At 27.9% G+C, this 51,459-nt stretch overlaps 1 protein-coding gene across 2 annotated transcripts; it reads left to right on the top strand.

Moving 5' to 3' along the window:
• Positions 1-18,907: 18,907 nt before the first annotated feature.
• LOC111614432 (T-box transcription factor TBX20-like) lies at positions 18,908-46,412 on the top strand. Of its 2 annotated transcripts, XM_023355811.1 has the most exons (7): positions 18,910-19,107; positions 19,649-19,739; positions 25,293-25,599; positions 38,451-38,724; positions 39,388-39,543; positions 39,874-39,950; positions 45,831-46,412. In XM_023355811.1, exons 1-7 carry the CDS (start codon positions 19,081-19,083, stop codon positions 46,237-46,239), a joined length of 1,341 nt encoding a protein of 446 aa, XP_023211579.1. In that variant the 5' UTR covers positions 18,910-19,080; the 3' UTR covers positions 46,240-46,412. The 2 variants fall into 2 exon arrangements, with proteins under 2 accessions (XP_023211586.1, XP_023211579.1); XM_023355818.1 differs by lacking the exon at positions 19,649-19,739 and having other exon boundaries at positions 18,908-19,198.
• Positions 46,413-51,459: the final 5,047 nt, after the last annotated feature.

Below are 51,459 nucleotides of genomic sequence, written 5' to 3'. Positions count from 1 at the left end.
TAAATGAAACAAGTAGGCCCATTGGCTCATTTATTTTATGTTATACACATTATTTAATAATAATTATTTTAATTTTGATTTAAAATTGCCTCTCCTTTATCTTGCAATCTTATGCATCACGCTCGTCCTCTGTCGAAAGAGAAGATAAGTTGACTCACGGGGGGGCAAGATGACGAATCCAAATTATGCTATTTTCAACTAAGAATAGAATATTAATCTTAATATCAATTAGACAGATTAAGATAATATTTTACAAATTTATATTTAAAATTTAAAACACGAATATTTGTATATAATTAATATAATTTTAGCACTTTACAAAAATAAGTTTTTAAGCTTTAAATTGATTGAAGAAAGATGGATGATATTTTATAATCTTCTCTTTATTTAAAAACCGTATTAATGTATACAAGATTTATATTATTTTCTTGAAAACAATTAATAATATATAAACCATTATTACATAGAATATTAAAAAGAAAATAGGAGTGATTTTCCAAAATATTAAAATAAATAAATACAGAAAAATTAACTTATAGGCCTATATTTCTATATTGAACTTTAATTCTAGAATTGTTTTACTTATAATTTACTAAATATTTTAATAAATAACGATAGATTCATTCATGAATTTATAATGATTACTGATTTTATGTTTTAACCTGAAAACTCTTATAAATTATAAATAGAAAGATGTAAATTTTTCTGTATAAATATCATGTAAAGAACATTTTATATTCTTTTTAAATACCTGAACTACGTTTATTTACTGTTAAAATAACAATTAAATTCATCATTGTGTATTTTATTTGAGATACTTTACAATAAAATGAAAAAATATTTATGAAAATATAAATTTATTACAATAAGAATATTTAGAAAGTTATGAGGCTATTTAATAGTAAAAATAACAATAAAATTAAACGTTTATTATATAGCCTAATTGTATGGTTTATTTACGTTCCTCCCATTCAAAATGAATTATACGTAGCTTTATAATTTCTTAGATAAGACTATTTTACGGTAGACTCTCGCTAATCCGGGCCGAACAATCTTGCTTCCCGATTATCCGGTATCCTCTCCAATGTAATCGCCTATGAAAATACTACTCATGTCACAATATTGTTTTTCTGGTTACTCGGTTTTATTTCTTTACAACAGTCTTGTATTATTTGCCCGCCTTCACAAAAAAAAAATCAATACCGAAAACGACGAATCACGTCATTAATTGCTTTTAGGCCTCTACACTCAGTAATCCGGCATTCTCGTTTATCTGCAAATAACGGCCGAATTAGAGAGAGTCTATTGTATATAATTGCAATTAATTAACTAGTAACACCGAATTCTGAAGTATCGTATGATTGTGTTGGATAAATAGAAACATTTAGATCTATCGAGAGAATGTTGAATCCATGCCAGATTTGAGAATGGTGATGCTTGGCAAAACTTCCAATCGAAAATATTTTCACAATTAATCTGTGTTAAATCTCAAGAAAAATATTTTATTTCAATAGAACAAAGTCGTATATACAGTAAAACCTGTGTAAACCGGACTCGCATGGTACCGAATATTTCTTCCGGTTCGGCAGGTTTTCGTTTTATTAACGTTCCGTTTTGAACAGGTTTTTACTATGTCAAAGTTTCTACATGTAGAAATGGTAATTCCTCGCGAATGGTTCAAACTTGAATTACTTGAAATTACTATAAGTTACTTATTTTTTACTAAAAATTCTTTTAATATTGGCCACTCGAACAACATATTATAGAGAAATTAAACTAATAATAATCATATCCCTGTCTTCTTTGATATGACTATAATATTTTGCATCATACTTGACAATATTTATATTTATTCAAATAAATATTGAATCAATTCTGACTTAAATTTAAAATAAAATATTTTACAGAAATCGGTTTTACAATAAAATCTTATTGAAAACTTTGCTAATGATTATATTTTTAGTTTGTAATTTCGAGTCAAGCCAAAGAACTTTTTTCTCGTTACAAGGGAAATCCAAGAAACACAATTATTTTACAATATTTTACAATAATTTTATGTTTTCATGGACTATATATTAAGTTTCTAATGTAAATATGTCTGTCCTTTAATTGTTTTTAATAAGTTTAATAATTGGCATTAAATAGGACCAATTAGGATTAATAATGTAACTGGATTTCAAAAATTTATCAGATATTTTAATTAAAAATTACTGGATTAAGAATTAAGCATTTATATTTTCGGCATTACTTTCTCTTTCAGACTAAGTTTCTCGTCTATATATATATATTTTCTTAAATTATATGAATATCAAATTATAGAATCAACATTCTCATCAGATCATCAGACAAGATTTTTGCTTTTTACTAAAGATTTTTGTAATACAATATTCTCCTGTAAACAGATAACTTAGCTGATAAACTCGCGTGTAATTTAAAAAATAACAAAAAATAAAGAGAATATTCAAAATTTAAACGAATTTAATCAAAAAGTAAACTTAGTTTTTGCTTAAAATAAATGGTCATTGCTAGTCCTACAAATTACCATTGATTCTCTTATAATAAAATGAAAAATTTATTAAATATTTAATCCTAATTAAAGATTGATTTGGAAAGAAATATTTAATCAATCAAAAGATAAAATTAAATTTAAATATTACGTAGATTATGGAGACGAATAGATCTTATAATTGTTTTTTAGAAACAGATCTTAATCGAGGAATTGCAAGATTGGAGGAAAAAAAACGAACTTTGCTCTAGCTTAAAATGGATTTTATGATTTTTTTTGACATGAACAGAACTTAAACTGCGGCTTGCAAGCGAAGTGACAGCCTCGGTCCTTTCAAGTGACCCACATTTAACAACACCAATCTATTGACAGTCGGCTTGCATAAGTCTTAATGGAAGCGGTGCAACATCTGGCAGACTATGTCACTCACTTTGCCATCAGATAAACAGACTCTTTTTTTACTTTTACAATGTCTCGCGAGCTTAGAAGTCATCCAGAGATCATATCTGAAAGAGACCAGAAGAACAACTTTTTGTTCGCCCACCTCCTTAAAATACTTGGTGTTTTATCAGATGTTGCATATCTACAGGATCGTTGGATGGACTTGTAACTTCGTCCTATGTTCACTCAGGCATTAACAATTGATTCTTTTTACCAGCCGACTTTTGTGCATCTCCTGCATCTTGTGCTTTTGAACGACATCAAAGATTATCGTTTCTTCACCGATGGAATCTTGCCTTTGTGACAAGTGTCGACGAATGTTCAGGATCGATAGGTAGGCTTTAGCTGTAGGCTTAAGCATAGATTTTTTTGCTTCAAGGTTGAAGACCAAATTATCATTGGCAAAATTAAAAATCCAATATATTTATTAACTTCAATCAGTGAAAACGAATCAAAAATCTTCTATGATTCTGTCGAAACATTAAATATTATATTCAGTAATTTAAGCTCGAGTCTTGAATTAAAGTAAATCTGACAAGCCATATCTGGTAATAAATTTAAAAAGAAAATAAATGTAAAAAGTACGAAATTACTGTAAATAATAAAGTAAATAATATTTTAATCGTGTAAAGTATGAAATGTGTTATTTATTTATTTTTATTAATAAAATTTTGGCAAATATTTAAATTTACTTTTATCAAAAATGATTTTGCTTCAATTAAATCTTTCAACTTTTCAAAGAAATTCCACTTATTTTAATAATCCAATTTATTAAACTAGAAAGTAAGACAACCTTGCACGAAACCACGAACATAGTAAATATAAAGTTAAAGTTACTATAAACAGCTATTTGTTTGTATCGTAGTTCTTGTTTAGACAATATCATTCTATTGTGTAACGAGACCTCGTAACCCCTGAACTCGACCCGCGCGTGCCTAGATGTCACCCTTGATATTTATCTGGGTCACGCCTCATTCGATTCAGGGCATTTAGAAGTCAATAAGATATGATATCACTATTAAGGCCTCTTAAATATCTCGTTAGTAACTTATTGTAAATGAAACTTTCCGTGAAAGTATGATGATAGTAACATATCTTTACAATGGCCTCTTGATAAAATTCAAATTATATATTATTATTTCTTTACAAAACAATGACGAAATCTTATTTCTGAATTAAACCGTGTTAATAAAATGATCATTTACGCGTAAACAACCTTTCCACATTGAACGTATTAATAATTTCCGAACGTAAACTGTAATAGAGTTAAGGAACTTCTTAGCATAAATCTCATAATCTTCTCCAGATAAATATTTGAAACCTTAGTCGAAACGGGCATAAAATTTATAGATTTTTACAAAATTTGATAATTTATCTGTTTAATTTTTGCCGGAGTATAAGTGTGGAACTAAGATTCGAACGTTAAATTTAAGGATGTCTGTTTAAGCTTCTAAAAGCATTTAAGCCCCTCTTTAAAGATGACGTGGATCATAAAAGCTACTGATATTTCACAGTAAGGTACACCTAGACTTGTCCGACATGGGAGGGTATCTCCACCCTTGGTGACGTAGCAGACACCCTCTGGCAGTGTGTAAATAAAGATTAATGAGCTGGAGTCTTCCGTCAGCCGGAGGGGTAGCCGAGCGGTTAGTTTTCGGGACAAACGTAAGATGTCTCTGATCCAGGCGGTCTCTTAATTAAAGACGAGCCAAAGAAAATTAATGAAGGTAAATTATAGGTTTCCTACCTAAAATTTTGCCACCTTTCAATACCCATCCGTGTTGGTCTTTTGTTATATGACTTTACTGCTTTGGAATCTTTATCCTCGGAGGGAGAATCTGAATTGATGCCTAACTCCGGCTTTGAAACAATTATGATTGGTATGGCAGTAAATTCTGATAGATGTGCATGATTTAATCACTTACTGAATAAATTACATCTATTGTGATACACCAATAAGAAGAAACGTCTTAATATCTTCTAAAGTGAACCTATCTTTAATTAAACGTGACTTAAACAGACATTCAATGAAAAGATAAATCTTGTATATTAACGGATTATTAAAGTTTACAATCAAAATTTTTACTTATAAAAACAACTGATTTAAGTGTTTTAAATATTATACTTCGAAAACCAAATGGATTATTTATTTAATAATTTAAAAGTTCCTTTTTAGATTAATTTTTTTATTTTGTTAAATAGTTTACGAATATAAATTCTAAATTTGTATTTTTATAGATAGTTTCAGAAGCGTAACCAGGGGAATGGGCTCCGAACCCCTTGCCTTCGTAAATAAATACAGAAAAAAAGAAAAATTGAATTTGACAAACGCACTTATAGATTACACGTGTACCAGTGGATGTAGACACTAGTACTGTTATCCTCGGTGCAAGTGGATACATCCACAGTGGTATAGGGGTGAATGTAGATTTGCACATTCTAATTCAGTCCCTCCCAATAACGGAGCAAGTTATGCTACTATAATACATAGTTTATACACAGTATGTATTATTTACTATAAGTAATTTACCAAATTATTTTAATATCTTTATTATATATCTAAGTTATTTTAAAAATAATTTTTACAAAATTTTGCGTATTTCTTATCGATCATTTTCTATTAAAGAGTATTACTTTTTAAGATCTTGTTAAATTCCAGTATACATCTACATTAGCAAAGTATTTAATTATTAATTAATTAAATGAGTTTTGGCAAAAATATTTCTCATTTTAAAGTGTAAAAATGAAACTATTTTATTTATATTTTTCTAATAATCTTGTAAATAATTTAAAATTTACGTTACATTTAAATTATTGAAAGAAAATTGCCGTATTAGCTGTTTAAATTTATATAGGTAAAGGATAATTTACTCTTTAATTGCCAGATTGTTTCCATTATAAACTTGTAATTGAGTTTAATGTTATTTTGGAATATTTTAAACGAAATTTCACATCTTGGCTAAAGGTATAAGCTGATATAACCTATATTCTGTATAATCCAACCTCTTAAATACAAGCTCAGGTTCTCCCTATGTAATTTTGATCCTTCTATGATATAGGAGTGTGTAATGTGGTCGTGTCTAAATTTATCTATAGGCTTAAATGCAAGGACTAAGTTATAATTATTGAAACGTAATCTTTTTAAAACTGTTTATAATCTCCAAGGAAAAGCGTTTACGTAGCTAAGAGCAGTACAGCATGATTTATGACTTGTTTTGGAGCATTTAATTCAATTTACGGCACGTACATGATAGGCTATTATTCTAGTACACAGAGGCCACTAATGGCGGTGCTGGGAATTAAAGAGGGAGAGATTTGTAATGGAGAAGATCGCTGGCTTTTAACCCTTCGGGGTTTGGTCTAGATGGTAATATATGGTCAATAATAAGAGGTATTTCTTGCTTAAAAAAACTCCGAGCTTCGAAGTTTAATTACGACTCGTTACATTTAATTTTACAACAGATATCCCATATAACTTGTAATTGCTCTTTGTCTACTAATACTATCTTTCCCAGTCGATATTTGTGTCTTTTATCTTCTAAACAAAGAAACAAGTCTATAAAATTCGAGTTTTGGCAACGTTCTGGGTTATATCGAAGCAGTTTACTTGCATAAAATTAAAGATGAAACAATCAATATTAATTAGATCCATTTAAAGATATGATTCTTATAAATATTTCAAGTTGTAGAAAAAAATAACGTATTTATTAACATGGAATAATTAATTAATTAATGAAGATTGATTGTCTATATTCTACAGTAATGTTTCTGAATCAGTAGGTCGCGGTCCCCTCAAGGTCATGAACTCTGTTTCTGGATGATGTCACGTTCTGGACGATCCCTCTTTCACTTTAGCTAAGAGGGATAACTAACAAAGTTTTTCAGTAAACTGCCGACTTTAGACCGTTGTTTTCTGCACTTATTTTATAAATTATAGTTATTTATTAACGAATTTTTACTTATTTATACTTAGACAATGATTATATTAAGTGCTTATATGTTTTTGATTTTACACGAATAAAATACGATTTAAAAGCGCAAAAGTTTAAAATTAAAATTTAATTTAATCTTGAAAAATTGCTAAATTTCGTTTAATATTAAAATGAGAATTAAAAATGATCGGACATTCGTAAAAGATCAGGAGAAGCAGATGGTTGCGGCTTTTGATAAAAACTTCGATGTAGGCCTATGACTTAAAAGGCCCCATTCATTGTATAACAGGCCTACTTAGTTACTTAAACAGACTAGACTCGATCGTAGCTGAAGGCAAGAAAGTAATAAAAGCGAGAAGCCAGTTTCCTTCATCACATATTCAATAGCCGATCGGAATGTTCGCTCGTGATAAATCCGAGCCTATAGGCATAAATTAAAGAAGTTTCGGAATTTCTATCACCAAATAGAACAAAGTAGCCTATATTTTGTTTAATCAAGTCCATAGAAAAGTAATGTAGCATCTGTATTTTCCCCTTTTGAGGCTATTGTTTTCTTGGAGACGGAGCGGTGGAAATTGTCACGAGGACTCCTATTAACATGACCTAGGCCTCATATATCTTCATCGAGGTGTTAGTGCTGTCTTCAAACCTCTAATTTTGTCCTCTTTTTCTAACACGGGCCGCCGATATTTGGGCGTGGAAAATCTGCGGACCACCGCGTTGCTTCCTGCGGGAATATCGACAATTACTCTCTGCAGTTGCTCTGCCTGCCTAACAGCCTAATGCCTACCTAGGTAATTGGTTATTCGGCATTGTTGATCAGTCGAATGTACTTTTTTATTCGACCAATCCAAATATGGAAATACGAGAGTGTATTAACCGAATAATAACTTATACAAACAACACTGTTGAAGCTATTCACAGACTACAATAGGCTATCGTCTACTAAAAACTATTCGACGATGTAAAATTCCATTAATTATTCGTGAAAGATTAAAAATTCTATAAGAACAATTAAATTTTTTTAATGTAGTTTCGTTAGTGAATAATATAACTAGTGAGAATAGCCTATATTAAAGCAAAGTTCATTAATGTTTAATGATTTTTTTTTAATTGAGAAAAACATATCCTTTTATTTTCTTAACAGAACTCAAATTAATTGAACAAAAAACACATTTAAAATTCTTCAGAATCTCCATTGTTTATGGTAAAACTAATTTATCAACAAGAAACTTGACTCTCTCTTGAATGCAAATTATTTCCCCTGTACAAACCGGATTAGAAACTTACTTGTATCCTTTAAACGACATTTATACAATTTAACAAGTTATATTAATAACGAATTTGCTTAAACAATTCTAGCAAAGAGTTTCTAAGGAACGTAAATGATCAACATCCGATGCTAATTCAGAATCCCTGATGATATATAAATTTAGAAATTAAATTTTGAATACAGTATTTATAATCTAAAAATTGCATTATTAATCGAAATTACACGTATTTAAAGAGAACATTTCTTTTATTTATTATTATTTAGAATAATAATAAATTATTTATCAGTTTTTATCTCATTACAATTCTCACGAATATCAGATTTATGATATATTTAATATTTGGCAAGTGTCCCAATAAATTTAATTGGAATTCTTTCCTATTTCTGAAAATTCTAAATAAATTATGTAGAATCTTCAGAATTAACACCTCATTTTTTTCCTTAAAAAATCTTAATCGAGAAAATATTTATAATTCATTAATTTCATCAAAATAAACCCAAAATTTTATAAATTAAAACACTTGTAATAATTGATTTCCATAGAATAAATTATAGAGAATTATTTTAAACCAATTTACTTACATTTTTATACAGTCAAACCTCTAATAAAGACCACCTCCATTTTTTCAGAACGTTTCTTTTCCAAATGCATACAAAATAACCTTCAAACAACGGCCATTTTCTATGTTTTCTCATCGATGTCCGTTGTTTGAAGGTTATTTTTAATTGTATTTAACTTTTAGGTTTAATTACATTATAACGATTGATAATTATCACATATTATAATTCATTTTTTTAAAATTTTTACCATAGAATATTATTATTTTTCAGTTAAATCATTCGCTTATACGATAAACTGAAATGTTAATTTAAACGTAATATATTATAGTTTATAATGATTCTAGCTTCGTTTATTGAATTAAATTTATTAAAGTTAGTTTTAAATAAAATTCTATTTATTCTATTAATCGATTTATATGAAACAAAGTAAAAATATAAGAGCTGTAAAGATAGGAGCTAGTAACAAATGGAGAAGATACACGAAAAAGGATCGTAAGTTAGGAAGGTAGACATTTGAGTGATTTAAAAGCCTTTAAAAATCTTCTCAATTTTACACCTGCAAAACGGACACAAAGATTCATCTACTATATAATTGTTGAACGGGAAACGAATTTACGGCCCTTCACGCCCTCGGGGAATTTGTAGACGGTAGCCCTCTCGACGAAAGGCCCTTCATGGGAACCCCGCCGAGAGCCCTCCAGGATATTGTTATTGGTCCTATTCTTGATATCCCCTCACTTATACTCGAGTCTGAGTTAGGAATCCGAGTGCCAACGATACAAGATTTCAACATATAACTTGTTTCTTGATACATTGTTTAAACATTATTTATGCTCATAAATCGCTTTATTTATCAGAAAAATATATTATATCCTATATTAAATTAAAAATTTTTAAATTAATTAACTATTTTTTACGAAATTTTTAATTTATCAAGTAAAAATTATTGATAAAAAAGTTTATTTATCAAGTGACTTGTTTCAGTTTTTGCATAGTTTATAAAATAAAGAAAATATTAAATAAATACTTTAAATTCATTGTAACAAATAAAGAAAAGTCTATAAATATTTTAGTCACAAAATATATAATTTCATTTGTTTAACAAAAAATAATTATCAGTTTCATTTCAAATTATTTAACTTATAATTTTACTTTTTAATAACAATTGAACTAACTTTAGAAAATATAATAATGCAAAAAATATATATTAGAAACTTAAATAAGATTCTACTAAATTATTTTATCGAATTTTCTCTAATTTTTAATATAAAAATTTAATATTAATGTATTTTCTAGAATCCCTGAGCGAAATGTCTGTTTATAAGAAGCTAAAATCAGTCGCTTACAACTTTTTACTTCTAGAAAAATAAAATAAAACTTTACTAAAATTTTAATTTTTCTTTCCAATTTATGGATGTTGAATATTTTCTTTTTAGAAGTAAATAGTTGTATGCTAAAGACCTTAATTTTATTTTTAAAAACATAAATAGAAAGACAAAGACACACTATCTAAATACAGCCTTATGCATGGTATAGCTCTAAGAAGGGAAATCTGATTCCCCTTGAATGTATAACAGTGTTAAAAATTAATTGTTTGTAAGGAAAAATCAAAATTTGTTTAAGTCAAGAATAAATTACAATATTCGATATGTTTATAAAGAACATCAGCTTGATTCCAAATGTTAATATATGTATTTCACCTCTCGTCTCTCTGTTAGTTTCTTTCTTAGTAGGAAGATTTTTAAGCTAAGATTTATATTTCCAGCTTTATTTACTTATTCATTAAAAAATTAAATATTTGTAAAATAATTCCGATTAAATATCTTGAATACTGTAGTGTTATGTTTCATTTAATGTAATGTCTAAATAAATAATAATTAATAAGATGGTTTATATAGAAGAGTGTCTAATCGTGATCCACTCCGTTCACTCAATATTTAAAGGGATTATTAATAGAATACTTGTTTATAATCCTGTCTGTATTTTCCTGAAAACAGATGCAGAGAGACAGGATTATGTATAAATCCGGATCCATGTCATGCAGAGGGTCAGTCAATAGAGGTCCTCTGAGTGATTTGCATGACACCTGCTTGCATACCATCACCACCCACCTGTTTAGAAAGCAGGAAAAATGGCAAGGTCAAAAGAAATGGGATAGTTTTAAGGATACTTTATTCGCTGAAAATGAAATAAATGAAAATATATGTCTAGAAATTGTGTATTTTCTAATAAAATAGAAATTAAGATATCTAAAAAGACCCTTTTTTTCTAAGTAATATAAACTAGTTTAATATGGAAGGTGTGCTAAATTCGTGCTGCAGTTTTGTATATTAACGTATGCTGTTAGAAGATAAGATAAAAATGATTTAATATCGAGTCTCTATCATACGTTATATTTAGTATATTCAAAGATGTGAAAATATGCTATAAAATGGATATTTTTACTTTAATTAAAATAAAAAATATCCATTTTATAAAGTAACAAGTTATATAGGTTTAAACATTTCCTAGAAGTTAAATTTCAGCAAAAACAGTTTCAAGAAAAATATAAATTTAATATTAATTTTATTTATTTCAGTATTATAAATTATATTGCTTTATGAAATGAATTTAAATTACAGTATTATATTATATAATAAATCAAATTGTTTTTCATCTTCAAAATTGTATTTTTCAATCAGAAATGGCATAAATTTATTATCAACAAATGTTAGTTAGATATATATAAGATATAATTAAATCATTTAAATTTTCGTTTATTTGATTTAATAGCTTAGAATTGTGTTATAATAGTTTATTATATAAATAAATATTCAACATATTTCATTTTAAACTGTTTTAATATTGTCTACATACCCACAAATTATGTATATAAATACAACATTTAAAAACAAGATTCCTTACAGTGAGAGTTGCAAGAGATATTTCAAGCACAAAAGTTTTAAATAGTCATTTAACAAATAATTGTAATTAATTTGTTCTAATTATTTAACACTTAAGTAATTCTATTTAAGCATTGATCAAGTGTACTGTACAGTACGTTTCTTTAAAGGGGTAATAATACCCCTTTAAAGAATTAATAAATATATTAATATAATTCTCAAAATTAAAGCTACTTTTATGTAAAAATAAATTAAAAGTAGCATTTTTTCTATGTTAAATTCAGACATATTTATATATAATTTCGCATCTTGAATCATTTGTGAGAGTTACAGAATGATAAAGATGAAAGTCTCCATTGTTCCCATAAATTTAATGTAATATTTTAATTTAACCATTACAATAATTCATTAAAGTGACTTTAAATATTATAAAAATAAATAAATGTTAATTTAATAAAAAGTTTTTAATTATAGAAAATATATGTTACCTTCAGAAATTACATTATTAAATCTATATATACTGATACATCAATAGCCTAATATAAGTTAAGTATTACTTTATAAATACGGAAAGTAAAATACTGTATTTGCAAAATATATATTTTACCTTTAAAGGCGTGTAGATTGGGATTTGGCCAATCCAATACCATTTCACACATTTTAAACGAACAATTAAACTACAGAACGGTCCAGAATGCAACAATGGAAGTCAGGAGACTACAAGTTTCTGTTTGACAGCATTAACAGGCATTCATTGTCTGTGACCCCAAAGTCGGACACGGTCCACAAATTCATGGTCTGTGACATGTACACAATGCCCAAACCGACATCAAAACTACTGGCTCCAACTCGAAACACAGCAGTGGGCATATTGTTGGACTAACAGCCAACAGGCTTGTCCTCTTTTGAATTTTAACTGACCAAAATAAATAATCTTCAATGTATAGTTAAAATATTTTATTATAATAATTATTTTATATATATATATGTTTTAAGTGNCATTTGGTGTATATATATATATATATATATAGAACTTTATTGTAGAATTATTCTAAATAAAAAATGTATACAAATTTCACAGCTTGGTAAAATGGATTTCAGGTGGTTTCTAAGGGGTTTCTATGAATATGACTGTAATTTCATTAACTTAAAATGAAGATCTCGGGTTTAAACTCTGAGAATTATTGAAATCTCTGCTTAAACTAAAAATTCTTTCTTTAGTAATATAGAATAAACTAAGCTATTATGTACTGTACAGTTTAAAGCTGACTTATGATTGATAAATAAATATCTTTTTTAACAATTGACTATAAGTAGGAATTTGGTAGACACGTCACGCCTAGAATTATTAAATATCCGTAAATTCAGATATTTAAAAATTCTAGGTGTCTTTTTTCAGATGAAAAATAAAAATTAGAAAATAAAATTCATGTCTAAGCAATTTTTTAAAACAGTATTGCTTTTATTGATTTATATTGCTTATTAATTAATTATTGGTAGATGTATTCGAGAAGAATTAATAACACTGTTAGATTGCAACACATTAAATAACTTATATCAATATATTTTTTTTTGAGGGAAACGTATTAATATGTATATAATATTAATATTTAATGAGTGCGATATTCGATACAAGGTAAGGTACATTACGTATATGTAATTAATAAATTCATTTAAAGTTTAATTGAGATAATCGATGAGAAAACAATAATGAAATTGGAATATTACTAACGGAGTAAAATTGGAAAGAATTCAATTAGGTAACAATATAAGTTAACGAGACCACTGCAGAATCATACATATAAAGCATTAATGCAATATTTCAATTAGGTTAAGTGTCGAAATCTTATAGGAGGCTGGACCCATCCAGTCAACGCTCCCGGATGTCCACTCCCACAGATAAGAGCTACAGGGTGGTCGACTTAATTGTTGACCTTTCAACTCAACGGACAACTAATTATCGGCAGACCCGAAACCACGAAGAGAGGATGCAACTTTAATTAATCGCATCACGTTCGTTCGGCATGACCCGCGAGACCCCAGAACGTGACGCGTGACGTCACGACGTCACGTGATAGCTGAATCAGCGCCTCCCCTTCACTCGGTGAACGAACTATTTGTCGGGCGGTAAGACAAAAGGAAGCGGGATCAACGGCTGCTTCAAAGCAGTTTTTCTTTCTCTGCTTCGTTATCTGCTACTCTGTGTCTGTTGTTGACACAAGAAGCAACTGACGGATAGTTTAGACTCTGCTACCATTCGCTCTCCAACCCTCAATATTATAGGTCCTATATTTTACCACTCGATTCTCCATATAAAAAACACTGGCTGATTATTTAAATAAACTTAATATTATTTAATTAAATTTTCAGTAAGACAGATACTTTTAATAAGACAACAACACATTTATTATATTAGAAATGATGAAAGGTATCTGAAATAAATAAATTTTCTATTAAAATTTGATAATTAAAATATTTTAAGTCACATAATCGTGTAATTTATTTATCAGTTTTTATTATTAATTATTTTAAAATCGATAATCTCTTAATAACTTAGAATTAAACAGAAGTTGACTTTAATATATTAGCAAAGTTTAATAAGGTTTTATTAATAAGTAAATTAGATTTAAATTTATTTTAAAAATATATAAAGCTTAATTTATATTTTATTTTTTACTTAAAAAAACAAATTTTTCTTTGTTTCTAACAATAATTCAAAGAAATTTAACCTGAAAGAAGAGGAATAAGAATCAATTCTCATAGAATATCGAATTAGAAAATTAAGACGTTTAATTCAATTCCTCGAAATAAAATGACAGAAGCGCACAAAATAAAATTTTGATTAAAAATTAGAAATGCTCGAATGGAATGACACAAAAACAAATTTAAAGACGTACCTAGAGTCCGCAATAAAGCTAGTCATAAAGATTTCCATCTTAGGATTCAGTGTGTTTTGCAGAAAGGCAACAAAAACCAGACAAGGAAATTATCTTATCTGCAGAGTTACTAGACAGGGACAACTGCGCTCTGTCACTTTCTCTGCTTAAAGATATTCCCTACCCTCTTAAATATCCTCTTAACTACTAGGTGAGAGTAGTCCTATTTTATGTTGTCTCTCCCACTTATAAAATTTCAAAGAAAACAAAATCACTTTTATTGTCATGGGCGTAATTACTATAATAATGACTAATGTTTAGCTGTAACTCTAAATTTTGAGTTTTGTTTGGATAAATTTATGACATATTTAGGTCTATAGAATTAGATGTATTATATGTTTATAAACATTCCAAAAATTGTAGTCTTTTGCTGGCATGATATCTTTCTAAGTAAATAAATATTTATTTTTAAGTTACTTTAATTAGAATGCAAGTTTTGTCTTGGAAGCTTAACGTGTACAGTACCTACATTTACAATATGAAGTGGTAATCCAAATAATTGCTTTGTAAAAAAACATCATTTTTAGTCTTTATTTTAGATTTTAATAAGTTATAGGCCTATGCACTAAGTGGTGTTGGCTGTAAGCTGTATTAATTTTAAAAAAATTATTTTATGTTAGTATAATCATAAGATCTTTCAGCACTTACGTTAATTTATCGAATAATTTTTTAAAAGTTATTATAAAAATTTATTAAATAATTTCTAAACACATACCAATTAATTTGGCTAATTTCAGATTTTAATTATAGATGTTAATTATTATTACTTTCCATTAATTCTGAACTAGAGTTTGATTCGTTGTACGATAAGATGTATCACAATGTATTTAAAATAATCATTTGTTTTAAAAATAGATTACATTATTATTGTTTATATAAATTTCCATCAGTGGAGATTGAGTTGTATATGAATTATGCTTTGTCATGTCACATGTGACATTTTAATAGAAAGTTTTAAAATTACTTATTGAGTTTCGACGTGGTTTTATTGTCATCTTCAGGAAAGTCTAGCGAATTATCCTTGAATATTTTCATTTCTAGTCTGGAGTGACGTCACATGCGCTAATGGATGATAAGGTGTGGAGACAGAAGGTCCCAGGACCACCTCTAAACTGTCAACAACCTTTCAGCATATCTTCAACCTAACTCTAGTACCTCGGCTACTATATAAGTAGGTATATCCAAGTTGACTGAGATGTACCATACTGCCTCAGGGTTGTAAAGCAGGCGTCGAAACCATTGATAGTGAAAGTTGCCATGAGAACGTGGGAAGCACGTGCCCCACCCTCATACGTGAAAGACCAAGGTAGCTGACCCTGTTGCGTGATAATTCGAGAGAAATCTAAAGCACAGATAATAGCACTATGCAAATGAATCCCCCTTTAGTATGACAAAGGCCCGTGGGCATAATCTGTCATCGGACTTAACGGGAAGAATATAAAGAGCATATTCCACATACCAAAAAACTGGAGGTTGTGAAGCATTGCAGTGACCCCTGTCAACAGGAGGACTTGACCTAGGTGACTATCTCCAGTGAAATATGTCTCTGTGGTAGTGCAGTATATAAATAACCAGGAACCGGGTGCCCCCTACAGATATGATCCTACCTGACTAACATCCTCCCCACAACGAAACTCTTGTTTACCTGAACAGGTTTACTGTTTGAGAATAGGGATTCAAATGGATTATTGCAAGGCGGATTTATTGAATTCTTTAGTCAGTTAATGGACTACACGGTGATAGAGAACTAACATCATTGCCTTTGTAAGTTAGATTCTGGAGTTTACGCTTAAATCGTATATATGTATGTAAAACAATATATTTTCATAAGCAAACATTAATTAAATCTTAGGTCCAAAAACATTTGATTTTAAATATTCTGGTTTAATATATTACACATATTTTATAATTTTTTTATAAAATTATATATTAAAATATGCTTTTTAAAAGTAATTTCTAGAAAGATTTTCTTATAAATTTAAATTATTTTCGTATAAATTACTACGTATAAAAAATGCATATAGATTTTTTCATAATTCGATTTATAATAACAATTTTAATTTTGAAAAACTTAATTAAAGTCTGTATTTTTATCTCATAAATAATGTTGAGATGATTCCTAATTTACTGTAATAGAAATATTTTTCAAAATTTTCAACAAATTAGAATTGTTCATCAATAAAGCCTTAATAAATCAATAATTATTATTCAAAACTTTTTAAATTATTACAGTTCTGATTTATGTGCAGATAAAATGTTTTCAAATGAATTTAAGTTNATTAAGCAAATTTCTTTTAACATATTAAACAGATTTCTATAATTTTCTGTTGAGTGAGTTTAATGAAGAGCCGAATTATTATTATTAATTTTTTTAAACAAATAATAATTTTCATTAAGATATTATAAGTACAGACTTTAAATAATATATTCTAAGTTATAATTTGCTTCAAATTTATTAAATAATTACGTAAACTCCCAAATACTTCGTGATTTAATTAATATAGGGCTTTAAAATAGGCAGATTAAACACTATAAATTGATTAAGGCATTAATTTGTTTCTTCAAAGATAAGCGAGAAGTTATGAATGAAAATAATAGTAGAATTGCTTGTAATCTGTAGGCCTGTATATATAAAAGGTTTAGATTGAGATTGTTACAATGATATATAAGTAAGTATGCAAGATATTTGTAATATTGCATTTGTTTCTGGAAAGCAGTGCTAATATAAGCCTAAGAGTATGTGGGTGATGATAGGCAACATTGTTCTTAACAAACAAGCCGTGTCTGTGTTTGCAGATTGTCAACACCTATTAAAATTCGGTGACGTGCTGCGCAACTCTTTCATCACTTCACAGTGGGTCACTAATAAGTGACTTGCAAATAATTCATATTCACAGTTACATGTAAAATATCAAATTTGTGTATACGAGACCTAAAACTTATTTTTAAAACGACCGGCTTCTATAACCCATTTTAGTTTTAGTGCCTTGTTTTGCATTCAAAAACGTATTTATGACTTAAAATCTCATTTATAATTAGATCGAGTCAAGCCTAAAGGCTAAATTCTGATATTTGAAATCCATAACTGTTATTAAACTACACGCTCGGGAACTTAAAAACTCTGCTTAAACAGGCCTACATGTCCGTAATAAATAGAAAAATGTGTTACTTTTGTATAATTATTTATAATTTACGGCATAAATTTAAATTAAATTCTATAAACGAAAATTTGTTCTAAATTTAATATAATGTATGACTTGTATCTTACGGTTTATACTAAGATAAGAAGTGTAATTAATTATAAATTTATTAATGATGCTTATAATAATATAATTATAAGATTATTTTTTATAATAAGAAGATCAGTCTTGCATTTATTTAAAATTCATAAGCGTAAACATCATAAAATGCTTTCTAATGCTTTTATCAAAGATCTTATTGATTTTCTTAATTTATCTTAATATTATATTAATTAATAATGCTGTTATCATAGTCTAGTCAAATTTTTTAAATAAGCAATATAAAATTCAGAAATATTAGAATATCTTCTGCTATTTTCGGAAGCTTTACTATAAAAATTTTCAAATTTTTTTTAAGTTGAAAGCGAAATTATGAATTATTTCATATTTGAGGAGAATTTCTTGCACGAGTAATTTGATTTAATGTGGGACACATGCTTCAAATCTAATCCAGATTGCCAGCATTTACATTGGAAAGTTTAATAGTCAAAGTTTCTCCTTCAGTATTGCCATTAATTACTTAACTGGTAATTTTGGTTATAATATTAGGCCTATATTATATATATATTAGTTTTGCTTCTTCATTAATAAAATCATGATTATATTCAAATTTAGAAGCGTGCAATTAAGTAAGCAATTTCTCGTTGACAAGTGTAATTATTTACGGAATAAAAATAAGACCTATGTCAAATTTCAAAAAAGACATACATTTAAAATCAGTTGAAAATATATAAATCGATAAAATAATATATTTAAAAATCCAAAGATTCCAACTAATTCGAGCACGTATCGATCTTGACTTTTAAATGTTTAATTAAGAATTTATTTGTAAATAAAATAAACTAAGAACGAAGCGGTATGATATTCTGAAGCAGAGTTTTAATCACCTCCCGTGCAGTAAAAATCTCTTAATGCCCGATAAAGCTATTAATTTAAAATAAAAATCCCTACAATTCAAACTACGAGTTAATTACCCTAAAAAGTGACGTAATCACAACAGATGTAATTAACCACAAACCGGGATGCACATTTGTATTTTGATTCAACTCCACCCCAAGGGATTGACCGAAACATGTACAGCTTCTGATTGGCTGCACTTCTCCGCCTATTTGTCTGTTTCGATGGCTGGTGGATGGCCTGACACTTCGTTACGGCAACCTCCGTTACAGCAACATCTACTCTCGGAGCTGCAACTTTGAAACTTTCTCCTGACACGTGATAGACGATTTACCTTTAGGGATTCGAATGTAAATCCTCAAAAAATGCTTCTTCTTTGTGATTACAGCAGATTTTAAACCGTAATCTGCAACATGCAGTCGTCTCTGACGAAAGGTGTGGTGACCAAAGCCACCGATTTTTCTATAGCGGCGATTATGGCTAAAGAAAAACCGGCCGAGAAGGAACTTGATGAGGCCTCTCTCCCCACAGGTGAGTCTTTTTCTCATTCTTAAAATGAATTAAACCTTCATATTTAGACCTCATTTAGTTTAAATCGACAGCCTTAATGGGAATGGAACATTGTGCCATTCAATAATCATTCTGGAAAATTTTCATGTGTGCTTTCTACCGTACTTTGTCTAATCTAAATAAGATTTTACTCCGAATTTCTGTATTAATTATTTAAATCTACAATTGCAATAAAATATTAATAGGCCCCGTGCCGTGAGTCTTTCGTGAATTAAACTCAGAAAGTTTAATCTATTGTAAATCTAAAAATTCCGAGTAGTCTGAATTAGTATAAATTTACCAGATCGAGTTTTGCTTTATAATGAATCGTTTTGAAACTAATATTTAAATATTTTAATATGCTATTAACTAAAACTTNGCAGATTTTAAACCGTAATCTGCAACATGCAGTCGTCTCTGACGAAAGGTGTGGTGACCAAAGCCACCGATTTTTCTATAGCGGCGATTATGGCTAAAGAAAAACCGGCCGAGAAGGAACTTGATGAGGCCTCTCTCCCCACAGGTGAGTCTTTTTCTCATTCTTAAAATGAATTAAACCTTCATATTTAGACCTCATTTAGTTTAAATCGACAGCCTTAATGGGAATGGAACATTGTGCCATTCAATAATCATTCTGGAAAATTTTCATGTGTGCTTTCTACCGTACTTTGTCTAATCTAAATAAGATTTTACTCCGAATTTCTGTATTAATTATTTAAATCTACAATTGCAATAAAATATTAATAGGCCCCGTGCCGTGAGTCTTTCGTGAATTAAACTCAGAAAGTTTAATCTATTGTAAATCTAAAAATTCCGAGTAGTCTGAATTAGTATAAATTTACCAGATCGAGTTTTGCTTTATAATGAATCGTTTTGAAACTAATATTTAAATATTTTAATATGCTATTAACTAAAACTTTAAAAAAAAAAACTATTTTATTTAGATAAGAAGATCTTAAAAATGTATGAATTATTTTATCGAATCCTGAAATATCAGGCATACAATATTAAACAAAAATACAGGATCCACTATCTGATAAGAAACATTAATAACATCTAGTTATAAGAATAATTCATATCTAAACCTATATTTTTAGTTTATTTAAAACTTTAATCGATGTTAATTAAAATTTTAAAGGATAAAAATTTATTCTCAATTTATAAATGCTTTTAAATACATTCGCTTTAAGTAAATATTGAATTAAAATATTACAATCATTTACTTGTCATTTTAATTAAATCCGACAGGCAAATTAATAATTTGACCGATTTAGATCTAGTTAGGAAATCAAATAAGTTTATTATATCAAGAAATTAAGCAAATTTCTTTTAACATATTAAACAGATTTCTATAATTTTCTGTTGAGTGAGTTTAATGAAGAGCCGAATTATTATTATTAATTTTTTTAAACAAATAATAATTTTCATTAAGATATTATAAGTACAGACTTTAAATAATATATTCTAAGTTATAATTTGCTTCAAATTTATTAAATAATTACGTAAACTCCCAAATACTTCGTGATTTAATTAATATAGGGCTTTAAAATAGGCAGATTAAACACTATAAATTGATTAAGGCATTAATTTGTTTCTTCAAAGATAAGCGAGAAGTTATGAATGAAAATAATAGTAGAATTGCTTGTAATCTGTAGGCCTGTATATATAAAAGGTTTAGATTGAGATTGTTACAATGATATATAAGTAAGTATGCAAGATATTTGTAATATTGCATTTGTTTCTGGAAAGCAGTGCTAATATAAGCCTAAGAGTATGTGGGTGATGATAGGCAACATTGTTCTTAACAAACAAGCCGTGTCTGTGTTTGCAGATTGTCAACACCTATTAAAATTCGGTGACGTGCTGCGCAACTCTTTCATCACTTCACAGTGGGTCACTAATAAGTGACTTGCAAATAATTCATATTCACAGTTACATGTAAAATATCAAATTTGTGTATACGAGACCTAAAACTTATTTTTAAAACGACCGGCTTCTATAACCCATTTTAGTTTTAGTGCCTTGTTTTGCATTCAAAAACGTATTTATGACTTAAAATCTCATTTATAATTAGATCGAGTCAAGCCTAAAGGCTAAATTCTGATATTTGAAATCCATAACTGTTATTAAACTACACGCTCGGGAACTTAAAAACTCTGCTTAAACAGGCCTACATGTCCGTAATAAATAGAAAAATGTGTTACTTTTGTATAATTATTTATAATTTACGGCATAAATTTAAATTAAATTCTATAAACGAAAATTTGTTCTAAATTTAATATAATGTATGACTTGTATCTTACGGTTTATACTAAGATAAGAAGTGTAATTAATTATAAATTTATTAATGATGCTTATAATAATATAATTATAAGATTATTTTTTATAATAAGAAGATCAGTCTTGCATTTATTTAAAATTCATAAGCGTAAACATCATAAAATGCTTTCTAATGCTTTTATCAAAGATCTTATTGATTTTCTTAATTTATCTTAATATTATATTAATTAATAATGCTGTTATCATAGTCTAGTCAAATTTTTTAAATAAGCAATATAAAATTCAGAAATATTAGAATATCTTCTGCTATTTTCGGAAGCTTTACTATAAAAATTTTCAAATTTTTTTTAAGTTGAAAGCGAAATTATGAATTATTTCATATTTGAGGAGAATTTCTTGCACGAGTAATTTGATTTAATGTGGGACACATGCTTCAAATCTAATCCAGATTGCCAGCATTTACATTGGAAAGTTTAATAGTCAAAGTTTCTCCTTCAGTATTGCCATTAATTACTTAACTGGTAATTTTGGTTATAATATTAGGCCTATATTATATATATATTAGTTTTGCTTCTTCATTAATAAAATCATGATTATATTCAAATTTAGAAGCGTGCAATTAAGTAAGCAATTTCTCGTTGACAAGTGTAATTATTTACGGAATAAAAATAAGACCTATGTCAAATTTCAAAAAAGAAAAGAATAGAATTCTAAATAAATTATTTTTTTAAAAAAAAGCATAACTTTAAAAGCATTGATTTTTAGTGGCTGCGAAGGAAAACACAGGAAAAAATCAGTAAAAATTAAAGTCTACGTTTTGAATCTTAAATCATAGGAACTTAGTCTATTATAATAAGGAAAACAGGCTAAGTTTACCAGATATGCTGAATTTAACCATTTTTAAAGGTAGGCTAGGTGGAGAAACCATTAAACAAATTGAAGAAGTGGCATAGAAGAGCGCTCGCCACAGACCCATCTGTCCTATTTGCAGCTACAAGAAGATTGAGTGAGACAGGTACTTCTCCCTTCTCTTGCACGGATCGCTACCTACACATTACCCTTTTCTACTCATGTTTTATCTGATTGGCAATGGTTCCTTAAATGTACTTGAATGTTTTTGGCAGTTCTTTAAGTCGCCCGAGTCTTTGTAATCTCAATTGCATCTTCACGCAGATAAAGTTCCATTTAAGCTATTAATACATAAAAAAAAAAATCGAATTTTAAACCATTATTGGTTAATTTTGAATTTTAAAACAATTTAAAATAATAATTTTTCCCCTTTAAAATCGTAATTATGCAAATAATTTACTTTATAAACTTATTTTCTTAAGAAGGAAATCGTCGCAAATCGAATTAAGTTCCTTAAAACATAATTAAAACGTTAAGAAAACAATTAAATTCCTAAATGTCGATTTATATATTATATAAAAGATAAAAAGCTCAGAAATTTCACAATTTACATGTAAATTCGCGATTAATTTCGTAACATCGAAGCCTTTAACAACTTATAAGGAAGATGTATTAATGAATTTTTAACGATTTCCTTATAAAATTATCTTATTTAGAATAATAACCTAGTTTATAATTAATTTAATAATTGATTAAATTTCACTGATATTTTGGACTAGTAATGCACCTTGACCAATATTAAGTACGCTGTTAAACTAAATGTAATTATATAGTAACCACGAAGAGCAGGCCTACACGCCTTAAAGATAAAATAGGATTTAAACTAAAGCTGACAATATATTGTCACCGAATATCGAAAATATTAAATGTCAACTACGTTGACAAAAACTCCAGTTAAATTAAGTTATAATTTATCAAGAAACACGGCTCTATATTTTAACCTTATTTTTTTTCTATATTAAGCTTTCATCTTATGCAATTTTAACAAAAAAACGAACTTATTTATTTTTTATTCGAATTATTTAGTTAAACTTTACAATAAGTGGAATTTATTTATTTATTTATTTTGAAAAAAAAGGATTTATAAATTTTAATGAATAAAAAAAATCTAATGTCATAGGAAGATAATTTGCGGAAAATTGCTAGCAATATTGTGTAATTTTGATCGAATTAACGAAAAATGATGGTAATTTTTTCCTGAAAACATTGATGAGATGAGAAATTGGGCAATGTTATGATTAGGCCATCATTATTATTTATTGGCCTGAAGTTTAACTAGATTTAGGTATCGGAATCGTAACAAAAAATGTATTTTTAATCTTAATTTATGTTTTAAAACTAAATTAAAATGATTATTTATGAAATTCCATTAAAGTTCGAAGAGAATTTAATTGTTTTTATAAGTGTAAACAAAATTCGAACGGAGATTTCACTCTGAATTTAATTAAAATTAGCTTCTGCTCAACTTTTAAAATAAAATTAAAAAATTCTGTTTATAAAATCGAGAATATTATTTAAAAAAAAAAAATCAATTAATTTTAATTTTAAACACATGTATAATTTAATTAAAATTGCGAGAATACCGAAAGCATGTAGATATTTACCGCTTATAGATTAATTTTAATAAGCAATCACGCCTTCATATAAATCAATTTATTGAAATTTTAATAAAGTATTTTATTATTTACTATCTACACTTGTAAATAGATTTTATATGCGTCTGCCCGAGGGAATGTAATTTTGCATTCCATACAAATCAATGTTTTTATTTCGGATAGACGAATATTTTTATTGCTTTAACATTATATGAACTGCAGAAAGATATATAACAAAAATACTACTTTTTTTTAAAATATATTTTTAATTCTGCAGAAACATTTATAAGGGAGATAATTATAAAATTTTGAGCATTAAAGTAGATTAACTCCCCTTAATTTAAGCCTTTGTTTGTAAAACGGCAAAAAAATCTTGCTATTAAATCAATTCGTATTATATTTTCTATAGAAGAAATAGCTATAATATATATATTAAATGATAATAATGTAGTATGATATGTGACAAAACCGAACAAGTTCGAGATATATAAATGATCTCTGACAACAAAAGAAAGAGGACTTCTATCTGAAATTATAAGAGAATCAATCATTTCAAGAGGATGATATGAGCTCTGACCGAACAGATCCCATTCAAGATAAGTTCAATTGGTTCTCCAAATATTATTGTTTCTATTATATCGAATTTATTCGTAATTTTTGTTAACGTAAAATACAGTTTGAATATTGTTATGAAAAGTTTACATTTTTATTTATTTACTTATTTTATTTAACTTTAATCTACCAAAATATATTCCTGTAAATTCGGTAAAATTGAAAGGTTTGTGGTATAAAATTTAAATGCATTTCGAGACGAAGTTTAGCTTAATATCATCTTTAATTTTCTTAAAATTTCAACAATATTATATATAACTGTAGTAGCCTATGTTTAATTACTTTACTTAGTTGTAATCTTTTATTTGTTAGTATATTTTAAAGTTTAATTACGAGTTTCACATTTATCTAGTTCCAAGACTTCATTAGACATAGGCCTGCTTACACATAAATACATATTTTTATTTTAAAAATTTGTAAATTATTTATTAATTTATTTTATGTAATACGTCAATTAATTGTGGAAAATCTTGTTTGAATCTCTCTTTATTGTATCAAACAATTAGCCTAAACGTACGAAAGACTTTAAAAAAACAAGTATTAAGAATAGGTTTAATTAGTAGAACCCTGAATTATGATGTTAATTTTCCCACATATTTATTATAAAGTTTCTCATAAAACCTGCCAGATTTTCAATAATATATATCATAATTAAGTTTTATATTTGTGTTTTCTTTTAGGATTATCCGAAGTGGGTTTATGGCCGGTCGATTATCCAGAAAAGGAAGAAGCTAGTCCGATCTGTAGTCCCGCTACTTCTCCAACGATTTTTGAATCGGAACGTACTTGTGTAGAAGATAGCAGATCCGATAGCGAGGACAATGCTGAATCTGTGGGAAAGACAGTTATAAATCCTTATACCGATGCATTAAAACCTCGATGTAACAGCGATAGTTTGAAAAAATCAGAATGCCACTTAGAAAACAAGGAGCTATGGGAGAAATTCCACGAATTAGGAACTGAAATGATTATAACAAAATCTGGCAGGTTAGTTTTTCATATCTAAATAGGCCTACGTATCTTCATCTCTCTCATAAAAGAGAGCTAAAGATACTGTGCGCCCTTGTAAAAACTCTTCAAATTTTAAAGAAATTAATTTATTTTATTAATGTTATTTCTAACTCAAAATGTATGTCTGCACAAACATCATTAAACCTAAGTAAACATGAGTTCATTTATATTTTTAAATTTAAGTCGTAAATATGTTATAGTTTAGTTGTAAATTTACGACATCTTATATTTATTTATTTAATTCATTTTAATAAATTAATAGTATTATTTAAAGACTTAAAAGATACAGATTTTTATATATAGCTCGACGAATATAGTTTATAAATAGTGTATTCGATTTAAGAATGCCAAAATATTAAGAAGAATCTAAATATCAAGTAATTAATCTCTTCTCCTGACATTCATTCTGTCAAATGAACTCAGTAAAAAATGTATACAAATAAGACGTTGATAACGATGTAAAAAAAAAAAGTTACGGCACTTGCATGTCTTACTGCATAACCCGAGGCTCTGTAATTATAATAAAAGATATATTAAAGATAGAAGAGCTTATTTAACATCATAGAAATTCTCACACATCAGCTATAGTTATCATTTGTTGGTTTATGAATCCTTTCTATATTATTATATGTAAATAACCTGTATTCTCTTCCATTTGATTGTATATAAATCTTAAATAGTTTCTTACTAATAAGTTAAATGTCCTATTTTATAACTTAGATTCTAGATTTAACTATCAATTTTCATAATTTTACAATATCAATTAAATTTTTAGTGTTTCGCATTATTCAAATACCGAATGAGTTGAAAAGTGTTGCTTAAAACCTTCAAAAAACTTATATATTTGCATTTTCTTTAGAAATTCTCTGAATTAGCTGTACAGTACATTAATCAGTGTATAAGTACAGTACAATCAGTGTTGGATTAAGTCTCTAGCGGGCCCTAGACAAAATTTAAATTGGGCCCCATTTAAATAAGTTGCTTTTAAAGAAATATTAAATAATGTCATTTTAAACTTTTTTTTTGTTAATAATAGAGAATACAAACACTAATATAATATTAATTGTTTAATAAGAGTTTCTGGTGTAACGAAAGACATATAAGAAGCCGGGTCCTTCGGAATTACGGGCCATAGACATTTATCTTATTAGTCTATTGGTTAATCTGAGTACAATATAATGTGCAGTATATATTAAAAAGTGTAGTGTAGTATATTGTGTGGTTCGATTTTTAATTCTGTTATGTTAACGATTTTTCCTCTTGACATCAATATTTCCTTTTTTTAAAAAAAATTTTCAGATTTAAAAGCTGATATTTCATTAAAGGATAAAGCTGGGCCTATAGAGTGAGCTTTCTAAAATTACTATTGAGCCAGGTGTATAAGATGATATTTTAGACAGGTGAAAAAGGAGCCATCAATGATTGACTAGTAGAGGCAGATGTTATTGGCTGTTTGTATGAGAATAGTTGTTCGACATATCTTATAGACTATCAGGCTTAAATTCTTAGTAAAAAGAAACTTTAATTTTGAACAAAAGATAAAGTCAAATAATTATTTTTAGTCAGAATTACAATTACTTTTATTGATAACTAGTGATTATGGACTGACATTTTCTGACAAAGAGAAAACTTAGATGTGTTTTATCGCATTTATAACTCGTTGTGTTAAATTCGGCATAATTGCTGGCCTATTTGTTATGCTGCCTGTAGCCAGCATAATTCATTGATTGGACACACCGAATAGAGTGAGTGGCAGCTTTACAACAATACCGTCCACTGTTTAAACGCTACCGTTAGTCCATTAGACAGTGATGTATAGAGAGAAGATCTCCGACATCTGCGACCATTGATGTCTCCTCCACGCACTGCTAGGCCTTATATCTTGTGTTTATAATCGATTTTCCAAGCCTAGAATTTGGAAGAGAAATCGTCAAATTAACCACGTTATCTTCTCTTCTATCGGCTTTCGAATTAGATATATTAGGATCCTGTCAGAAATATGCTCTTTGTATGCTCCGTTGTAACGATAAGTTCTATAGAAAGTCAAATTTACTTTCTTATCTCGAAGCCTATTGGTCCTTTTCAAATTAGTATTCAGTTACATGCAAATATAATTAGGATCTGTAAGAAATAGATAAAATCACTAAAGTTCGTTTATTTTTTTTCTTTTCATTTAAATTAAATACAACCAACTAATAATAATTTATTTTAATTGTGTTTCTTTTTATATGTTCTTATTAATGTTGAAGGTAATTAAAATTTGAATTTAGAGCTACGAATTGAAAAAAAATTCGGTCAATTGAAGCTGGAAACAATGGAAATACTTTCTTAGTTCTTCTAAACTTTAGCTCTATCTTTGTTTAGAAATCCGATATAAGTTCCTGACAGCATTGATCAACGTTTTTACCGGTTTATCCTTGATTGAGGAGAAGTTGTTGAACGATAAGCAGTAGTTCCCAAGAGAAGTATACGGATGCCACATTACTAAAATCTTTGATTATTTTTCTACTTTCCCACCTCTTAGTTAAATGCAAAAGTCACTTAAGTGAAGATGGACAGCGCATAGATTAACGTGTGATCTGAAACAAAACTTTGATAAATGAAAGCAATTACGGAAATCATTAAGTAAAGTCTTTTAGTGACACGTTGAAATTTAATTTATAAAATCAATCGCCTACGTCAACTTGTCAATAGAAAGTTTATAAACTCTTCTACTGAGAATTTCATGAAATATTTTATTAAGAAAATCAAAAATTTAAATTATTTTATAAGTTATTAAATCTATTAAACTACTTTTAAATTTTAAAGTATTTCATTAAGAACGGATAAAAGATAATTCCGAGATGAGATAATGCTATGATTGACTGATAATTTTATTTTATTTAGTAATTTAGTATTATCGAAAATTAAGTTTATAATTTTCCATCAGAACTATTAAGATCCCAGGTTGTTTTTTATTCAAGGAAAAGAAAACTACAGATTTAGTTTATTCAGGATCCTATCTGTATTATTTATTGTTTACATCTGAGTTATATTTTTTAAGTTATCATTTAAAAATTTATTGAAGATGAGTTGAAGCATATGTTCCGACTTGTGCAAGTATTGTATCAATTTCTAACGTTTCGAATAGTTGGCTTTAATTCAAGCTACTGTATATGGATATTCTGTGAAAAATACATTTTAAAGTGGGCCCGAAATTAGCAGGTGTTTTTCTTTTCGAGTGAATCAGCCGTGTTAGTCAAATTGGGCCTAGGCGGTAATTGTGTTAAGGATCTGAATGCGTCTCATCAACCCTCTTGAAAACGCTACGCAACCATTCGTTGTCATAAGTCGAGGTAGCAGCCAAGCGTGTCCTGGGAGTCCAACGGAGCATATCCGTCACCCCCACGTCGTGCGTTCTCACATTTGGTACGTCCAAGACGGGGATGTCGCAGAAAAAAGTCCGGAAAATTAACGATTAATTCCGGATATTGAAGCTAACACTTGTATCGTTGAACATCGGACAAAAGACCCTCATAAATACAAAGATAATCTAATCTTGGCTTCTCTCGCTCGATCTGCTGAATCACGGACCTTCTAACCTATTGTAAACCTCCTATCGAGAACTGTGACGAATCCTATTAGGTTATGGACTGTCCTTTTCGAAGAATGATGCAGGTTAAAAGTAGTGGTTAGACTTTTAATAAGATCAAAATGGAGTTTTTTTTTATCTTAAACGTCCTTAGACTATTACTATATAAGCACTATTGCAAGCATTCTTTACATTTAAATTATAATAAGTATAAATGTAAGCGTTGATCTATAAACTACTATTTTTATTAAGTAATTAAGAAACATTTAAATTAAATCAATGCTTTATCTTAATCTATAAAGTTAGTTTTCTCCAATGATCGAGGCATCAATGATGATAGGATTAATGTAAGCTAAAATAATATCAAATTGTGTTTAATTTTTGTTAAATTATAATAAATAAAAACTTAAGTAGGCCTACTAAATAATAAATAATCTTAGAAAATTGTATTTTATTGAGACTACTAAATATATACGTTATTCAGTTTCATTCTCCAGCAGCGTAACCGGATAGGATACTTTATGAAGTGAATAATATGTTAAATTTACAGCACAGTTGTATAATGATTCTACTAAATTGTCATAAGTCATTAGTTGATAGCTAATTAACTTATTTTAAACTTAAATAAAGCTTTAGATTGTTTAAAATCTATACAGACTTATCCTTAAATGCAAGAGACAACAGGCCCTATGCAATTAATAACATTACAGAGGGTAAAAATAAAACTAATATTGTAAGGATAAGTTCAGTTATAAAAAAAAGTATAGCTATTTAATTTATAGTTTCTAGTAATTAGTATAAACTACACATCATCGAGATATTGGCACTACATTTTACTCTAAATAAGGCATAAGCATACAAAATTGTGCTGCTCCCAAAAGAATTTATGAAGTGCGAATGAAATGATATATGAAAATAAATCTATTGTTAATTATAAATATTAAATAATTAATATAAATTCATTATACAATTATTTTAAAAAATTGAGAGTTTATGTAACAATAGCACATCTGGGATTTTGCTGTATGAGCCTATGTTACACAACAGGCCTATTTTTTAGTAGTATTAAAAATGTATTCAAAAATACTGTAAATAGGTCTATTTTATTTAAATTTTACCTTTAATTTATACATTATTTACTTCTATTTTATAATATAAATAACATTTCTTCAACAACTTCATTTAGAATAAAAATTAGGCTATGAAGTTATAATTTTTGATTAAAAACAAGTCTAAAATTTAAATCGTTTTATCCTTAATCTAATTTACTCGATCTTAATTTAATTAAAAATAGAATAAACTAGTTATTGTTAATTAAGTTAGGATTGAGTTCTTAATTAAACTTAAGCTTAGAACTATTAAGTTATTTAATCGATGAAGAGATTCAACATTTTGGGAATTCAGTAGGATGAATCACAGTTTTTAACGCAGCCAACGAAGAAAAATATTATGTTTATTATAAGCATTGAAGTCTAGAACGAAAATGCTCTTGGAGAAACCAATTACGAGATAAATAGATCCGAAAATGAATGCGCTCGATAGCACACGTCGTAAGCGTGTAACAAGAACCTTGTACTAAATAATGTAGATAATAACTTTTGGTTTATTTTGGACTTTGGCATATTTAAGTTCTCTAATGCCGCAGTTTAACAAAACTATATTTTTACTCCTTTTTACTACTGTAGCTTTTTTAAAGCGTTAAGTTATGCGAGTAGCGCCATTTCTGGCTTTTAAGAATACAGGACCATCAATTAAATAGTATTTGTGTAATTTTTTTCGGCATTTTCTTCACTCTTAAATCTACTTAAAACATTAAAAAATCGTTCGAAAGTATTCAGAAAAACAGACTATAAAAAATTATGCAAGAAACAAAGCTGTTTTAGAAACACAGTGAGAGTTGAATGGCCTACTGTTTTCTAGGCATTTCGATGTCACATGCGAAGGCATCTAACTAAATGATCTATATGTCATAAATTAGACTTATAGAACCGTATAAAAACAAACGTTTCGTGTAAATAAATTGCACGCGTTAATATTCTTTACACGAATGAAAATAGTGATAGAAAAATTCTGTTCGAGTTTTAAGTAAATAGTCGACAAGACCGATTATCTTATAAAGAATCATCAGAAAACATTAAGATATTTTACTATTTGAACATCTAGACTTATTTTGCATTTATTATACTTTAATTTAACCGTTTAGTTGAAGTGAGAGCTATTAATAGGCAAGCATAATCGATGGATAAGCCTCGAGAAAGTGTCAACAATGCTGTTCGAGTCACGTCCGAGATGGTTTGCGTGTTCAATAACACGTGACTATTCTCACATCTGTGCTTCGACCATTAGGCATTTGAAAACCTTTAATACCGATGAGTCAGTGATGACTTTTGAGCTTTCCACTCACCTACACGGCCGCAAAAAATTGCATGTCACTAGAAATGCAGTTTGTCGGTAGCAAAAAAGACGTATTATAATATTTATTATTAAATTTTGTGGATAAAAATTATATTTAATTAATTATAAATTTAAATAATAATAATTTTAAGGATAAATATACCTTTAAATGTAATTAAATCGGCGTATAAATTTTTTACTTTTATTGACATTACGTAGGCCTATAAACTCGCATCCACATAGGCCTACTTTTCTTCATAAATGAGAGATTAAAAATTATATAATTTCACATATATTTTCATAGTTAATGATATATTATAAATCTCGATATGTTCAGAATTAAAATTAAATAAATCTGATTTTACAATTGTAGAATTATAACAGATAACTCTAGAATCTCTATGCATGATGTACTGTACGAGAGGAGATAATTTTAATAGTTAGCTTTAAGTTCGCTGTACGATAACAGTTTAGAAAATTTATTCAGTTTATTCTTCTTTGTTTGTAACATATTCTTTCGGTACATGTTATTTCAATACACAAAAAAAACTTAAGTAAATCTCTTTTATTTTCTGTTTACGTTAGATCCTTATCTACCATAAAGATCTTACGTTTACTAACTTTCGGGATTAAAATACTGTAATTGCTAAGCATTTTTAATTAAAATACTGTAATTGCTAAGCATATTTTTAAAAATCGTGTAAGATAGACACTAAAACCTTAAATTCAGTTCTTCCTTAATGTTTTAAAGTAAATTATATATTTAGGATTTTAATAATTCGTAAAGGATATCTTTGATTTTTTCACCTGTATAAAATACTATTTATTTTTTCATATATACTATAATATATAGAAGAATTATTATTTCATTTCTTTAAACATTTATTATTTTATATTTGAAACTTTCATTTAAAAACATGTCAAACATTATTTTATAAATTTTTAAAAAGTTATAAAAATAAAGTTAATAAATTAACGACTTTTATAAAAAATTGATTGAGATATAATTTTTAATAAATTGTACGATTGTTTTTGAAATTATATACAAATTTTAAAATGAATAAATTAACGAAAACTCTTTATTTCATGACAATTGTAAACATAAAAGTTTATTATAGAAGAAATTTAAATTGTAAATTTAATCTATAAATAAAATGGAGTTTCTAGAAGATATATTAATTAAGAATGGATCGTTAATTTTTATTTTACAATATTTATTTATTTTTCAGATAATAAAACGTTGAAATTTAAATGCCATATGTTAATTCATTCAAAGAGCAGATTGTTGTTTGCGTGTTTTCTCATTACAAACACATGTATTCTATGGTACTTTACCTATTTAAAAGACCATAGAATGAACTCTATGCTCTCTTATGTACTACTGAACCAGCATGCACTCTATTTTTCCCATTTAGTACTGAACCTCGATACCCTCTATTTTTCTATTTACGCTAGACCCTACCTCGAATGACACGGATGCTGTCATTCTCATAAAAATGACTGTTGTAGAAGTAGAGGAGGGTCCAACTCCACCTCTGGCCCCTTTGGCGACGTCTGCTCCGCCCTGTGGTGGCTTACAGACTTTACTACAATGGGAGCTAATGAAGTAAAACTCTGCTGTGACGTGCACTACTCCACTACTATGGTTAACTAGATGTAAGATAGGCGTGACAGTAAAATTCAATAGTTTTGCTGAATGGTTTACAAGCAAACACAGTGGACCAGATGGGTTTCTTCAAGTTTTCTTTCAGATCTCAGGTGACGCCATCTGACCCTGCTTCACCTGCACACAGATGGATCAAATGGATGCTGAATGCGGAGATATTCGGTTCTTTATTCTCAGGAAATTTATTGATCCTCTCCTACCGGTATCTGATATAAAAGCTTGTTCTTTATACCTAAAATAACGTATAAAAAATAGCAAACTGTTAACTTTACTAAATTATTTTAAAATATAGCCTATACATTTATCCATGCAATAGATTTAATTTTATTCGCTTCTTAACCCATTTTTACTTTGGTATTTGAAGAGTTTGGCTGTTGAAATTCCTTTACGTTTGGCCTATATTTAAATAACCATTTAGTCAGCATTAGTATAATTATTAAATTAACACGAATAAAATTCATTTAAATTGTATTTTAATATTGCACAGGAAAACTTAAATTTATTAAAATCATATCTAAAGTAGCCTATATAGGCCTAGCTGGGTCTGTGTATATTTTCTATCAGTGATGGATTATTTACTAAAATTTATAGATTTTAACTAATTATAACGATTAAAATATGCTTAAGGTATTTATGTTTAAAGAATTTTGCAAAATAAACTTTAAATTTAATTTAATATTGTTTAGATTTTAATATGTATCAAGACCTAAGCTAACCTTTAAATTAAGAATTGCTCCATTTATCAACATAAAGGAAAAGTAACCTATTTTAAAAATGAATTGGAAATCTTCAAGATAACCTGGATAATAATAGTTAGAAAATAATCGATAAGAACCAAGAAAGAAAAAAAAATAAAAAAAGAATATTCGTGGTTAGTTTCAATACCGATAACACCTGACAGATGAGAAGAAACTATGATAATTCCATTCTCCCAGACTTGATATTAAATTTACACCCATACATCCTCCACCTTCTGGAAGTAAGCAATTTAAATCAAATTTTTGGAAGCTGTGGTCTATGTCAGTCGATGGCTGGCTCTAGTCTGCCAGGCAACAAAATCTCATCCAATCAGAAATAGCTTTTCATTAATTGTGCTCTCTTGAATAACTGCTAGAGTTTTAATTATATTCTGTAAACAAACAACGGACCAAAATCTGTCTTAATTCATTAAATCTAATTAAAAATTATAGTTGATCTCTTATTACATTAGCCTACATTTTCGAGTAATATATTTAATAGAGCAAATTGTATCTTCGATCGAAATTTTTGGGGGTAAATCTGAAGATCAGGGGGAAAAGAATTTAGATAAAAGAAAAGAAGGTGAAATGGGTTTAGTTGAAATCCTTAAAGAGATTTTAGGAAATCGCCTTGTCCGAATGAGAGAGGTGAAAGTCGTCAAATTCGAGGAATGTTCAAAATAACTTTTATGATGATTCGAGTTCGTTGAACAGTAAAAAAAGGTGTTATCTTTAGTTTTCTTCTGGCAATCTTGCTTGTCTCAACATAATTTTTTAGCGCTTGGCTGATTTCATTGGATGCCCGAGACTCTTTTTGATACAAACAATTGCACTTAATTATCCAGAGCTTCTAAACATTAAGCATATTATTTACAGGTTAAATCATTTGCCAGATTTCATAGTAGTTAAGCTACTAAGTGACGTTTTAAAATGTCAATATGAGGCTCGGTTCTTACTGACGTTCAACCTAACATTTTCTCCATTACGAAAAGCGCCTCTTATCTTCCAACAGTTCTACTGCGCAAAGCTCTTATACATTAATTTATTTAACAGTTAAAACAATATTAAACTGTAGGCATTATACTAAATAATAAAAACTGCGTTTAAATCTGTGCTATTTTTTTTAAATCAAAATTAAAACTTTGACACGAAATAGTTACTCGAAGCGTTTGCATTAATTTTTATGTAGACAAAATATTACTATAATTTTATGAACGTTTATTAAAGTAATATTAGTTCCTTAATTAGCTTACTAATAAATAAGTTATGGTTATAAAGTACTTGGTGAAAATGGAAGGAAGCTAAATCTGATTAAAAGAGGAAAAGTTTGTCAGGAGAGAGAAAATTGTTACCGGATGTGTTTTGATTGATTGGACAACGTAATCTTGTCATATGTCATAGCAATGACCAATCAGAACTAAGATTAGAAGCATCTCATCCACTTATTATCTCCGTGATAGCCTGAGTCACAGGTTAATCTGACGCTAGAATAAGGTCCTAACACCTGTCATTGTCCATTTGATACGTATTAACAACCATCCTCGACAACTTCTATCGATCCTCATCAGCACTGTCTATCTTCGAATTCGACTTTCTCTACTTTTCAGGTGCTTCTGATATGACATGACAAAAAGAATTTCTTCTGCTTCACTATCAAAATCTTATTTTCTGATAAGCTTAATTTTGATAAGATCTAAAAAGATATAATTAACTTTTATATAAATAAATCATAAATATAATAATTTACTTCTAAGTACTAATCCTATATTTAAATTTACTATAAATTTATAATTTTTAGATTAAAAAAATTAAAATTAAAATATAAAATTTCTTAATTTTAATTAAGGAAATTTGTCCTTTTTTTGTCGTAAAATGTTTTATTAAAATTATTTTAAACATAATTAATAAGAACAACTTCATAAAAGACTCTTTATAAAGAGAATAAACTTTATAGTAAAATAAGCGAAATCCAATAAACAAATATTATAAATGATAGAATATTTTATAGTTTTAACGTTTATTTTCTTTATCTAAATGTTATTTCTTTCGATATCGATGCTTTTAAGGTGTTTTATTTTTCCAATTACATAGATTTAGACTACTTTCCTTTTTTCCTACGGGTCTATAGCTTTTACACTAAAGGTCTATCTTTACAGCTGTTTTTATTTTTATAGTAGAAAAATCTCTTTCTCTAAATTCTGTTTTCTTCTTGAAAGTCTGGTTTTTATAGCAAAAGAAACTAGACTAAAAAGAACACCTAAAAAATAAAAGACTTTGCATGCATTCGCTTTGCTGTTGGATAAATAAGTTTAAATCATTTAAATCTGTTTAAAAATTAATTGTAATTAACCAATTTACTTATTTATTTATAACTGATTAGTATATTTTACATTCTTTAAGTTTAATCACAAGGTTTTATGAGTGGGAAGGTTCTTCCAGATACCATACAAGCAGCATACTTGATCATCAGCCTATGGAGTTTAGATCGTTTTTCACGATAATTTTCATTATATACACGAAAAATTTTTATCCTAATCAACTCTTAAGACGTTATTCTAATCAAAATTTAGACTAACGTCGTTAATTCAGTGATTCAGAAAAGAATAAGAGCGTTATAATCGGACTAAGATTCAATTTTAGAAACGAATTGCGCCATTGAACGATAAAATTATAGATATAAAAATATAAAAAATTATTTCGGATGCCGCGAAGGGAAAATGCTAATTGATTAGCCATGTCACGTAAAATAAGTGCAGGACTTTGGATGGAGTGCAAAGGAATCTTGTCTGTAAAGCTTAATGGCTCGGACGGAAAACACTTAAAACGAGACCTACAAGATAAGAGACTGACGATAACAGGCATCTCCTGATTCTGCACCAGAATAGGCCTACAGGCTACTTAAATAGCACAGGAAGGCATTCGGTATGACTAAAAGATAAACCTATTATCTCGATTTTTTATGTCTCAGTTTATGACTTAATTATTGAGACTGAAGGAACCTAATTTTTGTTGTTTTAAAAAAGAACGTGACAAATTTTAAATAAATATAAGCTTGTTTTTCTTTCAATTTTCTGCATTTAAAATATCAATAAGTTAATTTATTCTTACGAGAACGAGTGCTATTCTAATTGTATAAGCTATTTATCTTATCAACTTGGAGATAATGTAGAAAATAATTTAAAATTCTCTATGAATTTTTATTTAATTTAATTACTGAATTTGAAAGCATCATTAGACACAATTTATGAATTTTAAAAATAAAATTTTTATTGTTTTTTTTTTATTACGTAATTTTGCTGTTTAGGAAATTCATTTAGGTCTACGTAAAATGATTTATTCTCGTCTCATTAGACTCTAAACGAAAGACAATTTTAAGCAATTACCACTTATTCCATTAAGAATACGCTTGGTATAAGCAATTTTTCTATTTTTAACTAATCAATGTTAATTTAAAACTTTGGTTTACTTGCCTCATTATTTATTAAGAAAAAATCTTACATTTTCCAGAATACTTTTCTCTGTCGAATAAACTAACTTAAAAGGCTTTAACGTAGAGAAAAACGCGACAATCTCAACATTTATATACTGCGAGAAGTCCTTAATAATTAAGACGAGCCGAAGATGAAGAATCTAAGCTTTTCGAGCAATTACTTCACTTAAAAGTGAAGCAGAGAGCTAATGCCAGTTAATTAGGCTAATCTAATGACTACAATTTCATTAATCCTACGTATATATTCTCATTCTTTCTAGGATAATTAATTTTCTTAAATGGAAACATGATACAGAATTTTTCTATTTTTTTCATTTTTTTGGCAAAGACTCCGGCGTGTGTCAATCATTGCGTGTCAATCTTTCAGCAATTCAAAATATGCGACACTATACTATTTACTGTCGTGTGGATTCTTAACGAGATAAATGTCCAACAAGAATGATAATTAATTATATTAAACCTATTAGATATTATCGTTTAGCTACAAATGATTTAAATGTGCCAAAATGTTTTTCGTTTCCTGGTCCAATTTTTTTTGATAAATTTGAACTTTTCTTGTAACTAAGAAAACAGACATTACAACTGTCTATCATTTTAAGCTCATTAATGATTGGCATCCCCATTTTATATTTTATTTAGTTGGCCTATAAATATTTTTTTCGGTTTATTATTCTATCTTTCTATTATTTATAACTGATATATCATTTTAGAAGTAAAAAAACATATTTCTGAGAATTAATTTTGAGATTAAATGTTAGAAATACGAATATATACATATAAGAAAAGTATTAAATATAACAAAAGTCGAAAAAATTCTTAAATATAGGCCTATGTAAGTAATTGTAAATGTAACTTGACGTTTTAGAAACCTTGTTTATCGATTTAGCATCTAATAGGCATGAATGTTTTACTTGTATTTAGTTTAATATTTAAAAAAATAATTAGCTAAACTAAATTCATTTTGTATAGGAGAATGTTTCCGACGCTGAGAATATCGTTTAGCGGAGTGGAGAGCCACACCAAATATGCAGTGCTACTGGATATCGTGCCCATAGACAATAAGAGGTATCGTTATGCCTATCATCGATCATCGTGGCTAGTGGCAGGCAAAGCAGATCCCCCCTCTCCTGCTCGCCTCTACCTCCATCCCGACTCTCCTTTCACAGGAGACCAACTTCGCAAGCAAGTTGTGTCTTTTGAGAAAGTAAAACTGACAAATAACGAGATGGACGACCAAGGACATGTGAGTATATTTTAAGTTTAGTAGTTAAACAAACAAGTTTCTGATGGGCCTTTAAGAGCCGAGGCCTTTCAGAAGGGCGGCACTTTTCCTTCCAGGCCTGAGATATGGTGACAGATCACGCTACCTATAGCGATTGAAGCGAAACAGATGGTGTATAAGAGGAACAAGATGTGATTAAATTCTGAGTCGTATATCAGTGACAGTTAGAAAAACTAGTTGGTTAGACAATGATTGAAACAAAATGAAAAGGTTTGCTGCTAGAAAAGCATTAAATCGTTGTTTCTAAAGAAGGACTTGATATTTTATATTCATGGAACTATTAACTTCTTCTACTCGAATAAATTGATCAATAATTTTATAAAGATCTTAAATAATGAAACTTCTGCAAGTTATAATTATATTAATATGTATTAAATTATAAATTTCTTCATTTTGTGAATAAATAAATTTTAATTTTAAATTGATAATAAATCAATTTTATATTAATAATTATTATTTTACTTCAAAGTTTTCCAATGAAAATTACATTATATCAATACAAAAGCCTGTTGTGTTACCGTTTCTATGCCTATATTTAACATAGCTTTCACAGTTTTAGATAAAAGTTTAATCATTAATGCTGAATAATTTAGTAATTTGAATTTTTCTTTCGTATATTTACAGATAGTTCTAAACTCCATGCACAAATATCAACCGAGAATTCATCTGGTTAGAAGTCCAAGTAACAATCAAATAACAGAATTGCAATCGAGCGAGTTCCGGACTTACGTTTTTCCAGAAACGGTATTTACGGCAGTAACAGCATATCAAAATCAACTGGTAAGACATATTTTTATATATAGGGTAATTAAATTCCCCCGCTGTTATAAGAGACAGGTGAAATGTCACTCGTAGACCACACCAGGATTGTCCCTGCGAAGGTGTTTTATTGGTCAGCAGCGGGGGTCTTTTTTGGTAGTTCCAGGTGCAACACGACGTAATTGGTGATCTGTCAGACTTTATTTTAGCTTCAAATCGTAATTTATGTTGTTGACATTTACAATCTGGAAACTCTAGATTGGCTTATGAGTGCTTTACAACTTGTACCGTAAACTATCAGATTAGTGGGGTCGTGACCTACTGAATACACAAGTCTTTTCTTTTTAATAGATAACGAAGCTGAAGATTGATAGTAACCCATTTGCCAAAGGATTTCGAGATTCTTCACGTTTAACCGAGTTCGAAAGGTAAGATGCTTTGTTCCCACCTCGATCATCTGTTTAAATAGCTTCCGTGACCGCAAGTAACTGCATCTATAAGTTACTTAAAACTCACGGAAGTTTTATGTAAAAATAATACTCTCAATCGATTCACATGTTAATTATAAACAATTAAACTTTAGTAACCTTAGTAAAGTTTAGTAACTCCAAAAAACGGTATTAATGAACGCAAAAACTGTACTGAAAAACCAAGAAAAAGAAAACAAATTGTAAAATGTAAACAAAATATTTTACAGTAACGAAATGATAGCATTAATTACAGCACCCCTTAAGCAATTCTCAGCTTAAGATAAGATTACTTCAATATTATCTAATAATAAAACATCGACTTGTTTATTTATAAACAGTCTTTGCTATCGTTTCTAAGAGCCGAAAAATTTTTATTTCGTTTAAAAAAATTTTGATGTAAAATTAATAAAATATCAAAAGTATGTTTGTAGTATCTTTGGGTTTTTTTTACATTTTAACGTAAACATTTGTTTCTAGAAATATCAAAACGTGAAGAAAATACAGTTCATCTAGTCTAATACAACTCTTAATTATGCTAAAGTATTTTTATAATATATTCCGAAGAGGAATTTTAAAAGGAAACATCATTAACTTATTATACTTTAAAATAGTTTAGATCAATTTTGTGTTTTTGCATGTAAAATTTGTTTATGAAATTTTCCATTTTTTCTCCCTCATAATTCATTGTTCTCTTTTCTGATTATATAAAAATGGCAGAATTTTTTATTGAAATTATTTTATTTTAAAAATTAATCATATTCTTCGATACTTCTGCAAACCATATTATTATTAAGGGGTAAAGCCCACTCAACGATCTAGACTGAAGAAAGGAAGAGAGTGAGGGATGTGAAAGATTTTAATATTGTTTTTTACTAATCTGTGCAAGTGAAATGTTAAAATAAGATTTCGAATTTTATGAAAATGGAATTTTATCAATTACAAAATTATTGATTATAGATTTTCTCAGATAACTTTTAATTCAGATACGTCGGTTAATGTTTAATAGAACTATTTACATTTACATGAAATATAATATCAATATAAGCTTCAATTTTATCAATTTTTGACACAGAAAACTAAAAATTCCCGTTTTTACCATTGAATCTCGGTATCTTGGATGTATTAATATTGTTTACATCCAAAATTCTGACTGTTTTATAATTATATTTGTTAATAATATTTTAACTCTTCTAATTCTGGACTGTTTTATGTATTAATAATCTTGAATCTCTTTCAAAGCATTCGTTTCATTTAAATTTTGTTTATAAAAGTTACAAACATTTTTAATAACAAAACTTTTAATTTAGAAGTTTGAATTAAGTCTAAACTCGCTTATTACTAGGGAGTCGGTTTCCACAAAAGCGCTCTTGATACTGCCGCCGAAATTGCTTATTTCAAAGTAATTCATCCATACAAGTTAGTTATATACAAGTTATTTTTGTACTCTATTATGATCTCTACAATATAAGGATATACTGTAGTGTCTTGCTTACAAATAACCAGACCACTATTCTATCAAATCTTTATTTCCATTAAGAGAAATGATTAAAATATAATTTCTCTAGGTTTAGATTAAATAAAATAGCTCAAATGTTAAAATTTCCTTTTACAAATTTCTGCATAACATTTTTAATTTGTTTAATTAATTTTCGCTTTAAGGAGCCTAAGAAATAAGCTTTATTTATAGAGCTTCTATAATATTGAAATCGTTTTAGTAAAAGATTAAATAATATTGCGTGAGAAATTCTTATGATAATATTTTAGGAACCAGAAGTGAAAGTTGTGAGAATTTTTTGTTTAAAATTTCTCTTTACAAGTATTAATTTCCAAGCTCATAACTTTGGTAGGAAGCAGTAACTTCAGAAATAGATATATTCAATGGAAACTTGTTTTTTGTAAACTTAAATATATTTTAAAAGGCGCAAAAATATTTACGCAGTAAGCAAAAACTTCTATTTACGTAATTATTAATTATAGACGATTTACAGTTTTGTAACTAAGAGTGTCAACCCACGGGTGGTCGTCACTCGAATGTGGGCATAGTTAACATTTCCTTCTGTTGACAAATAGATCCAGGAATATCTAAACCAACATACCAAGGAACCTCATCCGCATCTCAACAAGACAAACATATTATCCCTGGCCCATTTCAATTTTGGACAAGTCTTGTTAAGGACGGGATAGTCATACTTCAGGTGGGTCGGGACAGGAAGTGTCATGGATTATTGAGAAGGCTCCCGAGTACCGAGAGTTGAAGTAATTCGATAAGATGTCGCCGGAGTTGCAATTAGTTGGTGGCCCACTCCATATGCAGCAGCCGAGACATTGCGTGGGGTCCAAATGACGCGAAGAATACCAGATGGAATAGCACCCAACGCTCTATTGTAGGGCCTTCAACTCTGACATTTGACATTGTCTTAAGAAGATGTCATCACATTAACGAAGAGGATTCGCTTGTCATTTTATCTGCAAATTACTAGTTGTTCTTAGAAGTCAAGCTTTGACGAATTCGAAGTTAAAAATGGATCCAAGATCCTAACTTAAATAGTTGACGAATTTGAGAGTTTATTATTTAAAAAGAACAAAATACAGATTAAAAATAGTAATTATAAATAAACAAATATAGATTTTGGGTTAAAAATATCTTTTATTTATTTATTTTTTTCTAAGAAAATAAAAAAACACATTATAGATCATTAGAATCTTTATCATTAAAGTACAGTTCAATTGTCATAAGTATGATGGTTGATAGTGTAAAAATGAAAAATTCTATATTTTAATAATAACTTCGAATGTTCATTTATTAGTAGAATATATTATTATGAAGAATTTTAAACGTGAACTCCATTTTAAACATAATTAAATACAATACAAGTTCAGTTTTCATCGGCACAAGAATTTTACGCTTAAAATTATGCTTATTTTACTTAATTTTAAAATTATAAACAGATTATATAATGAAAAACTCTTTGCAAGAACATAAATTTAGATATAAAGTTGGATTAATAATATTAATTTAACTTTAATAAAGCTGTTTGATAATAGACGATTTATATAGTTCTAATCATAAATCATAGCAATTCCATTCTTATAAATAGTTTCTTTAGTAATTCTTTACTTCATATTTTTTTGAAAAATAATCGAAATTTAGTAATTTGAAGAAGAAAACTTTCGCATATCCGAGTTTTAATAAAAACCGATAAATTTAGATAATATTTGCTACTTTTATTTAACTTTTAAAGTTGTTAACGATATATTTAGTACAGGAAATATAATAAATTTTATAAATTAATTTCTAAATTTGTCTTATTACTGAAACATTCGAAAACTTATTTAAATTTTACTTAATATTAATTATTTATTACTATCTATTTACTATTATCTAATATTATATTAATATCTAATTATTGCGCATAATATATCCATTGTTACAACAAGTAGGCTTATTTAAAATTCATTTTTCCAAAATTATATTCCATTATAATAAATATATAGGCCTATTAAGAAATTATTTATAAAAAGAAGTTTATTTAGAATACGAGTATATGTATAATTTTACGTTTAAAAGTCGATATTCAATTCATCTGTAGATCATTTTTAAAAAATATAGTATAATTATTAATTTATATATGATTTGATATGTTAATTTTTATGTAATAAACTTGTATCGTGCTTTCGTTTAAGATAAATATAAAATTGACGAAAGTTGATTTAAATTGGATTTTTTCTAAAAGCGTTCATTCAGTTCCTATTGGAATATATTCTTTCATTTTGATCTTCAAATATGATCTGTTCAATACGATCGATCGATCTTTATGAGTAAGAACTTAAAAGGAACTTCGTCCAAATTATAAAAAAGGTTCGATTGAAATCTTTTAAAAGAACAAATAACGTTTTAATATACGACCATTTTCCGGGAGATAATCAAAGCATAAACATCAGCATTTATTTAAATAAAACTGTAATTTTTAAGTGTAATGATTTAAGATGTTTATTTTTAATTAAAATCCTATAAACCAGAACAATTTAATTTAAAGCTTTGAAGAAAATGTTTATGAAAATTCGTTCATTCTATGGACACGTCTTCGTTAACTCTGATCGATATAATAGAAAATTAAGATGAATTAAGTAACGGTAAGCAATAGTTAAATACTTTAAGCCAAAGGAAATATTAATTTCAAATACTTACTACTAAGTAAAAGAGTTATGAGAGTTTAGGCCTAAAACTGAGCTCATAATTGATCAATAATTAACCATTGTCTTAAAATGGTTAATAAAATTAAATAAAATTGCTATTCTAAATAAGATTGTTAAGTCACTCATTTCTTATAATTATATCTAAGAACGATTATAGATAACTTCGTGCCATTTATAAATCATTCTTGATTCTAAGGAATTAAACGATTCAATTTCCCGTAAGAATCCTTTTGCGGCTTATTATGGATGCGTAGACACGAATCTAAATCAGAATCGAATTTCTCATCCCTATTGTTCTTAGATATAAATACAAAATTGGATTAGGCCTAATTATTTTTGGTGAACTTTATCCACATTCGATTTAAAGCTTATCCTTTGTCCTCACGTCCTTTGTTACCATTGACTGTAATATACGCGAAAGAAATGACTTTGATGATGTGATATCTTCGATTTGTGACAAATTTTTAGTAAATTTGTTTTCGTTAAGATTAAGATTATCTAAAAGTATTTATTCCACTTCTTGTTTTACGATTAAAAAGTAGAATTGATCTATTTTGTTATGTGTATAAATATGACTAGTTCGTTTATCGGTTTTGACGATAGTATCAGTCCTTCAGAAGTACGTATTCCTTCTTGGTTGCTCACAAGGCTCACATAGGCTCTATGATGTACTAGTTTATGACCCCATTAGTTGAACCTCGTCGATGTCACCGCAAAATGACAAATCTAAGATCTTTAAAGACGATCATTTAGTGAGACTGCTCATAAAATGTACTGCTACCATTGACTTACAGTAGACTTGCAATGAAATCTATAAATAAATAAATATAAGCACGCATACACTAAGCATATAAAATAAGTAATCTGCAAGTTAGATCCTGGCGTTATGATTCTACGGCTCACATATTTAAATCTTTCATTATTTGGCGGGACAGTCCCTCTCCTCTACCACATAGTGAAACCGTATTATCTAGGTTACATCTAATTGCTCTGTATAGAATTAAGTCGTGAAATATGGAAATAAAGACTTTAATACAGAATAGATTATTTTGTAAAAAAGTTATTTTAAAGTTTAAAAATTGGTGAATTATCAGATATTTTGGTACGTTTCGTTCCATCACCGAAATACATAGGCCCCCTAACGTTGTAAAAGTGAATGCAATGTCTACTATTGTGGGAAAAATACAAAATACAGTACAGTCTTACTACAAATCTAAATTCATATGGCACTTGCTACACTTAAAAAGAATTAGGTTAAAGGGCGTAGTAAGAAGGTAGATTTAAAAATTTGTTTTGGAAAATTAAATTTAAAGCTAGATGTGTCAATAGAAAAAACTATATGATTAAAATTTTTGCTTGATTCGATTAAATTGAAATTTTTAATAGAAATAAGTCGAGAACATTTATCTTAATTAATCCTGTAAATTTAATTTATAAATACGTGTAGTGAGGGACTAATGTTAAACAATATCTTATTGTTAAAAGAAATTTATAAACTTTGAAGTATCGGTGTAATTCATATAATTACGCATCTCTGAAATTAATTTTTTGTTAAATATTTAAATCCGAAATTCCCAAATATATACTCTCAAGCTTTCGTTAATTAGTGAGAAAAATAACATTTTACTTTTTTCCTTATAGGGAGACAATGGAAACGTTGCTGTCAGATACTTTAACTCATCCTTCATTCAGGCCCTTCTTAGATCCGGACAGACCGGACGACCTCAGCTGTCTCCTACTTAGAGATCATCCGGGACTTTTAGGAATTCCTGCTAGGCCGCCATTTATGTGGAAGCCCTCTCCGGGCCTTCCCATGGCCGGAGATACATGTAATCTGTTAGTGCACCCACAACTATATACCGCACGTGCGTTATCGCCTCATCTTTGGACGCAATGGGCTACGTCCGCTTCCGGTTTAATTTTTAACTCAAATCCAGTCAGACCACCTACTGAAAATTTGTCTCTCAACCGATATATGCCGTATTTTCATCCCAAAAGAGAAACTGCTGCCGGGTACAACGATCACGTGACTTCGAACGGTTTCAGGTGAAAGATGACCTCCGAATCTCTTTTATGTGGCCTGTACAGTTCCTAGGATGAATGAAGATTAATTGGCTCTTATTGTTAGTAAAACAATTTTTCTTGAATGTATTTATTTACTGGGAATCGAAGACGGAATACCGTCATTGTGTACATCTTTGTATATTAATTTCAGCAATAAAATCGTACAAATTGTATAAGGGTGTGCTTTAATTTTGCTTACAGGATACAAATTTAAGAGCAAATTAGATAAATTTCGAACAGATTTTTAATTTTATTTTTGTTTTTAAAGTCTTTAAATTTCTCCAAACAAAATGTAGAGAAATTCATTTTAATTCAAACTTGCTCACCAAATATTATGAAGAATCTCCTGAAATTTTCACGTAGTTTTATTCAGAAATGAACTATATCAAATCGATTGAATTTTTACACATTAATTAATCAAATAGCATATTAAATTTTAACTCTATAATCTACAAACTTNTAATAATTTCGTTTATCATATTTTAATAAAGTATAATATATGTATTTCATTATAACAATAATGTATTGTAAATAATAATTTATAAAATGAAATTTATTATACTATCAAAATGTTTGATTGAGTGTTGCATTGTAGGATAAGTTATTTTTCATGATTTTATTGTTTTTTTTTCTATTCTTCGTGATGCTTGTAAAGACTAAGATTTGCATCGTGTTGACACTATACTGTATTACTATATCAAGCTGTTACTTTACGTAATTATAGCAGTTTACTTTTACGTAAGTTACTGAAATATCACAGGTTAACATCGTAACTTTCCTCAAAATAAGATCACAAAATGTAATTTAAAATTAGATATGTCCAACAGTTTCACGCTAATTTTGAGGGTCCTGATCCACCAGTTTACTCAAGAGCATGGGCTTGCTTGGTGGGGCACCAAGCAAGCCCATGCTCTTGAGTAAACTGGTGGATCAGGACCCTCAAAATTAGCGTGAAACTGTTGGACATATCTAATTTTAAATTACATTTTGTGATCTTATTTTGAGGAAAGTTACGATGTTAACCTGTGATATTTCAGTAACTTACGTAAAAGTAAACTGCTATAATTACGTAAAGTAACAGCTTGATATAGTAATACAGTATAGTGTCAACACGATGCAAATCTTAGTCTTTACAAGCATCACGAAGAATAGAAAAAAAAACAATAAAATCATGAAAAATAACTTATCCTACAATGCAACACTCAATCAAACATTTTGATAGTATAATAAATTTCATTTTATAAATTATTATTTACAATACATTATTGTTATAATGAAATACATATATTATACTTTATTAAAATATGATAAACGAAATTATTACACAATATGTTCCTTTGTTTTTACATAAAGTATCATCTTTTGTATATTTAACAATAAGTTTCATGCCCGGTGAATATAAACTGAAGAAACAATGGTAACTTACACAAGTAATGTTTTGTGTTTCAAAAGGAAAATTTCAATATAATGAATTATTATCGTGTCTTACGGTAATACTGTAGTAAACAAGTGTCCCTATTAACAATATCAAGATAAACATGACCGTTACATTGAATACAATGGAAATAATCTGTTAGTGTAAATATTAAAAATAGATTTCAAATTTAATTTCGAAATTTTCAAAACTTTTAAATAAATAAAGCATATTTATTTGAAAAATATTAAACTGAAAAATCTTATTATTTTATGGAAAATTTCTTTTATACGAATAGAAGAAATGCGTACGATAATTCATTCTTTTTATGTATTAAAATTAAATTTTTACCGATAATTATTAATTTTTAATAAATATATTTTACATGAAAATGTTTTCTATTTTATTTTATTAATTTTCATAATCAGTTATTAGTAATTAGTCAAACCTCCAATAATGGCCACTGCTAAACAACGGCCATTTTTTATGTTCCCGTCAGCAATTGTTGTTCAGAAGTTTGACTGTATTTTAGAAATAAGCAATTTAATGTTATTGTAAATGCTAAAGAATATCGATATAGTTTCGAAAATATTTCTTAACTGATACAATAAGTCGACGATTGTGAAATTTCACTTTATTTCATAATAAGTTATAATTATAATATATGAATTAACTTATATATTCAAAACCATACATTCAGCAATGAATTTAAGTTTGGAATATTTGCAAGATGTAAAGAAATTCTTCATTCAAATGTAAAAAACTCTCAACTAATATTAATGAATTGACAAAAATTTCTTATTATTTAGCACTTTTCTGCATATATTTAAATCTGATATTAATCTGTAATTAATCTTAGAGTAAAAAGTGTCCAGATCAATGCTGAAAGTATTTATTACAGCATTTGTTTGCATATTTTTAGTCTAAGATCTAATATAATAATAAAACTCTTACACAATGACATCGCTTAGTAAGCAAAAAATTATAATTCTATAAATTCATCACAAATTTAACAAATATAATTATTTTAAAATAAATGTTTACTGACAATGAAATTTCTTTGTGTATTTCAATTTAAAATAAAATAGATTGACATTAAACAGAAAAAAATATAGTAACAAATAAATTTTTCAACCTTTTCACTTCTAGAATTAATTAAAAAAAAAACTCTTANAATAATAATAATAATAAATAAAGACAAAAATTTAATTAAACAATACTTTCTTTAAATAAATCTTTATAATAAAGGGATTTATTCATACATATAAATCCACATTTAAACAGAAATAATTGATCTTTAGTCTACCATATTTTACAAGCTCGTTTAAATATTTAAGTAACGATCTATTTTATAATATAGAAAATATACGAAATCCGTCTTCAATGTTTCACTCGTATCTGTTCTGACATACTAATTAAAGCCATTTGTTACTCAATTAAAATAGCACATTAAAAAATAATCCAATCTTACATGGAAATCTTCAATCTTAATTTCTTCTCTTACTTAAATAAAAAATTATTCTCATACAAATGCAGAAAACAGAAAAAAAGCAAACTTTTCACATTGCCTCTTGAATAAAAATGGAGTGAGAGAAAGAAGCAGAAAGCTGCAAAAAGTATTATATTGGCCTAGAGGTTTAAGATTTATGTATATTTTACAATCATTAAGGTAACTATAATTTTCTTTCATGCGAGTCTCCATAAATCTTCTCTTCTTTTCGTGTCAAATTAAAAATTGTATTTTTGTCAATTATTTAACCCTAGAGGGCATTGTGAATTGAACACGAAAGATGACTTTCCGTGATAAACATGAATATGAAGCTGTTGACAGCTTAGATAAGACGTGAATGACTAGAAAAAGCGTTTTCGTTATTTTTCTATCTGGTTAAAGCCTGTAGCAAAACTATCAATAGCCATGTCAATACAAAGGCAAAGTCTAGTTGTAGTAAAAACGATCTTTATCTGACATTTTGGTCAATCTGAAATGTAGACAATACGTATAGAAATATTATAAATTATAATAAATATACTGTACTAAATATATTCTAACACGAAGCGAGTTCTTTCTCGTAGATGTCAATTTACGATATAAAACTTGAAATTACTGAACAACTTTATACAATAAATTAACTGTTAATTCGCTAAAATATTAATATAAAATATAAAACTTATATGAACTGATTCTTAGTATAGATGTGTATTTATCGGATTTTTTGGTGTCTCATAAATTTGTAAATCATCCAGAACAGAGGGGACAAATGAGTCGTGGATAGGCTGCCTCTTTACGTATTTCAAGTATAAATTATATAACATATTTTAGAAGAATACGTCTTATTCAACATGTATACATGATAATTAAAGAAACTATAGTTTATTTTTGATTTTTTAAAATTATTTATTACATCCGCCTGTCTGTCTTTCCTTAATCTCAAGAACAACTTAGATAAATCAAATAGGAAACCAGATAGGGAAACCTTAGGGACAGGAGGTCCCGATTAATTATATATATGAATTTTTCCAATGTAAAAACCAGAGGACACGTTATTTCAATTCAAAAACGTTCCCCTGAAAACAGTTAATAAATGACCGGCACGACTCTATTGTTAAAGGAAAAGTATGATGTACAGGGGCAAGCCACTAATTTAAAGTGGAGAGCATATATTTTAAATTAAAAATATGATTAAAAATTGTAGCCCGACATTGTGACGACATCACAATAAATAATTGTTATTTTAAAAACATAATTTAATAAATTCAAATAAATTTAAGTTGCTCCAAATTGAATTTATATAAAATCTGAAATCGTATTCAGTGGTGCATTATAACTTCACGGGACCCAGGTGAATTTGAATTCGGATACTCCATGATGACTTCAAATATTTTTCTTCGCGGAAATATTTTATTATAAAAGACTGGTTTGGGATCTCCTGTCGGTGAGGGCCCTAGGCAATTGCCTTTTTTTACCCATAGGATAACGCATAACTGGTCATATTTCCTGAGTTTAATAGAAATAATATGAAAGAACTTTTTGCTAGATTCGCTAGTTAACTTCTTCTGTAGTATAATTGAAAAATAATTTATTGCCTTTATTTTTCAAAATCATTCATTTATTTCTTATGCACTTATCATATTTAAAGTTTGAAATCTTCAGAATTAACTCAAATTGTCAAGGTGGGCATTTATTTTTATGTTTTTTCTTACAAAAATTTCTTTTGAAGTAACGATTATTTCGGTTATTTAATGCAGACATAAATTTAACCCTAAAAATCTTAAATTTATCTCAGTACAATTATATACACTTTATATGCAAATTATTAAGTTATATGATGTGAGCATGAAATTTTATCTTTACGTTTATAATAAATCAAAATGGCACACGTTTAAATTTTTTATATTGGTATAAATTCCAAAGTTTTTAAATGTAGTCTACTTGAACAAAATTTTCGATTTGCATATATTTTATCAAAATTCGTGTTTGCTCATGATCTATTTACAAACTGGTAAGCTATAAATTATAGACTACTACTTTAATATAGTAACTGGTAGTTTGTCTATTCAACTTTTTCCTATTTCTATAAATTTAAATATATTTGAAAAATATCTTCATGTTCTTTAAAGTTTAGTTAACTTTTATACCTGTTAATAATAATAAATTACTATTAACTTAAATAAATAATAAAATTCTTTAAAAAAACTATTTATTATTTATTTTCAATTTCGCTTCAAATAAAACCTTTCTGATTAAATTTTTATTTTTATTTCTTTTTAAATAATAAAATTTATCAATATATA

Source organism: Centruroides sculpturatus, unplaced genomic scaffold, assembly GCF_000671375.1.
Source record: "Centruroides sculpturatus isolate CEXI.00-Female unplaced genomic scaffold, Cexi_2.0 scaffold139, whole genome shotgun sequence".
Taxonomy (NCBI): Eukaryota; Metazoa; Arthropoda; class Arachnida; order Scorpiones; family Buthidae; genus Centruroides; species Centruroides sculpturatus.
Note: the sequence above shows the minus strand (reverse complement) of the source record. Positions and strands in the feature narration are given on the sequence as shown.

Excerpts from the sequence above, each read along its gene's own strand:
- LOC111614432 (XM_023355818.1), top strand. The coding sequence starts at position 19,081 with ATGCAGTCGTCTCTGACGAAAGGTGTGGTGACCAAAGCCACCGATTTT. Across the intron at positions 25,600-38,450 it reads ATTATAACAAAATCTGGCAG|GAGAATGTTTCCGACGCTGA; the intron begins GTTAGTTTTTCA and ends CATTTTGTATAG. Across the intron at positions 39,951-45,830 it reads CGTTTAACCGAGTTCGAAAG|GGAGACAATGGAAACGTTGC; the intron begins GTAAGATGCTTT and ends TTTTCCTTATAG.